A 72,089-nucleotide genomic window follows, 5' to 3' on the forward strand; every position below is an offset into this window, starting at 1 on the left:
TTTATCCTGATTAGGGTTAAGAAAGCCCTTGAGCAAGGCATCTAATCCCCATGAAACTCACTTCAGTGCAGCAAAATAGAGAGCGGAATGTAAGTTAAATTGCCCTGTGAGTGTAATAAATTGAACCTAAAACGATACAATATATAAAAAACAGAAGTAATAAAAAAATAAATAAAAAAGACACAAGTGGATATCAATAAATTGAAATATAGTTGTGTTCAATTATTTCAGTAATTTGATTTAAAAATTGAACTGACATATTTGCATAATGCAGATGTATTACTCGATATATCGAAGATATTTTTGTGAAAGGGTTTCACAATTTCTAATCATCAGTAAACATTTTATTTTCTTCACATTTTATATCCACTTTATTTTTCCCTTCAAGCAACTTCATTATACATGTGTTGAATTTTTATGAAAAAAACCCACACATTTTTCCATGTGATTGATTTATCCACATCAGTAGACAGAAAGGTGACAGTTAATGGAGTTATTTTTAAGATAGGAAGAAAAAAAAACAAACATATCCAAAATAGAATATTTCTCTTCCTTGCTGTCATGTCCTAGCATGTTATATTTATCTTTTGATAAAAAAAAAAAAAATGTTAGGCTATTAACGCGCTGCTACTGTCTCCTGTGATATCTGCTGAAGGTATCAAAGATACAAATTCCGCCATCGGGACTTGCGCTTGTTAAGACTGTAATTGGTACCATGTTGCATACGTGACGATATTTTACTCATAGCCAATGATTTGAAATGAATAAAATAACAATACAAGCTGTTATCAAATGTTAACTCTTTATTTGAATATGTAAAAAAAAAAAAAGGTGCAGGGATCACCGGTAACATTTGTCTTGCAGCTTGTCCTCATTGCATGTTTTTCATTTTCATTGGAAATAGTTTTTGCTTTTGAAATGCTCGGGCCACTTTTGAGACTTGTACAGAATCCAAATTGATGATTCAAGACTAAAGTGCTTTTACTTTCGCTCTCTCTTTTATAATGGGACACGAAACATCTTTACATAGAAACAGACTGTAGAGCTCTGCGCAGAGCGATTCGGTGTGTTCTGTATCCCAAAAGTTGCAAAGGTACAATTATCGTTTCATTATGTTGACTTTCAAATACAATTGAAACTTGGCATATCATACAAATAATAAATAGTAGTCATAGCCGTGGCTACGCATGCAAGCATTTATGTTTCTTCAAGCAGTAATCCACTTCATTACTGGTGATGAATTGGAGCAGGGTGCAAACGTTTCTTTTAGTGTCGCCCAACGTTTTTCCAACCAGTGTGTCTTTGCCGCCACTCCGTCAAATGTTGAACAGTACTACGCAACGCTCACTGGGAAAAACAGTTGAAATGTCCGACCCGTGTGTTAAAACAAGAACCGTGTCAATAAAACTATTCTTTGTCCATCTCCACGTACTGCGAGTGGTTGTCAGGGGATTTGCTGTGAGTTTTACTCAAATGGAGTTTGACGGCGTGATTACTGGCGAATGTCCGACAGCACAGCTTACATTTAAACTTAGAGTCACCGTCCTCGTCCGGGACCAGAGTCTCTGAGACCCGGACGCCGAGAACCTTCGGGACCTCCGCCTCGTCCACCTTGATCTGATGCTCCACCGGCATCTTGTTCATGTCTTTGATTTGGAAGCCCAGATGGGATTCCAGATGGGAAATGAAGGAGGTCGGCGACCTGAACTGGGAAGCGCAGTCATTGCAGTAGAAGACCGGGTGACCCGTGTCCATGTTCTTGAGGAATTTGGTGCCTCCCGTTTTCCGTAACTGGTACTTCACATTAGCTAACCAATGACTTATGGTGGTCATGGAGAGTCCCGTGAACTTCGAGATGTGCATCCGCTCCTGAGGGCCGAGGTCTGAGAGAAGATACTTCCCCTCCGAGGTGAGGAAGAGGCTGGAGGCGAACTGAGCTTGCAAGATGAGAAGATGGCGAGGATTCCAGTTGGACTGGCGGCCTTTGCGCTTGTGGACGGAGTAGACCTCGGCCGACACGTCCTCAAAGCGCCTGACGTCCGATTCCAGTTTCATGGCCGGGAGCCTGGATGCGGCGGGCGGCTTTGGCGTGGTGGCTTTGGGAAGCACTTTAACCATGTCGGCGATGTCGGACAGAGCGTACTTCTGTGGCATCGGGGTGACGGGCTGCAGCAGAGAAGATCTCGGTTTGCTGTGTTTCGATTTAGTCAGGTCTATGGGTTGGTCATCGGTTGGAAAAAGAAATGTTTTTGATTTCGGCTTATTCCTGGCGGGATTACTGAGCATCAATGAGGGCTTGTCGCTGCAATTGTTAGTGTTTGCAAAAATTGACTGGATGTGAGAAGATAGTTTGTCTGCTCGCGAGTTGTTGGGCTTGTTTGCTTTGCCCAAATGATTGTTCAGAACTGACTGCAGAGCACTAAGAGGGTTTACGGCAAGGATGTCCAGAGTGTCTTTGAGAGGCTCTGTGACGCCGGCAGAGGGGCTTGGAGTCTTGCCCCTGTCGAAAAAATCGGGGCTCAGCTTCCCTTTGATCGGCTCACTCCCGTCATTCCCGCAGTCGGCATCTGGCTTTGAAGAGAAAGAGGAATCATCCTGACAATCGCTGTCGTCCGTCTCCATCAGATCAAGCTTCACACTTGGACTTTCCTTCCCGTCACTAATCACAACCGTTTCTTGTTTGATGTCCAAGTTCTTATGCGTCCCCTGGGGACTTTCAACGCCAGTGGCACCAAGGTACTTCTCCTTCGGGGCAAGCACCCTCAGCTTTTGGTTGAAAGTTTGCTTCAGCTGAACAGGGGGTGAGGCAGCTGTGATGGGGTTGCTTTTGATGATGCCAGAGATCTGATAGGCGGCGTGAATGCTCGGATAGGCACTCCAGCTTGGCGTCCCTGTTTGGGCTTTATTGATAGCCGAGGCTACTGTGTTAGCTAAAGATTTAAGAATGTCTCCGCCTCCGCCAGAGTCTTGCTCCAGATCTTCCTCCCGAAGATAAGGGTACTTAAATCCCCCATTTCCTGCCTTTTGATCTTCACCCTCTTTTTCTTTGTCATCTTTTGCTTCCGTTTCTTCCATTTTGTTTGATGCGCCCTCCCCTTGGCCATCTGTCTCGCTGCTTGCAGGGGAAACATTCTTGGGAGACAACTTTTCTCCATCCGGTTCACCGGCGGTGGGCTCGGCTAACCCCTGGATTTTCTCCACAGACAGGGGGTCAAGCGATAGCTGTTTACCCTTCTTGGAAGCGGAGTTGGTCACCTTGATGAAATGTCCCGTCACCATCATGTGTGTGGTGAGTTGCTGTAAGGTGTCATGGGAGCTTCCGCACTCCATGCATTTCAAAATCTGAGACTTGCACGTCTCAAACTGCCACGTGTAACTCGCACCGTTCTGATAGCCAAAGCGATTGTTTGCGTTCGAAACTGCACCGGCGCGTTGGGTGTCGCCGTAGCCGGGTGCGCCCGTTGTAGAGTCGGGGGAGCACGGCCTAGCGCTTTCAAAGGCGCGCTTCTTTGCTGGTGGCAGTAGTTTGGGTGTGATTACTGGGATTGGCTCCTTTAAAGGCACTTTTTGGTAATGCTTAGTTTTGATCATATGGACGCTCAGATCCTGGAGAGAGTCAAACGAATGACCACAGAACATGCACTTCAGAACTTTCTGCGCATCCTCCTTCCCTTCCAGATCCTGCAAACTACGCTTCTTGGATTTAGAGGATGATGTGGAGGAATTACTCTGTTTGCTGACGTTGTTGTCCTGGTAGTGGCCACTCTTGTTCATGTGGACCGTCAACTCCACCAGGGTGTCGTAAGCAGCACTGCAGTCTTTACAGCGGAAGCGGCTAGCGCCTGTGAAGACGGAACCGCAGGGTTTGCTGTTTTGACGGTACAAGTGGACCGAACTGAAGAGGTTGGGTTTGGACAATGGTTTCGGGGAGACGGTCTGCTGCAGGGTCTTCGACAGAGCATCCTGGTGCCAGTCGAACTCACTCTTGGCGCTTCCGTTGGTGCTGTCACAGTTGGCTTTGCTGGTGTTTCTGCCCAATTTCAATTCCGTCCCAACACCTGTCCAGTAGGAATCGGAAAGAAAGTTTGCATAGGCCGCTCTCATTTTCTGCAAACTGTTGCCCGTTTCCTCTTTGCGTTTAGAGCTCTCCTCATCCAGCTGAGCGTCACGCGGTGAAGAGTTCTTGAAGTCCGACAGTCTGTCGCAGGTGTCGCTAAGGTGTGACTCCAGATCCGCCTCTTGGTTCGACAGGAGACTGGAGGGAGAGTTGTGGTTGCTGTAACTGTTGGTACTCTTGATGTCCAGCTCGCGATCTTCGGAAACTTTGGGGCTCGTTTTCTCTGAGGATTCCTCCTCCGTCAGGGTGTCATTCTCTGCATCTTCCTCGACGATGGAGTCGTGAAGAGCAGCATCTTCATCATCAGGCATGTATACTGAAAAGACAAATGAAAGACACAGAGGAATTAATGATACTCAGTGTCAAGACACGGTCAACACAATGCTTCATCAAAATAAAACTTATTAGCATCACGTCAACAAAGTTTCTTCTTTGGAACACACTAAGCATTTCTTTATTTTGTTTGTTCTTATTAAAACGATAATAGTCTAAGGAAATCTGTATTTAAGCTAATGTTAAAAAACAAAAGTCTCGCTGTGAGTAATATCACACATTGAACTAAAATGGCGCAGAACGCGTAAGGCAAGCTGATGCATTGAAGTGGAGTGCGCATAATGGTTATTGTAAATGCAGTCTGAGACTCATGACTTGTCTGCAATTACTGTCATAAAATGGTGAATACCATTCCAAATGCTCATCCCTAATTCAGAATATAAACTACACATTCGAGCCGACATTTGTGCCTCGTGAGACCGGCTGGCGCCGGATGCGACGTCTTCACCAACAGTCCGCCCGCCCGCCCGCCGCAGTCTGTGATTCACGACGGGCCATCGACTTAGTGCTGTGTCCAAGGCTTTTCTGGCCTCAACTTGATGTGTTTACAACAGTCATTGGCGACTGAGTGACAAAAGCAAATTGATTCTTTGGAGGCCTGTTAACTGTTATTGCAAATGACCTATTCCACAGTGATTAAGGAGGCCGTGAAGTGCGGTGAAAATGCGAACCTTGAGCTTCTCTGCGCCAACCCCGAAGCCAACACAAAAATTTGACGTACTAATGTCGCGACATGCGCGAGCGACAAATTAGAAGGCGATGGGGAAACATGACTTCAGCAGATGCTTTGCGAGCGATTCGACATCAGGAAACGGATTTTGCTGACGGCGAAACAGAATTATGTTGCAAATGCGAGCGATGATGAAGAGCAATGAAACTGTACATAAATAACAACTTTCGAGAGATTACCGGCAATCTGTCAGGTCTTTATATTCCCCCCGACAGCCTCGTAAACAGTAATTACATCTTTCATTATTCACCTGTTCCTTCTCCCAACTCATACTGCACAAACATTATTGCTTTCATTAACAGATAATTAAACAACACTATTACTAATTGGCACACTTCCCGTCACGCAATTAGAAGAAGTCTGACTCAGCACGGAGCATTTCACGTGGCTGCGGGAGAAAAAGGAAAATCTCTTTAAATGGCCGTCAACGACATCACGACTGCCGTTCTCCTCGCAAGACACTTTGCCATAAACGAAGTTTGTCAGCACAAATCTGAGATGTTTTCCACCTCGCAGCCATGCGGGGAAAATGTGCATTTTGGGAGAGAGACTTGGCAGATGTGCTCTCCCACTTAAAAAATGAATGGGACATAACAGCCGTGTCCGGGTGCACTTATGCCATTCACGTGGTTAATATTTCCTCTCTCCACAGAGCGGCGTGCGCCGGTCCCACGCCGGCCGGCCGGCCGGCTTTGGAAATGCCTTGCTTCTTTGCTTTCTGAAAATAAAACTTTTTCCTTTTTGAATCAATATTTCACAAGCGCCTGCAGAGAAAGCCCGGAGGTGAGTTGCTTGCCAGCTAATGGACACAAGATGGAGATGGGCTTTGGACTTTTAAAACAAATATAGAGAATGTGGCATCATGAACACACAAGAGCCCTCAACGTGCCATGACCTTGATCCGCCGTAGGAGCGACGTTTTGATTGGCCGACCGATATCCGTGATGGCCTCTAAAACACGCTGGATGCTGAGGGAACGTGGAGATATATTTTATTTAGAGTTTTATATGTAGAAGGAGAACACCGGCGGCTCTGACAAGCTCGAGTGGCAAGAACAAACGTCAAAGTGGAGCTATTAGTGGTTTTCAGGCTGGAGGGAAAGTGAACGCGAATGCTTGTTGTAAATTCTAAAATTCACGTTAACTTCACCCCTTTTTTTAAGAAAATAATTGTGCATTCCGCAAGGGAGTCTCACCGCTTACTGTAATATCAATTTCAATACGAAGGTCTGTCTTATCGCACGGGGCAGAATCGTGGGAGATTAACAGCTGCCCTTCCCGCTCTTCTACGCGGTTCTATCAGATGGCCCCGAGTAGCAAACTTCCAGAGGCACCAATTAACCTTCTGGCAGGCGTTGCCGGAAAGCCCCTCTCTTGCCTTTCACTCGGCGTTTTGTAACTCAAATGTTTCCTAACAGCCTTTTATACAAATTGAGATTCAAGGACAAGACCAAAGATGGATAATTACGGTAATAGCAATGTCATAAACGCAAGGCTCACATTTACTCAGTGGCAGAAATTACAGCCCGTATTTTAGAGGTGGCCCTTTTTTCCTCTTTTTTTATTTATTAATTTTCTTATAAACACATTTTATATTTGTAATCATTATTCCCATTACAATTTATGTCCTAAATGCAAATTATGATGTTGCCTAGTCGCGCAACTATTTTTCTATTGGGATGAGGATTGCATTTGTTCAAGTGCATGGACAGTGCACTCGATGTGCTTCAATTACGGCGGTGACCAAGATTTGAGTGATGAGTCACATTCTGCTTCCTGGCCATGTCACATGTCTCCATAAGTTTTGTTAGACAGAACCTCCAGAGTAAAATCATTAGTGCCCCATCATGTGATTTGAGGCTCACACAGCAGAGGAAGGACAGAGAGAAATGACAGGAGCTTGGTCAAAACAGAAAAAATGGCAGTCAAACAAAGCAGAATATACAACTTCCAGAAAACTACGAGTTGAAAGTTGGCGATTTGAAGCATCTTATTTCCATTACAAACCACCGCAGAAGAAGAAACCAGCCCACCCTCACTCAAAAGGTCTTCCAAAAATACTGCCATGGGGTCGGAAGAAGGCAACCTGACTACCTAGCTTGCAAAACAAGAAGCTGGCATGGCTTACAGGAGATTTAGCATGTCGTAAAGCACCGTTAAAGCCTCCAATCTGTGTCAACGCAAATTTATATCTTCAGACGGAGATATGCAAAGGTCAAAAAAGCCGAGGTGTCCGTCGTTAATCAACCGACTGAAGTGTTTAGAACCTTTATCCGTGAAAGCAGGCTCTTGGCATAGTGAGGCCGAGATTTACAGAGGCAGCCGCCTGTTTGTCAGCCAACACGCTCTTTTCCTCACGTCTACAGAAAGCGGCTAAGTGCTTCGGCCATACTAGATTACTTTTACGGCTACATCCACCCACTGGCAGCAAGTTGTCCAAGCCGATTGCGAAGAGCGTACAGCACCAAATATTTTGTGCGACGTTTGCAACTTCAGAGCGCACGATGCTGGCTTGCCTGCTCGAGAGACGATTCTCAGGATGTGTCAATCATTTGAGGAATTTTCTGTTTCAACACGCCAGCGTGTAAGAATGTTTCGCCCACAAAAAGGTCAACACCTCATTAAATTCTTCGTAAAAATACTTGCTACATCCATCGAGTTTAAGGCGAGATGTCATGTTTTCAACCATGTGTCCTACGTTTTGTGTGTTACCAGAGTAATGTTCAAAATGACGGAATTGAAAAGTATTTGAGAAATGAGCGTGTGACGCACGTGACCATTAGCTGCACCTGCAGGATTGGAGTGCTCCGCAACTAAAGACTTTACAATTTACCGTTAAAATTGACACCCAAACTACATTTTATATGTACAGCAGAGTGAGTTTAAACAAATGTCTTCTTAATCATTTCATGCTACATTTCTGCTTCTGCAGCTTAACAAAGTTAACGCCTGTGTGAGTTAAACATAAACAGCAACTTATCATCTTCATAACATTTCATCTTGAAATAAACAGTGTTGAATATAGCATTTTTGCATATTTGTGCAATCTCCGCATCCAACTCTGAGTTATGAAGTTAGCATTAACGCTAGTAGCTTTAACACAATGATAGAGTTGGCGACGATTGGAAAACGTTCCAAGTTTACGCAACGACACTAAAGTCCTATGCATCAATCAACTTGATTTTTAAAACAAACGGATTGAAAATATGTCACATTTGAAATAACAAAATGTAATTGGGATAGTGGGATTGAGGTAAATTGAGGTAAAAGCCTTCAGAAACAAAGCAGCAAAAACAAATGTGGCTTGGCGCGATTACTAAAAGAACGCACTAAGCATGGACAAAATTGAAACACGTTAAAAGAAGACTGCAAAAACATTTACAATGTTTAAAAGAAATTATAGTCGTTTTTTAACTTCACTAAGAGCCTTATCTCATGATTTATTCGACACAAAGGTATTCTGGCTGCAGATGATATGAAGCGGCCGCAGCAATGACACACATGCTGTTGTTCTTAAAACAATCCATGTGGCGAATCCACATGATTCTCAACCTTAAGGTTTCACATTTATTACATATAAGAAATTGATAAATATCTTACTAATTCGGGCATGATTTCCAAATATTCAACTACCTTCACTAAAATACAAGAATGCACACCTCCACCCACAAAGGCTCTCAGGCTGTCTCAGGCTTCACTTTTGCTGCCCGCCGATCGATATCTCTTTTTACTTCTCATTGATTGCTTAGCGGCGGGAGCGACCTAAGCAGGACTGTTATGACATTTCCAGATTTCCCGCTGTCCTTGCAACAATCAATTACATGTGCATGGCAATCAAAACCTCTTTGGAAAATGAACCTGCCCCGTGACATTTTCATCTTGGAGATTTATGCCACGTAAAACGCAAGAAAAATGGCATCAGTGAACGTTCTGTGGTTGCTGTGGTAACTATCACCCTCTCCCTCACATCAAAGTACCAATTAATGGTGTGTGTCAATTTCAAAACACTTTAAATAAGTGTGGAGGTGTCAGTCAAAAGAAAAAAAGTTGGTTTCTAAACAAAGTTGAGCTGCTCGTTTTTGTGCCGAGAACAAGCGAAATAAAAGTCGTGTCCTCGGTGAGCTATGATTAGAAGGCGGCGCACAGCCGCCACGAGGTGTAATATTTGACATCTTGAGATCTGACGATGTGTGTGAGTCACGATCAAACGCCGACGCTGTCAGACATCCCGATGACAGACTTGATGACACGCTTGACGTCTGAAGTTAATTCTGAACGCAGTCACAAAAATAAAGGGGAAAAAAATGGCCGAGTGTTAATTCCGAGCCCCGCAGCCATCTGTAAATATCTGTGAATGCTTTTCCTCGTCACCGTTTCCTGTCAGGAAACAGCCGCGGTGCACGCGAGGACGCAGACAGAACAATCAAGCCCGGGCTGCCTCCTTTTGACAAAACATGTCTGGAGGTTAATTGACATCATGGGATGAAATAGTATTTGATTTGCCTTTAAACAGGAGCGTGTCATTACCTCCCTTCTGACCCATTATTTCCTTGAAAGTCTTGAGTCAAGCAGCTCTGATGACGCCCTCGAGGGACTTCAACTACTCTGCCACGCTACGACTGATCATTTCAGGGATTTAGCTAGCGGATGTGGATGGCACACTGCACACTGCTTTGGGGATGGGAATTTGGACTTGATCTCTTGATGGATAAAATGGAATCTGTTCACCAAATTTCGAATCGCGTTATAACCAGTGGCTGACATGAAAACTAGTTAGTGAACCCCGAACATTGTACGACAGTCAGTTTCGACCGGGTGGCTGGCTCGGTGTGCGGTAGGCCTCATCGGTAAATATGAGAATCAGTTGTTTGTTTGCTTGCCTGATGATTCTGCTTATTTATTCCTCTTAGACAAAAAAAGAACACAGAAGGACTTGGCCACTTAAAGCATCTTGTTCTGGACTATGATCGGGCTTTGAATTTTTGTGAGAATGGCGGAAAAGCAAAGAGGTAAACAACAACAATTCAAGATTTAAGAAGCAACCGTCACAAGGGGAGTTTGCCGCTGGCAAGGCCGGGGTGACGCTCACCTTTCTCAGATGTGCCTCTGGGGAAGCTCCCAGATAGTAGTTTTGAAAAAGTGGGTTTCTATAATCGCTCAGAAGTAAATATTCCCAAATGTTAGTCATCAAACTGTCTTGGGAAATTAATCTAGAGACAAAAAAATTCCAGCAGGATTATGAAAGTTAGAATTTCACCCATGATTGTCCTCTATCTCAATGTTTAAAGCTGTTGGACTGATAGTCTTTTTATTTGGACTGCTAAAAATTGAATGAGAGAATTTTTCACGATTTTCTAACAAGAGAAACAAAAACCGCGTAAAGCTTTTTGGTCTCCTGAAGAAATTAATTTATGTGGTCGCAAAATGTATATGTAAAACTGCACTTGCTCAACCCAAATCCTCCTGAGCAGGAATGGATACATTGATTTATCATGCATATCTCAAGATAAGACAAAGTGTCTTGAAAAGGGAGGGTTGCTGATTTGGTTTTGGCTCCAAAAAGCACAAGTCAGGGAAAAGCCCATCTTGACTTCTGTACGGATGACGTAGATTCTACTTTGAGCACATTACGTCCTCCACTAAGCACAAGTTATTCATGCAGATAAATGCCTCGTTCTCGTACAGCCTCAACCTGAATATTTGATGCCCTAATATAATCACATGAAAACTTGCGGCTCAAAAGAGGACAACAGATTGTGTGCGCGGCAAACGACGCTCAACTGGACCCCGAGCCAGATTAATACGACGGGATGGCGGATGCGACACCATCTCCTGCCATCTGGCTCTTCATTTGGCCAAAAAGGATCACAATAATTAAGGCAATTAATCAAAGAAATGTTTTCATGAGCCGCATTCGCTAAGCAGAAAAAAAGAAAAACACTCAGCACACATCCAACTCTAATGAGCATATTCACCCAGTCACCACCTCGCTTGTGATGTCATCCAGTGAGGTTGACACCCCTTTTGATGATAGAATATTCGGCGCCCGTCGACCCGAGGCCTAATTGGAAGCGAGCTGTCCGAGAGCGACACAATCTGCTACCCGGAACCCGGAGTCATCACTTTGATGACGCATCACATGAGGCCGCTGCTGCACCGACAGACCCGGAGCCAGATCATGCACCAGTACACACACAGGCATTGACGTCCTGCATCGTTTTGTCTTCTTTTAGATGATAAAAATGGAGAATCTCGAGCATCATTAGCGCACTTCATCTTGATGCAGGCAGCCACAATTATACTGTAGATGCATTTGCATCAAATCTGTTTTAAAAACCGTTTTAAAATTCCTTCAATATCTTTACAATGTCATTATCATATGTACTGTATTGTTTTATTAAAACATTCCTTCAAAATCTGAACAATGTCATTATCATATGTACTGTATTGTTTTATACGTACATTTTATTGACTACAATCTGTGCTCTCAATTAACATTTGCTGCATTAATCTGTAGGAGCCGTGAACATAATGCCCATTTGTACTTCAATTAATTGAGGTTAGGCTGTAAAATGTAAGATGAATAATTAAATTATTAAATTGAATTACTTTGAATGAAACAACAGCTTTGAAATCATGGTGATCCTATATTGGCTTATGATAACGGTGACCCGCGGATCAACTACTTTAACGTTCTGTAATAACCAGGAGACGGTCGAGACGTCTCTCACGTAGCGTTAGTACAAGCTCGGATTGTGTACAGTGCTGCTACTAACACACACAAATCAGTCAATATTTACCTCAAATGCAAGACATCGGATTGAGGTTGTAAGCACTTGTGCACTTGGATATATCCTTACGGGCATCCTTTAATTGTTTATGATCTATGGCAATGTTTACGGCATACAGTATGTAGATACGCCTTGAATGTTGAACAATGCTCAGCAAGCAAAACAATCAAGGCTTGATGATAAGGATGATTATATCTTTTGAATGAGAAAAATGTCCAACGTCTACAAACAAAATTGAAGAAATAAGAATGAAAAATGACTCAAATGTGGGATGCAATTACATTTAACACCAATAGGAGGAGTCCCGCAGCCGATAACCCGACTGTGACCTGAGCAAAGATTACAGTATGATGCCGCTCCTTAATCTTGCTTGACCTTTCCACTAACCCCACTTGGCATTTTGTTTAGATTCTGACTGCTGGGTTCAAATGGCACAATTTTGACGTTTTAAGGCACAATTGAGATATAAAACATAACAAACACGCACTAAAAACGAATGAAATACATTTAATGTTAATTTTATTGGACCGATAACTACATACTGAGGAGGTATGTAACTGTGACGGTTTACGATTTGGTACTGATCCAAATTATAATCGCTAGGTCAGTGGAGGGATGTTACTAAAACGCCCCCATAGCATCTTCCTCTGCTAGCAGGTAAATAAGAAGCCATCGGGGGGAGAGTGTTGGAAAGTCTGTACAAGTGAGGATGTTCAAAAGCCCCAGCTCGAATTTGTCAGCTTACAGATGATTTTTTTTTTTCACCCCCGCCCCGGCCGATCCACACACGCAGACCCCCAGTTCCAGTCTGTCGGCTTAACCGGGCCGGCCGTGCTCATGACACGGCTCTCCCGCAGCAATGCGATGAGGTCCGATGCTTCCTTTCTGCAGAACAGCAGTTTACCCCTCGTTCACCCTTATCAGGGTGGGGGAGCCATCATCTCGCCGTACGCCACTCAAAGAGCGCAGCGCATATTGGAGCTGACCGCTCCAGCAAACAGGGCGGCGCTAATAAAAGAGCATCCTGCTCGCCTTCAGATTTCCCTGATGGACTGTCAGTCAGGAATGTTTGCGTGGCGGCCGCCAGGGAAGTGGGCAGACGTTTAAAGGACCTCGCAACACATGAGGCCTTTGTTCTGCTTAGGAGACACTGAGCGCCTCATTTCACTCACTGTGTGAACGCTGAGAGATGAGCTTTCACACTAACGCGATGGCACATCCTGAAATTTGCCTTCTTTTTTCCAGTCCTTCATCTGCTTGTCTGTATTGTGATGAATAGCAGCACCAGAACTAATGCCATTCCAACTCCAACAAACATTTTGGAATCACGGCCTTGGTATGGAGTTAGTAAATGGAGTGTGAATGTTTTGAAATCCAGGTTAAAATCTTTTTTTATTTTATTAAGGTTTATTAAGCTTTACATTTTTTTTTTATGGTTAGCAAGTCTGCTTCTCATTTGAGACTTTCTGAGTTCAAATTTTGTTGCAGGCCTTCCTGTCTGGCGTTTGCATGTTGAACTCGTGCAGGGTGTTCTACGGCTACTCCTGCTTCCTCCCACTTTCAAAAAACATCCATGTTAGGTTTATTCAAGATAAGGGCTGCAACTAATGATTTATTACAATAAGCGATTAATCTGTCGATTAATAATTTATCTTTCGATTAATCAATAAATCAGATGAACAATCCTTTTTTTTACATTGACATGAGTTTAAATTAATAGTTCAGAAATAATTACAATGCATTTCTTGGTTTGCTTTGGAATATTTTGAATAATTGGCAAAAATAATGATCATTGTTTTCCAAAGTGAAGCAAAAGGTTTTATTTTGAATAAACACAAAGATAATCAGTCTGCTATCATGGATCGAAGATTACACAAATTTGAGAATATTTACCCTTTAGAGGCTGGAACTCTGAACATTTGTGGAATTTTTAATTGAAAATAAACGATGAATTGATTATTAAACATAGTAATCGATTATTTGATAATCGATTAGTTGTCAATTTATCGATTAAGTGTCGCACCCCTATTGATGACTTTAAACGGTACATTGGTGTAAATATGACCAGCACCAAAGTAAAGAAAATAGATGGATCATTATTTTTCTCAATGGCACACAGATGGCCACTCCTCAACAGATCACTTGTTGCTTCCAACACTTACTGCATCACCTTCAGAAAAGCCATGATGATATCACAGAAGCGCGTCATTTCTCTATGTGTCCAATCAGATTGCGCTGACGTCATCACATTTGTGCTCACAACCATGTTGCAAGGTGTCAGGAAGCTGCTTTGACATGCTGTGATGGGACGGTTCTTTCTCTGCATAAGATAATGGACAGAATTTTAAAGATGCCGTGGCACTCCAGCACTTAGTCATGCTGCATTTACATACTGGAAGGAATCAGGAAATATCCCAGTTGAAGCTCACCAGGTCTGACCTCAAAGTGTTCCGGTCAAATATAATAATAATTTAAAAAAATGGCTGACTAGGATAAGAGTATTTGCCTGGAATTATACGTGCTACACCATAAGTGACTTGCCATTGTAAGCAATGCCATTCGCGATATTGTGCTAGATAGACGAAACGTAGAATTGAGGTAGTTTTACGTTAACCCGTTCATATTCCAAAATGACAAATGGATCGAGCAATGTCGAAACCTTAAGCCTTTAGAATCAATGTGCATTAATAATCAGACCTTGTGCGCCCTTGTGACATCACTTGTTATTTCATTAACTATATCGCACTCATTCCCGGTGGGACCTACGGTGACTCCCCCTGAGATGGCTCTCTCCCAGCAACATCACCTTCATATGAACCCAAAACAACGACCTGTCCTCCTCCCCCAAAAAAACAGCCTCCATCAAGGTCAGGCTCTGATGAATGTGATAGTGCAGCTGTGTGTATCCTATTAAAAACAATCTGCATGTCACTCCCCCCTGCCTGCTTTTTTTTTTTTTTTTTTTTTACGAGGCTGCTGGATGCGCTCCAGCCGCAGCTTTCCTCGTACAAGCACTTTTAAGTTTTCAGCAAAGGGAGGCACTTTTTTAACATTCCCACTTCATTAATAGTAGATTGCCACTTTTTCCCTTCATTAAATACAATGAGGAGGCTGCGGATGGAAGGTACGGCGGCTGCGAGAGTGCCTCGGCCCGTTGTTTCTGATGGGACCGATATGTGACAAGACAACGAGCGTATTGAAAACAGCCCCCCACCCAATAAAAGCCTCCCTAGCATAAAATGATCATTTTTAAGTGCAAAACTTGAATGGAGCTTTGTCACTCTGACAGCCCGTCGTGACAACAAGGCTGCCCAAACAGAGACAGTGTTGGCAGCCTCGCAGTTGAAAGTTTCCCTCTTCCAAAAACAGACCCTCTGCTGTTTGTGGATATTCTACAGCGCTGATATCTGCGTGTTGATTAGAATGAAAAAAGAATTGCGTTGAATCGGCGCTCCCCGGAGCAGCACATCAGCCATTGTGTCACCATGACAGTCACTCCATTGAGCCAATTATTTCTCTTTGACAAAAGCTGCTTAAAAGACTGCTGTCATTGTTGGAGTCATACGGAATAAAAAAAAAAAATGACATGACGGCTCTAACATACAACCCCACTAAGTATTACTTTTACCACTGGGAAATGATTCCTTTGTCTGGTTAAAGCTGAGGCCTTTGCAGCGCTAATGCAATCATGAGACCTTTGAAATGGAGATGTTAAAAACTATAATGTTTAGTCTCGCAGGCAGGGCAAGTCAATATAGTGTAGTTTAGTCTTTAACATTATGTAAATCCCCATATTCCCCGCCGCCTATATTTTACAATGGACAGCTAAAGGACCAATGAAAACATGCTTTATTGTGATTTTAACTGGTATGGCCATTGGCCAGCAGTCTATGAAGCATTTACGTCCACAACAGACCTAACGTTCTCGTCGTCTGAGAAAGAAAGCACACCGACAATACTATTAAAACAAGAGCTGACCCTTAATTCTTTGTTTTTATCAACCGAGAGCTGACAACCTTGACTCATGAACTTGTTTCCGTTGAGTTTGACAGATTAATGCAGGTCAAAATCTGTTGGCTTATTTAGCCATAAAACTACGAATTATGCTGATTTAAAATGTCAGTGCTTTGCAATCTGAGCTGGTTCAACCTTGATACATAAGGTCAATTCCTTTGTTTTGGATGTATACTGCAGACATTTGAGTTTTAGATGTCGTAACAGAATTCATTCTGTAGTCTACAAAACCAATTTACAGCTAAATGCATTCAACCTAATCAGGAAAAACTTGCAGCAAGACAATGGGCCAACACACACTGCCAACTCAACAAAGGACTTCATCAGGTGGGGAGAACTGGATATCGGTCAGGTCGATCACTGACAAGCATTTTCCCTCCTGATTGAAGGAAGAAACCCCCAGAAGCAAACAACAACTTGAAAGAGGCTGCAGTAAAGGCCGAGAACAAAAAAAAATCAAATGAAGAATACAACATTGAGGCTTGATGCAGTTGTTACAAGAATTTTGCCACCAAATATTCCATGTTAATCACTATAAATTAATTTAATAACCTCCGTTCCAATTTTTTTACTCACTAGAAAAGTGGCTTCGAAACAGAAGTCGCTCTGTCCTGAGTAGTTTACCACATCGAGATTACCATGAAATAAAAGGTGGATTCATGAACTTCTGTCTCTCATTCATCTTCAGTAGACAAGAAAAACAAATTGCCGTTCCAATACTTTTGCAGGGGACCTGAAAATTAATATTAAAAACAAATCTCAGATTTTATAACACAGGGTTTGTCATAGATCAGCTGAAGAAGGAAGAGAGAATTCATGTAGCATAAGCCCCATGATGCGGCCTTACAAATGCATCAAAGCTCTTCAAATATTGCCACTGGAAAAGTCAGAGCCACAACAATATTTTCCCTGCGTGACATTTGCGAGGTAAGAGAGGAGGAGTAGGTCGCTGACTTTTCTTCTTTATTCACGGCACGAGAGAGAGAAAGAGAGAGAAAGAAGAGAGTGGTTAATTTATTGAAAAGATGGTAGGCGGATGAAGCAGCGGCACGGAACTGATACCCTGCACGGCTGTAGGTTGTGCGCCGAAGGAGGGGGGCAAAGGGATGGGGGCGGTAACAGGGGGGGCCTGGGGGGAGCTGCGTGGACCGGTGCGACAGAGGAACGGTTAATGGAAATGAGTGACAGGCTTTCAGAATGATTTACAACGGGTGGCGCTGCGGCAGAGGCGGCGCTTGATGGATGATCCTGAAAGACGGAGACGAACCATAAATCATGTCTGGGAATCATTGACAGAGATAAAGGAGGGCGAGAAAAAGCAACGGCATTGACGTTCATTCTTCCAATAATGTACATTGACGAGTTACACTACGGAGCCTTAATTAAAAAGTGAACATGGGTTCCCCCCCCCAACCTCACCCACCGGCTGTCCTCCCCCATCCCTCTGTATTGCCTTATCAATGGTAATTAAGGATGCGGCATTCTTGACCCAAACACACTTCCGCCACGAGTTAAGTTTCTGTGCCAAAAGATAACTTCCATGTCTCTTTCTCCCCAAAACAATACCTGACATATTTCTTAGTACCGTATTTTCCGGACTAAAAACCTAAAATTTGATCAAAAGCCGACAGTGCGCCTTATAGTTCGGTGCGCCTTATATATGGACCAAATTCCTAAATTTAAACTGGCCCGAAGCATTGTGTCATGAAATCAATCATAAGTGGCCCGCTGAAGACTATGAATCAAAAAGACTATGGATCATTATTTTGTGATTATGAAGTAATTTGTTGCGTCTGAAGTTGAAATAAAAAAGATAAAATGGAGAATGATTTGGATTAAAAATCTGACATGATGCATTAATAGTGCGCCTTATAGTCCGGTGCGCCTTATATAAGGACACAGTTTTAAAATGGGCCATTCATTGAAGGTGCGCCTTATAGTCCGGTACGCCTTAAAGTCCGGAAAATACGGTACATTTTTAGGCACATCTTCATGGTTCTGTTGGGAAACATTGCATGTAGGCTAAATGCTAACATGTCCTGCGTAAGAAAAGGCTGCCATTCTTAATCTATCCATGCATTTTCCAGTGTTTATGCTGTCCGAGGTCATGGGTGAGCTGAAGCCTATCCCAACTGATATTGGGGGAGAAAGGCAGGATACACTTTGAACTGGTCATCAGTCAATCGCAGCGATATGCTAAACAATCAATCAGTCTCACGTTCACATCTTTGCTCTTCAACGATTATTGTTCGAAGCAACAGTGAGGAGTCGTCAAATAGCGGACTCCACTTTTAAAATACACTCAATCTGAAAATGCCATTCAACTGTTTGACTGAAGAAAAAAATCCTGCTCAATTCAATTCAATTGGATTTATTTGCCCCTCATCTCGGTGACGACGTTTACATTTTCAATCTTTTCTTTGTTGTCTTTAAGCACCCACGTCTTCGTGTATTGGCCGCAACCTTATTCCGGGAAGGGTCTACAAATTGTAGAACTGACCTAAGAGTTTGCATGTTTGATTTATTGTCTTAAAAATCAGACACATAGACAAAAGTGAGTGGTGCCACCATCTTGACGATGGCGTCGGTGTGTCTTGAGTGCAGATGGCACTTTGATAAACAGGAGCAACCCTGCAGGAGCCAACATGAGTGGCATTCCACATCAGCTGAGCTCGCTTTACGTGCGCACAATAGAGCAATGAGGTGAAAGTAATCCTAAACATCTGTCCGCTGGGTCCTACACGCACATGCTGTTTGTTCAAGTTCTAGGAAAGACATTAAAAAGTGGGGGTGGGCTTGATGGAAGGGGGCTGTTAGAGCAGATATCACTTTGTATTCTCGCCTCCAGAGGGATTACGCTCGTGTTGTCCCTCCTCGCCGTGTTGCCGCAAACAAAACATGCACATGTTAAAGCATGTCAGAAATAAAATTCATTAGCAGATTAAATCGACACAAATTGATTCTTGCTCATCAAGACTTTAGTCAATCACGTGACTCTAAAGGGAATAGCTGGGTAATATTTCCAATATTTGTTTCCCCTATTTTATTGCTGGTGTAAATAATAATTGATTGTTTGTCTTTGGCTCCCTCCTTACGTAGTCCAATCAAATACAGCAGGCCTATGCGCCATAAGACGGGATGGGGGGGGGGGGCATCTATGGGTGAACTCGCTCTCCCGCCATCCCACTGTGAGCAGACATGTTGGCAGGCCGAAATGAAAATGAAGAGACAATGGCCATCGAGCGTTTAGAAGCTGTGGCGATACAATCGGTCCTGAGCGAATGTGTGCGTGCTAAAAAATCATTTCCGTTTGAAGGCTTGAAGTTGTTCAGATCATGTTTGATCGCATCCCTGCATCAAAACACACTTTGATAGACAAGGCAAATAATTAGGTGTCATTCAAACGTCCGACTTCTTTCTCTTCGCCGTCCCGCTTTTATTATTTTTTTCCTCGTTACTTTCGTCTGCTCGCCAAACTCAAACCAAAGTCCTCGATCGACTCTCGAGCTCGACAAGTCAAAGGGCCGCTAAGTAATGAACTCCTCCGAGTCATTAGCCGATCGTAGCTCGCGCTGATCTTTAACGGTCTTAAAAGATGATCCATACGTTAATGAAGCTCGGTCTGCTGTTGGCTCGGAGCCCAAAATGGGACGGGATCAAATCCTTGAGGGATACTTTTCTCATTTTTGACTCGATTTAAGTACAACTGTCCAACGTGAGAAAATATGTGAGAAAATAGTTGTTACTGCATATTTTATCTAAACAAATATCAGTTTATAGAGCTAAGTCCCTTGGATTGTCCTCCAACTTAAAGATATACATAAATAAAAACAACTCGGCAAAAATGTTTTGGAACAAACAACTCGTTTGCTTTATTGTGCTAACATTGTTGCCATAACTTTCACTAATTCACATTTTAAGCTTTGTTTTGATCTTTAAATAAGATATTCCTTTTGTAGGGTTTCACATTTTTAATTTCGAGGGGGGGGGGGCGAAATATTCTACTCGCCAAACAAGTAACCATTGACAAATGGGGAAGAGAACAATGCACACCAAACGGTGAGCTTGCTGAAGCTGCTACCCAGGCGACCCAGCTCCGGGACAAGCTGTGGTATGGACAATTTTGACCAAGTATTCTAATTCAGAGCATGTTTGTGGCCATCGACCGTGCCTGTGCCCAAGCACCAGCAGGACGTCCTACAAGGGCCTCAAGCACGTAATGTCCGAAACCCTAACCCCTCCCTTCTCTTTGCCGCCGCTGAAGCTTCTGCCGGGACCACCCTGCCGGCCGGGCCGCGCCGCATGACAGGATGCTGCTACTCAGAACTCAGACCCGTCGCATTGTTTTTCTTGGAGCGTGTTGAAAGCAAATGGCAGTTAAAGGGCCGCAGTGCCCGCAGTAAAAAACAAAAGCCGTGCAGTCATTCATCAAAGTCCAAAAATACCCCCAACAGCCGACAACCCGCCCACTCCCCTCCGGGCCCGGTGCGCCTCCCACTCTGAGCTTTAACTAGGACTCCAAATAATTCCAGAAATGACAAATGATACTTATATCTCTGGCCTGTGCCGAATCAATAAGCATACAGAACAACGATCCATCTTGGGACGTATCGACAGATGTGGCTCAACATCTGTGAGGATGCGCTCGGCGGTTGCATTGTGGTGGGCGGGGCCAAGTGGACGTTAGTAAAAAAAACAATTGCGAGGGCTTCGGTTCATCCGCAATGTAGAGAGACCTTTCATAAAAAGCGGGATGCGGCTCAGTCCGACGAGAGCACCTCCACGTGGGTACATGGCAATTGCATGAACCCAAAGCGACCCCTTTGCTAAACCCCCACAACTGCCCCCGCGCACCGCCCCCCCAAGCACAAGAGCAGCTGACAGATCACACTTCAGAGCAGCTTTAGCTGCAGCTCCCCTTGAGGGGCTGTGATGGATGACTCCCGCCGCCACCTCCATCCTTTTTCTCATCCAATCTGACTCCTCGCAAGGTAGACCTCAAATCCGCTCTCAGGTTTGAATGTTCTATTTTGACTTTAAAGACCAAGTGCCTTAGAAATGGCAAATTAACAACAGATTCCGACTGAGTCAAAGGAAGCAATCTCGAAAATGAGAGCCCTGAAAAAAAGCAAGACAATGTGTAGGGACGAGAAGTCATTAGTACGAGGGGAGATGTTCAGACCCCTGCTGATCTGAAGGCATTGAAGAGCAGTTAGCTTAGCCATCTGGTAGACAATTATGGCGGAACAAACGCACCGCCTCAGCAAATAAAGCTCGCCTCATCAATCACCACAATGGCCGCAAGTCGGCCTCGTATTGGCTCTGATTTAATAACCCGATGAACTGCGGCGGTGTCAGCTGGTGAACATTCCTCCAGCAGTTTGTGCGTCCGAGAAGCTCCACATGTAAATAACTCAAAGAGGCTATTCGGATATGGTTTATGTGGGCTTTTGACAGACGGGATAGCAGACTACTAGCGATGGACGTTTGACTACTTTTCATTCATAAATTATGGAAAAATTAAGAATCAATTGATAAATCGATGTAGGTGTTAAAAAAATGCTCCTTGAGCCCCATTAAAGATGAATCCCCGCATCTGATGCCATGCCGGGCCTTTTTCGACAGCAAACTGAATCAACAGCGCCTGCTGGTAGTAAACCAGTACTGCATTCTATTTGGTCTCGTGACGCAATTAACAGTCAATTCCACACAAAGAAAGAATTGTTAACAGTCAATCAATGGATTATTCAGCCTGTCCCTTGCTACTGGAAATAAAAAGCACACTCCCTCTTAACAAGCTTTGACCCACAGTACGCACGGGTTAGGATGTGTCGATCCGCCGCGTACTAATTAAACGTATTGCGGGTAAACAATTCCAACAGAGATCAGCAAAACATCAATCCAAAATATGTAGAGTAGAACCTCCAAAGTAGAATGGATTTTCAATTAGTTGCTCATTGTATTATATTTCTGCACACGGCAATTCATGACTATTGTATGTTGACATTCATTTTCAATGTGAAGTTTGGAAAACTGGCACATTTAGCAGTCGAAATAATACGACTAGCATAATGTATGTTCTTAATGATAACTCAGCATAGAGAGAATTTGCATCAGTGAAAATTGAAGCTGGTGGAGGTTAAAAGTGACAAACGTTTAAAACATCCCCTCCTTCGGGTTTCAAGTCATTTCCTTAATTAACGTTTGCCTCATGCTTTTAATTGCGCTCACACTCCCCCGTGGGACCCGAGTGTGGCTTGTCTGGTAATTGCAGATGTTGATATGAGATGATGGTGCCGCCGTGTCAAGTTGAACTGCAGAATTTACAAAAGGAGGATGAGGAGGAAAAGGAGGGTGAGGGGAGGAAGAGGCTGAGTTTCACCTGAATGCAGGTCAGTCTTTGTGCGGTAAAAACTAAGCTGTGTTTTCTGGGTTGTGGCCCGCACGGAGAGAAAAGAAGTAGGCCACCGCCGCAGTCTCCAGTTCGGCTTTGTACACGCCTCACCTGCCAACTCGCGTTGTCCCTTACAAAGCTGGACGTGAGCTGCTCTGGCAACAAGCAAATGTTTTCGTTTACCTCGGGGGCATCTGTACTCGGTGGCAGGACTGGGAAGGGTCACACACTTTTGGTTTGGGAAACCGCAATATGTGCAAGACAGATTGAAGAGCAACTGCAAGGCGAGAAAACTGGACAGCGAGGCAGCTAGCTTTTGATTTTCAGTAATGTGCAACAATGAAGTGCACTTCTAGCTTAGTTTGACATTTACTTAATTTTTAAATGACCACATTAAATTTTAAAAACGGTATTGTTGGCTTAGATGAAAGAGCAGGACACATACAATCAGAAATAATTTGAAGAGCCGACCAAGAAAGAAGCCATTACATTTTAATGAGGATCAGGATAATGGTGCGAGTATAGATTTTTTTTTTTTTAACATGGATTGGTGGATCAAAGAGCTTGGAGTCTGAAGCTCAGAGCTAAACATCTTCACATTCAAATAGACAAGTCAAGGGTAAGAAAATAAAAGAATGAGGGAAATGTGAGCATGTCAACATGTGGAAGTAGTCGAGTCAGTCAAGCAGACAAACAAATGCTCACAATGAACCAAAGTTAGACAGTAGACACACTAATCTGGGGAATCGCACTCCATCGCCCTATTTTCATGATTTTACTAGTCTTTTAAAAAAAAAAAAATTCTGCTGCATACTTCCATTGTCTTGGTTTCTTTCAGTTTTTCTTTCTTTGGCAACCCACTGAGGTTACAAACTATTGGGCCTCAATTGACCAGGATACATTTTGAAATGTGAGTCGGCGACTGACAAGCAGTGACCATGTCATCCATGTTAAATTTCCAATGTGTGTGTTTTTTTTTGTCACCTTTGCAAATATATTCAGTTTTCTAGAAGTCAATTAGAGCAGCAGGGGCTAGGAGTGTGTTTTTCAGAGGACACGTTAAAGCTCCGCACATATTTATTTGCTGCCATCGCGGCTGAGGAGCCGATGACAGCCCGTCATGAGTTGACTTCTTTGATCAGCCGTCTTAAAAAAATAAATAAAAAAATAAAAATAAACGCTAAGGGAGGCGGGTGGCGGGGAGTAACCATCGCTGACAAGTGAAAAGAGAAACCCAAAAGGTACACAAAATGTTTATAAAGCACAATGCGAAAAAAAACCAAGAGGCAGAAAAGAGCTGATAAAAGACGGACAAGGATGTGACAAAAGTGGCGCTAATCAAATGATCAAACAAGGCCAAGCAGCTTCACAATCGAGAGCGACTTTGAAAGGACTCAGCGGGACGAATCAAAGTTTAGCCATTTATTTCAAACTGGAAAATCGTATCTTTGAGACTATTAGCGACGCAGCCGGTCGAAGTAGCAAAGTGAGGAGTTACTCATATCCTGCCTCCGTTTAATGATTCACCACCGAGGAGCGTCCACACGCTTCCAGGAGGATTCAAATCCCTTTTCCCACAGCCTCTTTCAGTCGGCATGATAAATGACACCCGTCATTCCACCGCTGCCAAACAGCACAGAGGGGAATTGTACTGATATATGATTCACAAGAACAGGAAATAAACTCGGCCTTTCAGTGCAGTATTCCTACTCGCCAAGTAGGACGGACCTGGACAGCATCAAGCTCTCAGAGGAAGGTGGGGGGGGAGGGTTCTGCCGGAGCCCAAAAAGGGAATGGACGGGGGTTCAAAATGCTTCTTACGACTGATGAAAGACACGAGTTGCTGCAATAAAACAAAAGCGAGCTCGGGAGGGGTAGCGCTGTTTAACGGAGGCTCGGCTAAAATGAGCAATTATCAAACGGAGGCAAAATAGGAAGAAACGAGAACGCGTAACCTCCCTTTGCCCCCAATTACACTGCAGCGAGCAGGGCTAATTAGCGCTTAGCTGATTTGAGGAAGAACTTGCACAGATCTGATGTGAGCTCAGGAATTACTTTCAAAAAACAGGCGGCTACTGTATGAGCGCTTGAATATCCAAATAGCCACAGCGACTGGGGAGGCTTCTGGGATGTGACCTTTAGGAGTGCTCGGCCTCCCCAATCAGAATGCTAAGTAGGGCATGAAAAACAGCCGTATTGAAATTGTTTCGCCAAATTGGTTTCAAAGTGCATTTTAAAATAGTATACTACATACATGCCACTCACCTGCATTTTCTCTTTAGCAAGCCTCAAATGAATGAAGTACAATTCTTTTCATGACCTATAAAAAACTGAGTAAAATAAGTGAGTTTTTTAATCATTTGAAATTGAGTTCAAATGTGTTTACATTTTGTAGATAAAATTGCTAAATATATTTCGGATTTTGACCTATAGCAGGTGGGAGCTCAAGACTATCCAAGACAACTACCAACCAGACTGAAAACAAAATCGACACTGAATCATTTCAATATTAGTGTAGCTAAAAAAGAAAAATACTGCATAGTCACTCAATCAGAATTAGACTTCATGATTGACAATGTAAATCCAAGGAGGCACCTCCTGCTGCAGGACCTCAGACAAGTCCCATTCTCAATCACCCCACCCCCTTCGGGCCAGCGATCAGCGGTGGGCTGCCTCTTGGGCTCCGAGCAGCGACATGTGCCCAGGGCCGGCCGGGATCAGCAGCACTCAATCACCCGGACAGCGACATCCTTTCGCCATCACTATCAGAGAGGCCCTTTTCGGAGAGGGGAGGAGGGTGTTGTGCTGCTGGGGTGGATATTTATGTGGAGAGTCACACCTACACACACTCGCACGCTTGATGATATACTGTGGACCGGAGCCGTGTAGTTCATCTCCTCCTCATTTCCAGCCTCTAAGCACATCCCTGTTGTTTGTGGCCCTCTCAGTTTCTCTGGTCTGACTCCGGAAATGTAAAAGTGACTGACTGGACCTCACTATCAGCGATTGCTTTGTTGGGAAATGTGCACCAAATGAACAAAAATATGTAGCCAGTATTTCTGGCGCTCGACACTTAAGTTGATGAGTGGCTATATTTTAAAGGAGCAGAGTAACACAATTGAGGTGGAATTCGATTACAGTGTTCAACAGTCGACAGTTTACTTTTTTGAACGACTTCTCAAACTTACACTTTTAAAGCAAGAACGTGTTGGATTTCAAATTAACAAGGCCTTGTTTTGCCTCTTGATCACAGTGAATGTGTGAGGTGTTACACATGACTTCTGCAGAAATATGACAGACTAAAGTCACGACTGTGTCATTCATGGAAATTAAATCAAAGTGGGTCAAAAATGAACAAAGAATCCCAGTGCTCCAGTTTGATCTGTGCACGATGCTGCTAAAATCTGAAGAAAAAAAAATGCACAGCAGTAGATGACCATGATGAATCCCACCAGGAATCCTCCAATTAAAAATTATCTTTGACTCGCTCATGTAATTCAGTGAGGTCACTCAGATACGAGACATAGCTCTCATCTCTCAGCCTCAAATTTAGCAATAGTAGAAACATTATTAAATTGTGTAACTTTGACCCAGCCCAGGAATGAAAGACTTCCTTGATGAGGTGGGGGCGTAACTACTTCCAGGTTAACAGCGCATAAGTGGCTTAGAATTTTGAAAACCCTTTGGGATTGTCTAACACAGCCAAGGTCAAAAGTCTTTGTTTTTGTTTCGGTTTGACCCACTTTTGGCCATTTCGGCCACTCAAAATGTCACTTTGTGAAGATTTTTCCTTTAATGAGCAGAATTGTGAGATTTTCATGCTAGGGTAGGCTGGACCTGGATTGTTTTTCAGTTTTGCCTTGGCCCGTCAGCAGTCTGAAGACTAATATCAACTGCAGCTGTTTACAATTAGCTGGACGCCGTCCCAGAGCAGTGCTCAAAGTTTTACTAACCGTCAGAAAAATTGGTATTTTCCACAATAAAACAGAGAGACACATGTACAAGAAAACACAAGAGTACTTTTAAAAAACTGATCAAACATTTGACATTCGCTCAAATATCCTTTGTTCCATTCATTTGGGTATTACTGTACAGCCACACATATGTCATTTGGATAGTGTAGTTGTAGTTTTATCTCACACTGGACAAATGCTCCTCCATACACCATATTTTCCGGACTATAAGGCGCACCGGACTATAAGGCGCACCTTCAATGAATGGCCCATTTTAAAACTTTGTCCTTATATAAGGCGCACCGGACTATAAAGCGCACCATTAATGCATCATGTCAAATTTTTAATCCAAATCAAATCATTCTCCATTTTATCTTTTATATTTCAACTTCAGATGCTACAAATTACTTTATAATCACAAAATAACAATCCATAGTCTCTTTGATTCGTGATTCATAGTCTTCAGCGGGCCACTTATGATTGATTTCATGACACAATGCTTCGGGCCAGTTTAAATTTAGGAATTTGGTCCATATATAGGGTGCACCGGAATATAAGGCGCACTGTCGGCTTTTGAGAAAGTTTTAGGTTTTGAGGTGGACATTATAGTCCGGAAGATACAGTAAATAAAAAACTAAAACTAATACAAAAACTAATAAAAAAATAAATTAATTAAAAAAATAAATGTTTTAACCCTTCTACCCACATACCGATGATTACTCAAATCTAAGCATGTTTCCTCTTTTTCAATCAAAGGTGTGAATGGATGTCTCAAGATTTTCTCGACCTATTATCCTGGTGTGGGGTGCGTCATGAGTTTTGAGTGATTTCTTTTTTTTATCTGGTCGATAAACCGGCAAATATCTTGAATGTTAAACCAGTGCAATATTTACGATCCCAAAGCCTTATGTGGTCAACACGGTGTTGGGCCGAACCACCAACTCTAATCGTGATGTGAAATACAACAATAGCCAATGAGGAAGCGACCAAAAAAAAATTAAAATAAAATAAGAGCGTACTACGCGATTTACTTTTGTGCGTGGTTGCTCACATTTTAGAAGCGGGATGAGATGCTAAAATCAGTATGTGTGTAAACAAACTAGTATACACCCAGTTTGCGGCTCCCAAGCATTGAAAGCTTCAGCTTCCACAGGCTTACTGCACAAAAGGATAATGCTGTTATCACATGTGGCCCAGATTCACAGGCCAACAATAGACACATACGGTTCCGAGGGACGTAAATCTGCACCAGACACCTCTAAAGCCAACCGTCGGCTGTGTTCAGTTTAGCTCACGACAGCACAGAACACTTTGGTGTTTTCCAGCGCCACCCTTTTGGTATAGCGCAGAAAGAGAAAAAAAACTCACTCCAAACAAATTACCCAAATAATGATAACGTCATGTAAATTAACATATTGTGTTGTCAAAAGCAGTTGTCTGCTTGTAAACCCTTCCCCAAGCACACGCCTCTAGTTGCATTCCAGCTCTTTATCCAACCAAAGGTGGAGATGATCCACTCCTACGACAAGGCCTTTTCTTTGTGTACTATTGTGTTTGATGTTGCTGTGACAACGGGGCCGGGCCTCCACGCCCTGTCTGTTGCGGTGTGCGTATAACAGGTCCGAGCAAATAGGCTACCTGAGCTTCGTCATCAAACGCCAGCGATAATTAGAGAGCAGAGATACCGGTCGTATGTTATTTTGATGATCATTTACTTCCCGTCCCGACTGAAAGAGTAAACAGCCACCCACCAGTTTAATCACAGTGTAGTTATCTTTCTCTGTGATATTACCCTGCCCTCGTGACTTGACGCTGAATGCCATATTTATTTTATGGTGGGGGTGGTAGTAGATGTCTGTGAGGAGACAGCCAGCGGAAGGAATCACGTGCACAAGACAATGGGCCAACTTGACTCCAATAATAGTGTTTATCAACGGAGCGGCCGCATGCTGCGCAGACGATCTCAAAAGTAAGCGTCTATTTTCCTCACGGCAGCTGACACAGCTCGTGTTTTAGCAGGTCCTCCTCGAGATTTTACCACCAATGGCAGGAAATAAGAGGGGCGGGGGCGAGAGCCGAGGCGGTTTTTCATCATTTCAGCCAAATCGGAGAAGGAAATGAATATGGATGGCCTCAGGCTCTTAAGAGGGGAAGACATTTGATGGGCTCATGAGGTCCCTCAAGCAAATGGGTGGACAGAAGCGCAATTTCTCAGATGGGTCAATCCCAACATAACAAACACAATCCCAATCCGATGGGGATTATTTTAGGACAATACTAATTATGACACTTGGCAGAATACAATTCCAAAGAACTAATTGAACCCGTCGATTAATACAAAAAATATATCAAATGAAAAGTCGGTTGAACGTATTCATAAAATATTTTTAGTCCCTTATTGCTTAAAACAATTCATGATATATTTGTAGTCCCTTATTGCTTAAAACAATCAAGATATGTGTTCAAAGTAGAATATGTTAATATTTTTGTGTTTTCTCATAGTGTCCCTTTGTATATAACTAGTGTAAAAATAGAAATTGACAAAAGAATGTCAGATTTTGAAAAGGTGGAGACACTAGTATGTATCTACTGTGCTGATCTAAATTATGCTTGGCTGGCCTTGTTCTCTACTGAGTGCCGTCTTAATATAAGATGAATGACCTTGAAAAGAAAATAGGTAAAAAGCAAACTAGGACAAAAATGACTACAATCTGCCCACGCTGCTTGTAGAAAGGGGCTGCCAACTAGGAAAGGCCTCCGCTGTTGCTCAATCTCTCAACGTGCTGAATAGTGGCGATGACATCAGTGGCCGCCCACGGGAAGTGTGCGCGTGACGTGTCCGCACAGTTCCCACCGGCGGCCTTTGCTCTTCGCCAGATGAGCAAGCCGCTTCCTGTACAAAGACCTCCCTGTGTTATATAAATCATGTGAAGATAAAGTTGTAAATCCTCCAAGCTTTAATGTCCTCCAGGGGTGTGGCTATAATCAGCTGTAAGTGCCTTCGAATTTCAAAGAGACAAACTTAATGTTTTATTCTGCTCACAGGTTAGCCTACAGCCAAACATCAAGGGAAAATTTGATGCACTATTTTATCAAATTAGCACAGCTTCGTGGAATCTATCCATTCCGAAGACAGTACAATAATATTTTTTAAGTTTCTCCTGCATTCATTTTCTCCTCTAAATGGCACCATTCGTCATGGACTCATTAGCGAGACAGTCAATTCCAAACGCCTCCAATATCAAACTCAAATCACACTCGGAGCACATTCGTCATCCGGCTGACACCAGACAACTTTATTGTATGCGCAAATATAATACCCAGATGAATAAAAGTTTTGGAAAGTTATCATAACTGCAATTATAGATATATTGCACAGTGCTGTACAATGGCGGATAAGAGGTTTTAAATGTGCATTTTATACACTGTGCTGTAATCTGAGAACTTCTTCAAGGTGGAATTGCATCCATCTATTTTTATAGCCAATTACGGGGCACATATAGACAGAAAATAAGTAAATTAAAAACACACACTCTCATTCACACCTAGGGATCTATTTCAGTGCCCGACACAAGTTAAACTATGCGCATGGGTGAAGTTTAGTTTCATAGTTAGAAAGGGGTGTTGGCGCCATTGTGAGAGTGAACACAGCCGACTTACTTCCTGGTCAGTGAAACCAGCTCCACTCATTGCCTTTAACTTCTGAAGATGAAATAAAATTGCAGGAGTTCATGAGTTCTCCATAAAAATAGAGCCTCTATAGAAAATTTCTTCCAGGATTCCTGTTCACCTTACAGATTTAAATCTAAATTTCAGACAAATATAAACGGAATTTGTTCCAGGATTAAATACATCACCATTTTAAAAACTTTATTAACTGTACATTATTGAAATTAACTGCCATAAAAGTGTGAAAAATAATGACTTATCAAGTATATATTGTTTTTTTCAACAACACTAAGGGCCTTCCAATGATATTGAATCAAAGGTTCGACTTTCAAGGCTTTGTTATGTTTCAGGACGTCCCGCGGGTGCGACGGCCCGACACACTCGTCAGCCACTGTTGTTGCTTCTCTTAATCAAGTTGTGAGCACAACACAATTATTCCACATCCATCACGGACACTGAAGCTGTCACCGCTGTTTAATGAGTATCAATTAAGTCGTTTCAACTGACTCGCTCAGCACGTTGGGAAGACACAGGCGGGCGGGTGACCTCCAAATACAAAAGACCTTCAGGCAGAGCGGGCTTAACGTAACAATATGTCGTCATTTTAGCCCCAAATAACGGCTTCATTTGGATGTTATGCGCACTTACTACTTTGCCAGCTCACCTCTTTGTGTGAGACGATATTGTTACTATTTGGTGTTTGTAAAAACTAAAATGATAAATGTGTTTCAAGTCACGAAAGCACAGGAAAACCAGGCCTTTGTCTCGGGCAATACGTATGTTGGCTATAATTGGCCCACATTAATGACAAAACAATAACACAGCTTTGGTTAAAGCAATTAAAGGGACAGTGTATGAATTTCTTCGCCATCTAGTGGCGAAATAATAGAATGCAATGACCTAAGTTCGAAGCGTGTGCATTTTGAAGCACGTACACTATGGTGCCTCAAAGAGACCACAATTCATCGTAGCAGAATGTTGGAGGTGAGACATGTCAACAACCTGTACGGTGAGGTGCAACATATGTGATCTAATTTGTGATTACTGCACTTAAAATAATATATTTTATAAAATGTACGTTGATGTGATAGAACATGTTTTTTTGCACATTACTGACATTGATACACACTCTAAAGACTTTCAGTTTTTACAATGTTCAAAGTACTAAACCTTGCTGATTGGATTAAAATTCACCCAAAATGCGAGGAAACATTGGGTATGTGCCTACGCCATTTAAGCCAGGGTCAATTTGATCCGAATTTTCAGGATTTGTCATTAAGAAAGCGAGTGCGAGGGCCCGTTCATGGCTGCTTGCAGCTTCACGTATTATAATTATATTACACTGCTCACATAATAGATCAGGTAGTTTTATGAGCATAAACTAAGAAACATAACAATCATTTGGGATATTGCTGCAAGCTGAATAATCTTGCTTCATGATTGACTCACTGTTCTTTTATCCAAGTGCATTTAAAAGAATCCAATAATGGCTAGTAACCAAATCTCATCAGAGATGCATAAAACCTCTGTTTGACCCGCACCGCGAGATGGAAGATGGCGGTCTAGCAAGGTCAACGATGGCGGTGGAGCATCGACTTGATTCATCAAATTAGGTCGTGTGTAATTGCACCGCATGACGACTCATAAAACACGGGGCGCATAAAGCTGTCGGGGTGCCATCAGCCCGGTGCTAAACGAAGTTACCAAAGGTGCAAAGTTCAGCACTTTATACAGCACCACGGGAACGTGTCCAGCAACCCGTCTTCTGCTCACATGCTCATCGTTACCGAGGTGACGTGAGCTGAGCATCCCAAAGCTCGAGTACAGTATTGTGCGAGGTTTTAGGCTAATTGGGAGAGGGTGATTAATCACATGCGGTGGTCGTTAAATATCTTTGAATAGAATATTGGTGAGATGCTTTTTCAATTGCACCCTGATTGGCTGTCATATTCCTTGATTGCTGATTGTCATGATGGACTCAAAAATACATCGAAATTTTCACAGCTAAAAAATTTGAGCATTGCAAGTCAATTTGATTTTCCTTATTTGTAATCAACATAATTAATAATAAAGAAATCATATCATTCAAAAAGCAAATGGATAGATTTTTACATTATGTGGCTATCATACTAAAACAATCTGCACAAACACTCAAAACTACATGATATATTTACGAATTTTATTTTACTTTTGTTTAAATTCTTTTTAATTATCTGTTCTTAATTATTTTTTTCGCTAGCTTGTCATGTCGCTAGAATAATTCATTGTTTATTTTGCTATCTTCAAATTAGGGTATCCTCAAAAATCAACTTTGAAATCCATTCAAGTAACTAAATTTGGTTCCTAATTACATCATGAGATTAGTACTTATTGATGTAATGTAAAAAAAAACTAGAATGTAATATAAGTATGTACTTTAGACAGTTTGTTGCTGGATTAATTAGCAATCAATTGAGGAATTTCATGTCCAATTTTATAAAAGTTGTGTACGTGTACGGTAAGAAAAATACTCATATTACTTTTAGCTCAAATAGGTCTTTAATATTGCTTTAACAATCACTAGTACATTTAAACAAAAAACAAAAAGTAGGCAGAAGTGAATGCCACCGAATCCTAATGCTCAGAGCTGAACAGTCTTACAGCCAAATGCATAAGACAGTAAAGTGTCAGCATAAGTCTTTCCAATATTGTGATATTATTCATCGCATTTTTTTTTTCCCAGAACCGTACCGCCCAGAGTTTGGTTTATTACTTTTTTTTTTTTTTTTTTTTTATGTACTGCAGCCCGTTTAGGCGCCTAACTAGGTTGGGAATTAATTAACAGTGCCCAATAAAACAAGGCATTTACCTCATCACCTCGAAACAAACGTCCCCACAATGACCCACCCTGAGGATGTGTATCATGTGACGATGATTTTCCTTTGCAATTACCACAGATCACTCCATTAGAATTAGCCACAATGTTTCCATCGTTTTCGCAGTCACAAGGAGGCGAGGGGTAATTTACATAATTCATCTTAATTGCGGCTCATCAGAAGTTTGATAAGCAGCAAATCAGATAACTTAAGTTAAATGTTTTCTTTGTTTCTTTTTTTAAATCGTGACAAAAATCTTTGAGTATCATGCGCTCATTTCAATCTAGGTATAGTGCCTGTTCATTTTTTTTTTAAATTATTTAAATCAATGTTATTTCACAGCTGCTGCTGAACAAAAGTAGAACATCATTTGGTCTCATTCAGTGTTTGGTACTAAGGTGAACCTAATCTGTTTGTGATTTGTTTTTAAGGCCTCCATATGGCAGACGTGCCCCCCCCCTCCACTCCCCCACCTACCGACATTACACATGTAGGTCAACAAGTACAAGATGAACGCCTAAATCTCCGTGTATGGAAAAGATGGAAATGACGTGGGGCCACGGGCATAAATTACCAAGACGAGAGCTCTGGCGGGAATGTTCATCGTAAAAGTAACACACGGCGCATGAGGAAGTGAGCATTTCAGCGCAAAGAACATAAAACAGACAACCCCAACAGCACCGTGTAATCGATTGCAGGGCGACCGTTGCTACCGTATCCTTCACATGGGCACAAAGCATCGGTTTAGCAGGCTTACACTTAACTCACATCCCAATATTCTAGTTATTGTCAAGACTTAATGAGGAATGGGTGAAAAATCAGAAATTGACTATTTTCTGCATCACGTCGACATGAATGAAATTGTGTCGTTTGCCTGGAAACTGGCGCACGTCTCAAGAGGACGGCGAGGTGAATGAGCGGGAGAAGAAAGTTGGACATTTTGACGTCAATGTGTTGTTTTAAAAGCTTCAGCATATCCATTTTGGAGGAACCACATTGTTAGTGCATAATGGCATTGTTAGTGGATAGTGCAAGAAACTATATTATGTAACTTAAATGAAAACTAAATACCATCGACATAATGCATTTATCGCTGTTCACTGTAAATGCATATGGTGGTACCTGCACAATAATTGGAAGTCCACAAAAAAAAAAATTCTGGTAATTTACAGAGAAATGGACTCAGCAGAAGTGTCATTATGGAACAAGACAAAGATTTCAGACAATCACTGGACTTCAAGACAAAACAGTATCTATTTTACCTCCCAAAGAAGATGTCAATGGGAGAAACCCTCAGAAACAAACAAGAACCAAAAGTTTGGTGAAGTCTGTCCACTAGAAATCAGCTCATGCGCAGGAGTCTGGCTTCACCATCACGCAGAAAATCTAACTCCATCCTCCATCGGCACAGCTAAGCGCTAGCGGCAGCTGCCACCATCTCACCTGACTTGAGATTTCTCCTCATTTTACAGTAAAAAGTCGCTGATGAAGAGGAAGTTATTATGGGAAATCTCAACGGGGGGAGTGCCCAAAACTGCAAACGCTGCAGCAAAGTGTGCCACGCTCGGGAGACTGCATTTGATCAAAATATTTGTTGACGTCAACCTTGTCGCAGAGAAACACTGAGAGATTTAATGCCCGCTAATGATTGCATCACATTGCAACTTCCTGGACCTCCAGCCCAAGTTTGGTGCCCCAGAACATATTTACGTTTCCACATATTACCGTCAAAATAAAGTTACACAACTTTTCTCCTTTTTTTTTCCTCTCCCCACTAGTTCGGAAGTGAGCGCTTCATACACAACAATCAACACACGAGCTTTAGGTATCCGTCGCACTGTGCTTGATACGCTGACGGAAAGGCGCCAAAATGTGGTGCAGTGTGGATCAGTTAAGAGTGGAAATAGGTCATGTTGTATTCATGGCTGTTTGTTTATTAGCTGGATTACACATGAAATGCTTTCTACCAAACTTTGAGAATTGGAAACTGGGCCAAATTTGAATGTAATAAATAATGTGGCGCAAAAACTTATTTGCTAACTAGTAAATCTAACCCTATCTCAATAATGTGGTGTTCTAAATAAGGATTGTTTGACCTTAGTGAAGGTCTGTGCTCTACTGAATGACTTTTGTCATCTTTTTACACAATCGAGATGTCAAAAGAATAAATAATAATTCTCAACCACATAAAGCACGTCTTAACAAATACAGCACTAAGACAGCGTGATAGTTGAAAAGAAGGTGTCAAATTCCCCGGTAACAAAAGAACAAGCTTTGTTAGTCCTTCCTTCAAACTGGACTATCTTTCCCCACCTCAAGTAGATCAACAACATCTGCCTTGATGCTCGGATGTTTTCTGAGCGAGCCACTTAGGAAGAATCTGTGCGAGGCCATTCCCACAAGCTGCTGTCAGTCACGAGCTGGCGCTGCAACACTTAATGCCTTTGTCTGCTCCCCAATTCATCTTGTTAACAGCAAATTGGGTTACAGGCACAGCGCTATTGTAAAAATTAAAAACAACAACAGCGAGAGGGATCCTCCCACGGGTCGCGCAGTAACATATGGCTCCTTTCACTCAAACATGAACCTTGCGCTATTACGGCGCCTTTAAACTGAATAAAAGCACAACATGTGGCTGATAAGGTCTCACAGTGATGAAGGTTCATTGCACTCCAAGAGCTCTTCTCCAAAGCGCTATTAAATCCATTTTCATTATACAGGGAAGACCTGCAGTTTACAAACATTCTTTTTATCCTGTTAAAACTTTTACCCCACATGAAGAAAAACTACTGGATGGATGGATGGATGGATGGATGGATGGATGGATGGATGGATGGATGGATGGATGGATGGATGGATGGATGGATGGATGGATGGATGGATGGATGGATGGATGGATGGATGGATGGATGGATGGATAGACTGACGTGCGGATGAATGGATGGATGGATTTAGGACAGATGGATGGATAGGTGGATAGATAGTTGGCTTAATGCTAACACGCATGTAAATCACCACAGTTAATGAAATTAACATTGCGCTTGTGGTACTTATAAACTTTTGAAAATGTAAGTGGTAAAAAAAAATGCTGACAGAGCATATCATAATACTTGCGTTTGCGAAAAAAAGACCATTAATATTTCAGCTATGTTGCTGTAGTCTTTTTCTGTGTTTTAGCATCAAATCAGTATGTACAATATTACTAACTGTTGGTCATTCACTCGCTGACTCACTTCAGAATGTGTAGCACAATGCCAATTGATGTATTTTCATTGTTTATGTTCCAATTACCTATGTTTTTGCAATGCGCAATACTGTGGCGTGGTGTTTATTTTTTTCCTTCAGAAATCCTGCTACATAAATTGTTGGTGGGGGCTTTGCTGGACTGACAGACAGACAGGTTATTGTTGATGTTGCGACTTTTGGTTTGTTTCATCAAAAGTCATCACCAAAATCCTGCATAACATAAATAACCTTTTTTTTCTAAATTTTGAATTCTTATATAAATAACCTAACAAATAATCCGTACAATCTGACTTTGTTTGGCCTCGCCTTTGTTTTGCTTTCGACTGTGTGTCATATTCTCGTGTTTTGATATTTGATCCTCCTCTTGAATTGGATCTCATTAGATTGTGCAACTATACCTAATATTGTGTGCGGTGGGTCTACTTATGATCTGACATTTCCATATACACCTATTAATAAATGCTACAAATCCCAGAGGAGCATCCTGACTGCTTTCTGATTGAAAAAAAAAAGGGACATAACATCTTTAAGGGCTCTACACCAACAATAAACACATTTAAAAAATGTATTCCTTTGCATCTCGTGTGCGCTTATTTCCATCCTCCTTTCCCCTTGTTCCCGCTGCACACATCATTAAACATATTATTATAACATGACTGTCAGCCGCCGTCTCCGCTCGCTCCATTCTTGCTCTGCCAGGTAATCAATTTGTCGTCACTCTCTGTAACCTCAGTAAAGTCATCAAGTGAAATGAGTTACAGCTGCAAAGAGCCTTCAAGAATAGTGGAGGAGGACGAGGAGGAGGGGCACGGAAAAACGAGAAAAATGACAACGAGGGCCGGGAATATTCCACCGCTTCGCGGCACCGACGCAGGTCTTGAAGATGAAATATTAATGCACAATTTGTTTATCTGCGGGCCCACATCTCACAAGCGCAGAGCTGTTAATTTTCAAGAAGAGGGGGTTGGGGAGAGGAGGAAGGAGGAGGGGGGCTCGCAGACAAGGGATCAGTCAGTCATGAACTCTTCACAGCCATTAGCGGGCCGACATTTTGATGAAGTATTCCTAATGTAGTGGATAGGAAAGAATGAAAACACTCTGCCTGCCAACTTTTGATTGACCATTAAGCCACTGATGAATGTGCCTGTCAGCCAGAAGACAATTACCTCAACAATGAAGAAACTCTTCTGGAGGGCTTATTTGTACGCTCGCACAGGCCCGACACATTTCGGGAGCGTGTAAAGGGATCACTTAGGCACCGTCTAAAAAGTTCCCCCAACCCACTTCTAAATAATGAAAGCAAGGGCTTTTTAGGGAAGGACCACTTTGGAGGTTGAAATGTGGGGGGAAAAAAAATATTCTGTGCGTTTAGAGGGTGACCATATTTGTGTGTGTCTGTGTGTGTGTGTGTGTGTGTGTGTGTGTGTGTGTGTGTGTGTGTGTGTGTGTGTGTGTGTGTGTGTGTGACTGTGTGTGGGCATGTGTGTGAAATCTTAGTATCTCCCTCACGTAGCAAAAGCAACGCTATCATTGGCGGCGAAACAATCGCCATCTGCTCCCAGCATCCGCAGCCATAATAAAGACTGATAACTTCTCACAGCTTCACACGCCAGAGAAAAAAAAGGGCATCCTCTGAAAACACTCCATAGGGGTTAGGTGACAAGGGGGCAAAGGTCACAGATGATTGCACCCTTTGGCGAATTTAGCATCTCCAAAGACTGGAAGTATTTAAGACATATATATATATATATATGTATACAATAGAGCCCCTCCCCAAAAATGTGTCTGGCCGTAAGATGAGTTCACAGAGAGTTCACACGCAGGATATAGCGGCTCCACACAACATTATGCAGCCAAGGAAAGCATGACTTATTTCTTTAACAACGAGAGGATGAGGATCATTGAAAGGAGACAAGTTACACGAATTGTTGATGACAGATAGATAGATAGATAGATAGATAGATAGATAGATAGATAGATAGATAGATAGATAGATAGATAGATAGATAGATAGATAGATAGATAGATAGAGAGAGAGAGAGAGAGAGAGAGAGAGAGAGAGAGAGAGAGAGAGAGAGAGAGAGAGAGAGAGAGAGAGAGAGAGAGAGAGAGATAGATAGCGCAACTTGAAGTTGGCTGGTGCACCTTGCCTCTCTCCCAAGATCAGCTGGGATAGACTCCAGCTCATTCGCGGACCACGATCTTAAGTGCAGCGCAGAATATGGATGTTGCGCAGGTGTACCCAATAAAATGCCCTGTTCCTATCATACATAAAAAAAACTTGTTACAGTGCATCAAAAATCAGTTTAACTAAATACAGCGCATGTGTCGTATGGATAAGAGGGTCCTGTATGAAAACAAGCCCAAAAAGTTTGTTGAGCGGGAGGGAGGACTGGTGGGAGGAGGCGCCTAGGTGAGGCGGTGACCATGGCAACAAAGGCAAAACAAGCCTAACAACGTTCCTAATAAAAAGAAGACAACCGGAGTGAATGAGACGTATTCTTACCCGCAGCCCTTCGAGGCGCCTGCTGCTTCCTGCGTGGCATGGTGCCGCGGGGTGGCCGTTCGCGCGCGCGTGCCCAGGTGCAACCACAATGCGGGGCCACTCTCGTGCGCGCGCATAGAGAGCGCACACGCGCCTGGAGTGCGTGGTTTCGCTTTTTTGTTTTTTGTTTTCTTTACGTCGTTCGTGGCTTGCAAGCTGGCTGCCGGAGAGAATCCAGTTTGCTTTGTGTTGCAAAGCAGATCAAAAATAAAACGCAAATCAATCAATCTATATTTTCTAAAAAAAAAAAAATCAGAGCTTCTTCCGTCTTCTACGCGGGACGGAGCGCCCCCCTCCTCGTGTCCATCTGATCGCTGGTCCCCGCGTATGCGCGCGCGTCCACTTCCACCTCCGTCGACTCTTAACGCGTGGTGGAGCTCAAGAAAAAAAAATGTAGAAAAACAACAAAAAAAAGGGCTTTTGGCACCGCTAGCGTGGACTGCTGAGTGCCGGGGATACGGGCAGAGCAGAGAGGCGATGTCAGCGCGCAGAGATCCACGCGAGAAACTGAACATTGAAAACTCCTCCCTCCCTCCCTGTTTCCCTCCTTCCACCGGGCCGGACCTGACGACGACGACGATGATGGCAGCGAGACATTTGTGAGAACAGATAAGCAGCAGTTTATTAAAGGAACAGAGGCTGCGTGGCGCTTGCTGGCATGCACGTCTTTACAGGGAGATATATATATATATATTTGCACAAAGGTTATTTGTGTTTACCTCACCACCAAAGAAGGGATGCTAAACTTTGTCTTTTTTTTAAATTTTTTAGCATTTTATATATATTTTATATATAATGCAAATATCTCAATATTGCCTAATGTAGACAGTTGCAGCCCCTCCGCGACTTCTCATCCTTGAAAATGTGCTATATTATTAGAACAAGGTGCTGTGCCTGCAGGATTTGGGGAAGTATGCATGTGACGACGCTTGAGCAATGGTGATTGATTAGTATGATATTATTTAGTAACATCAATCGATGGCCATTGCTGAAGGCGTGTAATTGAAGCCAGCTAACATTACTTCTGTCATCTTAAATGTTACATCTACTTTCCCGACTGTCATAGTTTCCCGCTCACTCTGTCCTGCAGTTTCAAAAGCCTGCATGGTCAGTGGCACCTCATCTGCCTGCCCGCTGTTACTTCAGCCGCTCGCTGAAGGTACCAGACTGTTGCTCTCACAGCAATGGAGGCTACATAAAGGATAATTACGATTTTTTTAATTTTATTTTGCAGCATCTCAACGAAGACTCCTCAAGTTGCTGCTCCTTCTTTTGGAATGAATGTAAGAAGCCATCTTGTTCTCTAATAGAGTCACTTTTAGATCAGTTTTGACTTGAAACTATTCTTATTTGGAAGACAAATCAAATGGAGTCGTGTTTCAGTATCCTCAGTTCAAATTGGCGTGCTTTTACTCAAAGTTTGAATTTCATGTGTGGGAACATTTGGAAAGTGTCTCTCTCTGTCTCCCCTCAAAATCTGCTCATGACTTCATCCAGTCTGAAGCCGAGGTGATGGATGACTTCATTCAAGCGAGACAACAGTCCTCAGAGATCTAGGCTCGGCCCACATTACAAATGGCTTCCTGATAATATTCCATCAGCCTATTTTGTGTCTGTCACTCACTCACGCCGCAGCCGATACCGGAGACCTCCGCTGAACTCCGCCTGAACCCCCGCGATCAATCACGCCTCAGATCATGCCTGAGTCGTACCTGCCTGACAGCTGCGAGCACCTTGTGTTTACGCAACAACCGCCGTCCCCCACCCCAACACAGACAATACACACACACACCTTATCACTCCCAACATTTAGTGCTGGTGCCCACATCTCGACATGTTCCATGAAATTCAGAGTGTTTGCAGCAGTGCAGATGGTGACAGTAGATTGATGTCCTGCTTGGATGCATGATCACAACAAATAACTATTAGGATTCACCAAATGGAAGTTAGCGTGAAAGGAGATTTCTAGTTCCGCTTCCATCCTGGCTTCGAGGCAACCTGGTTGATCTTGCCAGGAGATATGTATATATATGTATATATATATATATACATATATAGAGACATAGAGATATTTAGATATAGATATATGTATGTATGTATGTGTATATATGAAGGGGATAAAAGTAGGGGGAAAACATCAATTTCTGAGTGATGTTGGGGGGGGGTTCCAATGATCTCCGTCATCTGTTACATTCAGCCCCGAGGACAGAACACGTCGTGTAGCACAAAGCTGCTTTTACTGCTTTCAACAGCAGCGACTGTCACGTCAACTCAATCCACTTTGCTTGCACTCAAATGTGATGTGGCTTTTTTTTTGTACGAATATGGTCATCTCTGACCCCCTTTGCTTGCTGAATGCATTCCAGAAAAGAAGCCACAAGCAAAAAAGTGTCATGGGTGTTTTTTTACATGATCATCCATTGTAGCCTATGTACACGGACGGGTCTTATCTCATTTCATTTTGATGTGCTTGTCAATCATGCAGCATGTTTTTGTACATCTTCAGAGTTTGACATAGATCTTTGTTTTCAGCATTTTGTTTTCTCTCCCTGAGCGTAACCGGTGAAAATCAAGCAAGCGTTTTGGATGATGTTTCACTTTGAAAGGGATTAAACTCTCAATTTCAATTAGAGACTGCCTGTCATACATGAATTTCTAACATTGGATTAAACAGTCTGTGATTTTCCCAGATGTCGTCCTTGAAAGAATACTAGAGGATTAAGATTCATTCATTTAATACTTTCGTCTCGTTCCAAGGTGAAAATAGGAGTGAGGATGAGGTTCCCCCAACATTTTTAATACCCATGTAAAACTCATCAGGTAGTCGAGGCATTAAACATATCAAAAGATTCTTGAAAACAGGACTGCAAAGAGGTTTTATGTAGTGCAAAATTGTCCTACTTAAAAAACATTCAAATGATTTCACAAGGAACATACTTTTGTCTAAATACCTCAAGGATCAATAATTTTAGCACACTTCCCACACCACTGCAAAAACAAATTTGAAATGAATTTCCAGTGAAACAAATCCAGTCATAGCAAAAAAAAGGTCAGGGAGATTGAAGCTAGGACAGGATGTCCCGCTGACCTACACGTAACCTTTCTCATAACATCTGCATTTAAGCGAGTGAAGCCGTCAGCCATTGTGAAGCGTGTATTGTTGATCTATTGTTGGCCATGAAGCCAATAATAATAATAGAAGAAAAAAAAAAAACATGCGAGCGATCGCACTAACGTTGCTGCTTGACCTATTTCCTCTCGTGTAATGTATCGTTAAAGCAGCCTTGTGAAAACGCTTAATTATTCATGCTTGATTTCAGAATGAAGAGCTTTGAGAACATGGCTCCACGGGAGGATTGACACACGCAACACACGCACATATGCACACACGCGCACACACACAAGATAACACACGAACAAGCACACTTACACACACAGTTTTGTGCATAGCGCATTAAAGCACGAGTGAAGATAAATGCCCTGTCAGCGCCTTTAATGATTTATTTCAAACGTTCCACTGGATCCAATAAGGTTGCAAATCCATGGCAGCTAATTGTTTGTACAGAAACGAAATTGGAGGGCCTTTTGTTTTGTTTTATTGAGCACTGAAGTGAGCAGAGAACATGCTCACCGCAGAGGGGTATCTACTGTCTTAAACAAAGAGAAACAAACATTCTCAATCAATGCGTTTCTCATGACGACAATGGGCAACTTCCTGTGTGTGGAGAAACGCTCTTTACTTCCTGTTTAAAGGTTGTGCAGTTTACTCAGTAACTCAGGAGATAAAAAGAAACGTGCATCTCTTGAACACATAGGTTAGGGCGGTCCTTCTCCCTCAGGGAACATGCTTTTTTTTTCTTAGCTGGACGATACTAAAGTGTAATTGCACATCCACTACAGTAGGTGGCAGCAGCGCTTTCATGAACAGATTATGTACAGGGAGTGGAATATGAACGTTTTTTTAGATAGTTATTGAGCAGAAGGCCAAAAGCACATATCTGCTTCACATTGGAGAGGTTCTTCTCATACTCCGGACAAATTTGACCCTCATTCAGATCCTCAGCTTGCGCTGGCCCGTTTTTGCCGACCTAGGGTCGAGGGAACAGTGCGTGTGGGATTCGAGCGATCCAAGGATGCTGTTATGGCAGCAGCCTGTCAGTTGTCGCTCCGCATTGTATTTAGTGCGCCCGGACAGTGCGTCCACGTTGGGTTTGTCAGCGTCTATTCCGACCCGACCTGTCTGTTTGAGCACATGGCAGCGCATGCTGATGGACGTTTCCAGCGCTCCTTCCCGGTGTCCATCACTCGGCTCGGGACGTTTGCCTGACGCGTCTTCCTTTGAGCTCCTGAAATCTGTTGACAGCTGCAGAGGGTGGTCTGCACTTGTGTCAGCCTCCATTACGCCAGACGGGACGGGATCCTGACGGGAGGGATGCGGGTTGCCTGCTGTGCATAAATGCTCAATTGCGGTCGATCGATCGCTTCCTAATAGGTTTTGAAAATTGACAACAATGCGAGAAGAAGGATGAGTAAAAGCACCACTGAGGGTTTTTCTTTTTGGGTAGTATTTTGAAAATACAGCCCCAGAGGGCTTAGTGAAGGTGGGGCTCCGGGGCATGGCTTATTTATTTATTTATTTATTTATTTATTTATTTATTTATTTATTTATTTGCCGTCAGGCCGGTTTAGAGTCACTCACAAGAATTTTCACGTTTGTTGCTTTGCAGCCACTTCATCTCATGTTTATTCTCTTAATTTGCTGCTAGCCTCTGAAGAGAAAGACGCACTATTTAATTAGCGCTCCCTCTGTTCTGTTTTATGTAGCGAAAGGGTGTTTGTGTTTTTTTTCTTTCCAGTGGCAATGGAGGCCCCCCCCCTACCCTCAAGCTGCCCCCTCCGCTCCTCCTGAAGAGGACAAGTTCAGCTTTTAATAAACACGTAATAAGAAAGAAAACAGCTGGTAGCGTCTTCGCAGATGGCGTCGTTCTTGGCATCTCTGAGGAAGGGACCTCACTCATGCAGATGGCTCATTATTCCAACATTTGGTGATGCATATTGCACACAATTTTATTCCAATGCTTAACAACCAGGATAAGCCGTACAGGTGTTACTAAGGCGTCTTCAAAGAGTTCAGACCTCTTCAATTTTCTTCACATTTGGGATGCGCCAGCCTTATGCTGCCATCGGTATGGTTTTTCCTCCGGAACTTTCACCGTATCCACACAGGATATTTGGAAAAGTGAGCATTCAAGCCACCATGCCAAATCTATTTGGACGGCGGACCCTCTAAAGAACTTCTAAAGAACTCTAAAGATGATCTCGGGTCAGTGAACATCATAGGATTCGTGCTTTTACTTTATTTTGTTGATTTTTTTTTCTTTTAGTAAAATGTAATGCAAAAAGTGCAGCCTTCAAGGAAGTTAGGAGCTTGTATTCCATTCTTAGTTTTTGTTGTTGTTGTTTCATTTTTGTCAGAACATGCCGCAATATGTTGAATATAATCTATCACTGACCTATGCTAAGGCTAGAGGAGGAAAAATGCAGCTAGGCCCAAAATATGAAAGAATCCAATGACAGAGGATTCCCTGTAATGTATCATATGTTGGATACCAAACTACTTTCATATTTATTGGCAGTGTTGTTCTTTTTACACTTGAATGACTGTTGATATGTGAGACAAGACGATTATTTTTTTATTTCTATTACTTCCATTTTTTTTAATTCACTAGCATCTCAAAACGGATAATGTCCATTCGCTACTGTTTCAATACATTTATTATAATTGAATTTTATTTTTGTTAGTGATGCACTGAACTGTTTTACTCTTGATTTAAGTGTTAAGTATGCAACTTGAGCAAAACCAAGTGTGAAAAACATATCAAGAGCCCCCAGCACCCGTCAACTTTGAGACTTATGATATGCACATGTGAGAGTTTTATTTATATTTATCAAGAAAAATAGCACTGTGGGATCAGGGGGGGGAAAAAACCCCCACTGTGAATGAAACAAGGGAAAAAGGGTTCATTCCCACGAGAGAAATGTGCTCTTTGTTGAGTCTTTTTTAGGTTGACTGTTTTAAATTACAGATGCGCTCTAATTGGCTACGGTCAAATAAAACCCACCTAATGAGGCATCGCAGTCATTTGCTTCTTTCCTTTCAAGTCGTTTCCCTTTGGATCTCAGAGCAAAGACTTTGCTCCTGCGCTAGCTACTTTTTTTCTGAGACTTCTGGAGTTTTCTTTGTCTAGTATTTATTTTGCCACAAATAAACCTGCAAATATTGTTGATGTTTTGTTTTGAAAAGTTTGGGCAAAGGTATAGCAATTGCCATATAACAGCAATTATTGTGCACACGCAATATCAACTAAAAATAAAATTACAAAGACTCTGTCTGTATGTCTGCCTGTCTCTCTCTCTCTCTCTCTCTCTTTCTCTCTTTCTCTCTTTCTCTTTCTCTCTCTCTCTCTCTCTCTCTCTCTCTCTCTCTCTCTCTCTCTCTCTCTCTCTCTCTCTCTCTCTCGCTCTGTCTGTCTGTCTGTCTGTCCGCCTTCTATTTTTCAACCAGCTTCAGAATAACAACAAAGAAGGCAACTTCACAATGTAATTGAGCTAAATCTATTCAGAACATTACCGAAAGATCTCCTGCCAGTCAACAAACACAAATCGCTATTTCAGTTCTTTCCGAAACACACCGCCCCATTTCCTTTCTTTTGTTTTACATTGTTGGTTATTCATTCTCTAACTGCCCTTGCCCCATAGTTTTATTGTCCCCCAATCTGTATTTCAATGTTTCATCGAAAAAAACCAAATAATTGTATTTCCTCAAACCGATGCCTCCACTCAATTAATCCCCAGCGGTATGAAGTGATTGAAGTCTCCTCAAGAGGGTTTAACATAGTTTCGAGGTGTAATCATTGGGCAATGTTGGATGCGTCCATTTTTATGTTCCAGGGAGCTACACGCATTCATATCCGTTCCACCTTGGTGGGATTTACATTGCATGGTTCAAGTGACACAATTCAGATGTTTTGCTCTGAAGTAGCACTTCACACAAATTAATTGCAGACAGCGGCGTAACGCCTAGGTTACCCTCATTCAATTGAAATTAATAAGTAGGGCGGAGGGCTGTTGCAATAATTGTCTCATGAACGTAATTCACGTGCATTCTGTTGACACGTGCCATTTACTTACAATAAAATGATCTTAGTGTAGATGTGTGTTTGTGGGAGTGCCCGTGCGTATCCGTACAAAGTAGTTACTCTAAAGATTATGTGATATATTAACTTGAATAAGAGATTTGAAAAAAAATAAGATATGGATACATCCAATATACCTCATACTACAAGTAGAGTCCATTACCTTATATAACTTGACCAAGTCACTCTCTGCATTGCTTTTTTGATTTCAAGCTGTGTTTGCATACTCCCTTTAATGGGATGTTTAAGTGTGGCGCTAATCTCAAGTGTGCGTTAATGTGTGTGTGCGTTGAGTGGTAGTGCGTGCATGTCCCAAATCATCCGAGGAATTTTCTTTCAGTCATCCTCCCCCTTGACACTCGCTGTATGGCCGAGCTGTCCTGTCCAATTTAGAACAGCACCCAATGTGACCTTTATCCAGGCGATGACTGTAATGGATTTGAGCACGTGTCAGTCTCCCCGCTCGTGTCATATGTTTTGTCGTGCATGTTTTACACTCACCGGGGAGCCACGTCATGTCTTCTCTGCTGCCGCCTATTTGACTTTCAATTTCACTTAGACAGGTGATAAGATTCAAAACACAGTGTTTCATTCCTCCCGAGACACTTTGCAGAGGCGTAATTAATAAACAATGTCATATAGTCTTACTTCAACAATGTTGTCTAGCCATGTTGACCTTAATCCTTTATATTGATGAAATTCCTTCAACGTCACTCTTTGAAACTCAAAACGTGGTGGAATTTGTCAATTTCTAGCAAATATCAGAAATATTTATAAGGATAAGCATAATAATAAAAACAAAACTTTTGACTGGAGGTTAACAACACTTATTCATTTGTAAACTTACATGACATGCACCTGCAGCAATATACATTTTTCAAATAGGAAAATTTAGATCGATTGCTCCATGATATATAATAAAATGAACTCACAAAGTCAAATTCTCAAGTAAAGTGAGCGGCCTAGAAGCATCAAGATGCAAATAATTCTCAAAGGAAACACCATATAAAGTTATAAAGAAACTATCAATATGATGTGATTGTGCACGAATGGTAAATTGTGTTAATGTGTGTTATCGGAGAAGAACAGCAAACAAAAGAAGTCAATGGCAGTGATTTAAATGACTTCAAAGCATAGGTGGGCCTCACAAAATAACTGTCACATGTTTTTGGCTCTAATCCACCCCCCATGCTGCTCTTATTGCTCATCAGCTAACTTGTCAGGTCCGCTATGTCCCTTTGATGGCATCACTGACAATTAGCAAGACGCCGCCACACAAAACCATCTGGACAGGGACGTCGCTCGTTGCTGAGCGAGACAGTTTTGCGGCGCGACAAAAATAAATCTCAAGGTCACTCGCTGTCACTTTTCCGACGGCGCAGGTTCCTTCAGAGGTGGATTTATTGGGATTGGAATTTATTTTGAGAAGGTTTACTCGCTAATGACAGAGTCTCTTAAAGGCTGTTAAACTGAGATGATGAATTAAATCAGCAGAGTGTGCGACTTTATGTCACATTTCACACTCAACTATTATTCACTTATGCCTTGTGTAGCATTTAGCTGATACACAATTACATAAATCCATTCACCAACATTGGTAGTTAAAGTTGCTTTTTTTTTATCCGCTTTTTTCCCTCAATTTAAAACCCGTTTACATTCTTGATATTGAGAAGTGGCTACAGTGGCTAGCCTAGCTGGAAATATTTAGAGCAGCGGGGTCAAAGGGGAAGTCAACCCAAAAATTGTCTTCCAGTAAGATGTTGTATGTGGCCCCATTTGTCTAAACACTGCATTCTGATTTGAGAAATATGAGTTAAGCATCAGAATTCACCCGTTTTACCCATCCCAAGGGCGGCCATTTTGTCTCTTGGTCTTGATTTGTGACCATCAGGTACCCTTCAGGTGGATCAAACATGTTTTATGCAGAGAATTTTAGTTCATGCCAATGTGATTCATTTGCTTTCCTTGAGATTGGATTACGCAAAACTAGAGCACAATGCTATTATTTGATGCTAAGCTCATCAGCAATTCCTACATAGACAGTGTGTTCCCATGATGATTGTGCGTCCATACATCATGTTTTTTTTTTCATAGGCCCGACAGAATAAGCACCGCACGGTCCACAGTTATTCCTCAATGCCGGCTGACTGTGATGGTGTTATTCCGATGGGACACTGACTAATAAGCATTTTTTTTTTTTTTGCTTCACAGTGCTGGCTCTAGTTGATGCTGTTGCTCTGAATGGATGCACAGAGGACACCTTGGAATGGTAAAGAAAGAACAGTGGGTGACAGTATTATTAAAAGTACCTGCTGGCATGGAAAACAGTGATTTCAAGATCAAAACTGTCTCACGGAAAGTAGCATAAAAAGTCAATTAAGATAGTAAGTCGAAAAGTTACTCTTCATATTTTCAACACATACACACGTATACCAACATTTGATCTGGATCTGTGGTTCTCAAACTTTTTACACCAAGAACTACCTCAAAATCTATTTCCTGTTTTGCAAATGTCCAGAAGGATACGTGAAATGGACATTGGGAGGCAGGAGAGCTTGAATTTTTATTTCCAAAATAGTAAATTGAGTTACACGTTGGGTGGCAAAGTCATGGTAGCATTGTGTCCCGAACATCCCTCTCACATCACCTTCACAGACCTGCTGGCCAACCTTCTCATGTCGTGTCCTCGCTCCTTTCAGCAAAGGGAGTCGGTCCGCGGAGGGTTCCATTGTGAGATGGCGCGGAACGTACCTGTGGTCCCCGGTGGTCAAAGCGGCGCTAGAAGTTCAACACACGTGAGAAACATCTGTCACTCTGACAAATAATAAGAGCAGAGGGCCTCCGGGGGGGAACGAGAAGTGCAAGCTCCATATTTTATTTCTTTCTGTAGAGGGTGAGCGTGTTCTTTACGTGTAATGCAATGCACGCTCACACTGACAATTGACATTTTAAGGGCATTACCCTTGACAAGGCGACCTGAACAAATGAAAGGAAAAGGCAAAGTGATTTATCAAGGCGCGTGGCAAAATATATTTCAATTTACATTTATCCTCTCACTGTACATTTTGAGGTGAATTTCCAAGACTGGATTTACACCGCAGGTCTTAATGTTTTCACCACTTTGTTTTGCTTTATTTCTATGACTATTTAGTGAATCAACATTTGAATGGCACATTGTCAGTTTTGCTTTCAAGGCCATACAAACATATACACACATAGAAGTTCTCATGCTGGCTTCACAAAAACAAAAAAATCCTTTGAGTCTTTAAGAAAGGTTTCTGATAGGCGGAAGCTCCAAACACAATCTCTTTCCGTGACTTCCAAATTTCGAAACATTTTAGTATAAATGTAATTTGTTAAAAGGTCAAAACCGTTGCCATGATATGATAAAACACACTCAAACACAAATGTACGCATACAGACAAGCTTTACACTACATGAGATATTTCAACGTGCCATTTTGTCATTCTTAACCGCCAAATAAGTTAATGATATAAAATAAGATGAACACAATACAATAAAATGCAAATAACTAATATAATGGGTCTCCTGCAGGGTCCTATTTACGCTAGCACTGCCCCTGTATGTATCTAACGTACCGTGCTTACTTTATATTTAATGACATATGGACTTCTAAAGTCCATCACATTAGATGAGCTTCCACTTTGCGTTTTTTTTTTTCCAGCAGTTGTCTTTGTTTGTGCCGTCAATCAGCTGAATAGAAAATCCATTCTGTCTTCTTACACTGCAGTCATATTGGCAGATATCTCATTCACATCTCATTTTTACATTTCAGTCTTCCGTTTTAATCACTGTACTTTATTTTTCTATCGGTGTGGTTTGTTTTTGTAAGGTTTAAGAATAAAGAATCACACTAGTTGGTTTGGGTAGCAATTCTTTTTTTTTATCTGAAAAAGCCAGTAGCTGATTCGGACCAGAGGACTGAACTATAGACACAAAAGCTCCCCTATTTGAATTCTTCCACTTAGACCAACATACGACTATATGAACTGGACCATAAAAGAGGAACAAAATCTGAATTGGGTCATTAAGATATTATTATTCAGCCTTAAGACACAGAAAGGAGCAGTCTTCTGAAGTGCTGCATGACCTGGTTGCAGCTTGGACAACCAAAAAACCATGGCGCATCTGCGCTCGTCTTCTTCTCATTCTGCCAGGTCCGTGGGGCTTAATTGAGAATTTGAACAAACAAATTAATCATCGCAGCCCATAAAAATGGCAGGATTCATGCAGTAGCATTCTTCATTCTCTCTAATTTGTTGTGTTGGCGCAATACACCCCCCCCCCCCCCCCCTCCTTTTCGCTGTAGCCCCCACAGCATTTTTTTTGTGCTGAATCTGCTACTTTAGTCCCCTTATGAAAATTACAAATACTTGTCAAGGTTAACGAGTTAATATTCTCATTCAATATTTATTTTATGGGCGAAAGAATGCGTCTCCCTTCAGTGCGTCCCACCGTTCCGAGCTTGTTAATCAAACTGACAAGGACAGTGTCCTTTTGATAATCCCCAGAATTTTTATTTTTATTCATCAGCTGCCTTTGATTAATTGTGATGAAGTGTTGCTCATCCATTTCCTCCGCATTTCCGTAGTTTTCACGGATGCCTAACAATCTCCCAGATGACTAGAAGCCGTTTGAGCCCAAAGGCAGATAAATAGCCGGGCAAAAACACAACGCTTGTTTGGTCCCTTAGCTTACCGTGTCGCTTTTTCATTCAGTAACTCTTTAGTTTGCACTTTGCATGCATTCTGTAAATGTCATGATTGACTTTGATTGACCAAAAAAATTTTTCATGTTCGTACCCTCCACAAAGTCAATCCATGAGTAAAAATGATGTATAAAAAAAATGATGTATAAAGATTATGTATAAAGAAAATTAAAAAAAAGCCTTAGCTATGGGGGGGGGGGGGGGGGGCAGTGGCCAGCGTGTAATTAATAGCGGAGGTGTTTTTATCCATCAGGATGAATAATTTAAAGGGAATGTTAATAGGTGTCCCAGACTTGGTCGAAGGACGGAGACAAAGCGTTGTCGGAAAAAATGTTTCATTACTTCTCTGAGGCATTCTCTTCATTTGTTCTCTGCTCTTTCATCCTTTTCGTTTCTTCCATGTGGAGAATAAAGTTGAAATCAGCATAGAATGTTGTCAAGTCACTCCATAAATAAAGACAGAAGAAACTAAATTCAGCTCTGACCTTAAGAGTGCATTTTCCTTCATGACGTTTTAACACTGAACCACAATTGTGCCTCGGCTCAGAGCGCGCCTTCCATAGGCCGGGGAGTCGCCTCTATTTAACATCTGACTGTTTAATCAAACAATAATGGTTGGAAATTGTAAGGTTCCCTACATTTAAGATGGCCGGCTTGGTTATTTGAAAACCAAGTGATGCTTGCTTGAGGAAGGACCCTCGTCATGTGACAAGGGGAATAAGCTGCCGTTTCATATTAATATCCATTTAACACACGGGGTTAGTCAGCTCATTGTCTTATTTATTGCATCAATCGTGGCTTTAGACCCTACAGAAAGCGTTTGTGGGGGACAGTCGCTTGCTTTTGTGACATTTTCAAAGGCGTTTTGCACGCTGGGTGCTTGAAAGGCGTTTCGCCGTGGGCGCTTGACGTGACCGCAGACTTTGAAGTCTTGGCTGCTGCCAGGTTCTGTTTGGATTATTTTAATCAATGCCAGCATCATTTATTTTGGCATAAAAATGTTTTGGGTGTCGTTTATTTATTATAATTATTATGATATTGGAAATGCAAAAGTTGGAAAGCAAGAAACTTTTAAGTACAAAGCTTCAGCTGATAACATCAAACCAGTGTGCGTGTGTGTTGGTGCGCGCTTGTGTCCCAAATGACTGAGGAATGACATCAGAAAGAAGTCATCTCCGTCAGATGGAATCAAGTCGTATTCTCGTGCACGTCGTTCCCGATCATTCGCCCTCAGCAGTCAGCAGTCGTCTCACCGCATCAATTAGCAATGGTGATGAAGCCCCTTTAAGGCCGCCATCTAATATTTGGAGAAGAACAGCGGCTCAGCAGGCTCCCCAAAAGTGAATCCAAGTGTTGCAGTATTCATTGTCAAACACTTCTTTTTATTTTACACAAAAGAATTCACAAAAACATCAACCGTTTTCCGTACAGTCCCGTCAGATGAAGATCTATCAGTGAGAACAAAAGGCGCTCCTTCAATGACAAGTGCCAAGCGCATCAACTAGTCCTTCTCTTCAAGTAGTAATTCCGAGAGAGGCTATTCAGAGTTTGCCCTGTGGCGAGAGAGCTCGTTCTCTCGAAATAGCCCCGGCTCATCTTTCACGCACGTTCAGGTCTCCTTATCACGGGCACGGAGGTTAATTTGAATTTCTGTCTCTTCAATATGCCTGGCAATCATTGTGTCCACTTAATATTGCATTTGGAGGGCCCGCTTGCTGTTGTCGCCCTCCCCCCCGGGCTCCCCTCAGGCTCTGCGCCATGCCTGAACATTTCATCTCCATCTTGTATCTTGCAGGGCAATTTTTGTGATTCCATACTTAATTCACAATTAGATCCTGTTGAAGTGAATACTGTAATGACATTTTCACACAATTGTCTTGCGTTTCTTTTTCTGTTTGTGGTGTCATCACTATTGTATATTTGTAGCACACGGTGATACATAGCGACCCCATTTTGAAATGATAAACCCGTCAATCCCAGTCTTTGGAACAACCAATTTTGAGAAGCTACACGCAGGAGCGACGAAGGACGACGTGCGTTGCGGCTCCGTGATTTATAGTAAGTTGCCTGTATGCCTTCTACCGCTTGTTATTCTTCTGCTTGTTTTTATCGAGATTAATTGCATTGTCATCGCTCAACAGATTTAAATGTAATTGAGGAACTAAATGCGTTTTATCAGGAACAGCCTTGCTATTAGTTATTAGAATGTTTTGGCGGAGCCATATCTGCATGACTGATACTGATATTAGTGATCCGAGTGGTGAGCATTTCTGCCTCGCAGTTCTGAAGCACGGGGTTTGAATCCCACCGCCGGACTCACAGAGTCCTAAAGCGTTATATATTTTAGTGTGCCTAATAACTTCAGTCACTTTTGCAAACTGCATCTTGGTCATTTCGAAGTTCATCGTCACATCCTATCAAACAATAAAAATATGACAATGTAACAAATTAACAATTTGGTTTTATTTTTATATAGATGCAATTCTATTTCTTAAAGTCACATTGTTCATAACAACAAACTATTTTTTTGTCGCTGATTTTTAGTGAGGCAATTTTAATAGACATTTCAGTTAAATCAAAATAAAACAAACCAAAGAAATGAGAATATTCTTTTGTTCGCCGCCCTCTGAATAATTATTAATTATTAATAATATTAATAACACTCCTTGACAACTTTTTTTTTTGCTTCTACTAAAAAGCAAGAGGAAGGTTTCTGCTTGATGGCTTTGAGATAAAAGACAAGGCAGTCACTTCCTCCCGTGACATATTTGTTCTTGAACAACAAATCAGTGGCTGAGAACACTTGGCACCTGCACGAGCAACGATGGCGAGATGAAGCGTCGATTGTCTTCATTAGGCTCATTAATATTCATAGAAAGAAGAAAATGTGACACCGATGAGGACTCGCTCACCTTTTCTCATATGAGTTTCTTTTTTTTTTTTTTACTTCTTAACACAATTAAAGTCCAGCAATGACTTCATTAATGCGCTCTTTCTGTCAGGTGCTTTTAAAGAAGTGTCAGTTGGGCCCCGGTCCGCCTGTCAGCCAGGAAGAAAGACAAGTCAGAATCACATGAAGTGGAATCCTCAGACACGGAGAAAGCTTTCAGATTACCTTTACTTCTGTGCTGTCTCTCATGCTGGATGGGTGTCAAATCTAAGAGCGGATCAGAATTCAGTCTTAGTTTTTTCTATCTTGGGCTCATTTGTTAATAATGGCTGGTTTTAGTCGCTGTTTCAACAAATATGGCTACTGTGAGGAGCTACGAGTAATCGAAAGGTTTAAACTCAGAAGAGGGAATTCACATTTTTACGGAGTGGAGGGGGGGGTCAATGTTCTAAAACCCACCATTTTCATTGGGATTCAAAATCCACACCTTTTTCATTATAATTTAAAACAAGCGCTATATTATCACCATACAGTGCTTACTGCTCTTTATAGTGTGTGATGTACTCACGGCTAGTTCTGATTTATTTTTTGCCTTCGTCAGTGTTGCGGACCCGAGAGAGAAGGAAGGCCTGGAAACAAGATTGAAATAGTCTGCGTTCAAGGCTGTTTCAGGAAACAACATCAGCCCCGGCAAGGTAATCATGCCATTGTTGGAGACGGAGCCACTAATTAGAATAACACTCCAACAGACAGCTCATTAAAAACTCCTCGAGTTGCTTTAAAGGTCTGGCGCTAATATGACGAAGCAAAGTCTTTATTTGTCACCTTAACAGTGAGCACACCTGATACTTAAGCGGCTTCCTTTCACTCAGCAGGGATCGTTTTCGACTCGTGTAATACCAATTTTCACACCACACCAATTTTTCTTTTTGAAATCATCTTGTGTAATCTGCTTTTCACTGAATATTTGGAATGGAGTTATGTACACGAGACACTGATTTTTAACTTTTTTTTTTCCCCAAAGAACGGTTGATGATTTTTACTTTGGCACTCTGCTATTATTAACTGTGTAGACAGAAATTATACCTACGGTTTGGTTAATCTTAGCTGTTGAAGAATGGAGGATGATAAAATTTCGATCTTCACCAACATCAAAATGCAAGTGGGGGCTTCCTTGGTATTTGCGCCACCCCTTTAAGACTTATATCAGTGGCAGAGGTGACAAGGAAAAAATAATCATGATAAATCTCTCTCCAAATGTAGTCTAATTGTTTATGACAAATTAAAATACATGAAAAAAATGAATTCTATTTTTGCCCCCAGTTGCATTGTCAGCTAGTGTAACAAATGAAGAAAAAGAGAATGTATTTATTAATTAATTTATTTATTTATTTATTGTGAGGATATAATAAAGATGGTGATGTTATGGTTTTAAGTATTCTTGCAAAAAAAATACAAAAATAAATCTGAACATGTTTCAAATAAAACTGTGACTTGTGCTTTGTGGAAGCCAATGCAGCTGCCGCAACATCCTCACATAAAAACCATACCATGTTTTATTACGCTCAGCTTGTTATGGACAATCCAATGCTCGCCTACCGGGAAAATGGCTTTCCCCCAAAATAACCGGATGTCCTCCTGCTTTCCAAGCGCGCTTCATTAGCGCCGTCTCGCTCTAGTCGGATTCTTTGTGCCATTTTGACTGTATTCAAATCTCCTTAATGCCATCTCGTGTTTAAAGACTGGCCATAAATCCCATATCAGCTCTTAATGACCACTGCAGGCCGGCTGCTAATATGTCATTGTTCTCAGGCGATCACCCAGCGGGGAATAGACCATGCCAGTCTTTGTAATTGCACACCCGGAAAGATTTATATAGCCATTATGCACACCCATAAGAAATAATTCAAAGATATCATTGGAAAAAAACCTGCCTGCACATTGCTGATGCCCAAATCTCAACTGAGCACCTCGTCTTCTCTGCTGCCACAGTTAACGTGGCTTTACTGTCGACTAGTAAAGACGTCCCCTACCTTCATATTCCATACGTCTATTTATTAGCACTAGTGCCTCTCCCTCTTCAAAGGCACTTTGGGGGGAGTATGCAAAGAAACTGCAAGATGCCATAAAACCTGCTGGAGCACTACAGTGTCTAAGTGGCGGGAAGATTGTGTGCGCATCAATCAGCTGATGCAGCATTCGTTGTTGAACAAACCCCCCCCCCCCCCCTCATGTGTGGGGGGCTCCCGTACACCGTGATGGAAGATTGCTGTTAGCTCATCCCTCCCAACAAGCGTGGGGCTTTGTTTAGCACCTCCTCCCGAGAGTGGAGGCAGGGGTCGGACGATGACGAGGGCGTCGTCACCTTGGCGTCCTCAGGGGCACCCCGAAGCGGCCAAACTGTGGAAGGAGGAGTAGCAATGAAATGGATGCTTGGATCGAATGATTTGATTGATTTCTTTGCAAGGAATTGACAATTGTGCATCAGACGTGTTTTGGGAGTGCACAATCATTGCTATTTGTGCGTTGGAGTCGCGGGACCCAGCGAGTATGAGCTGGCAAGAGGCGGTGGAGGAAGAGAAGGAGGTCAGATCAACAATGGCCGCAATTCCCTCAAATAAATGCTTGATAGACATCAAAGCACGCAAAGAACTGTTGAAGTTTCTTGTTAATATTGACGAATGAAAAAAGATCCAATCCAAAAGGAAAAGGGCACTTCTTTTTTTATCCATCCAGGACTAAAGTGCTGCAGTTCCAGTGCCAAGACCCGAATAATTTCACTGTGCTTTTGTTCCACGCAGGCATAAAAGTATTTCCAAAAACAAATCATTTTGAATGAACAAAACTCCTTGCATACTTGGCTGTCACATCCTTTCAAAGAAATTTCGCATGACGCCATTCTATCCGAGTAGCCAATTCATTAGCAACCGACAAGATCTTGCCTAACGCAGTTTGGCTCCACTACATGATCCCAGCGGACGCTCGCAAAGCTCCTCCCGGACCATCTTATCGAACCCAGAATGACATCACGCTTGGTGTCTTTAAAAAGATTTGACAGGTACTCAAATATGGCAGCCGCTGAAGATGATGAAGAGACGCTTGTAAACGAGTTGTGGGAGTTTGATGGGACGCGGTGGGCATCCAGAGTGAGCGATGCTTCCTCCAGGGGCGGGTCTTTGGGTGGAGAATTGGTGGCCTTCACTCTACAGTGCAAATGGAATTCATTTTTATTGTTGCTGTCTTGAAGCGTTGGCACTCCACCGCAAAAAACATGTTTTGTTCTCTTTAACCTACTCCGTCGGGGATGCAAACCAACAGTGACACTGTCATTTGTGAGCAATGCGCTATGACTCCCCCGTGGTCCAAATGTCAGATTATACTGCGCAGTACTAGTTATCCTCCCCGAGTGCTCCTCTCTCCGCTGCCCGGGCCTGTCGCGGGAAATTCATAGCTTTTACGGCCTTTTTACGGAGCGCACACAACTGTCAACGGGCTCGGGACGAGAATATAATTGTATGTTCATATCAGGTCTTCAGTGCTCCACCTGCCCCTGGTGCCTCACTTGGTGTGATTGACACTTTCCTCCAGTCCTGTCAAACAAGTCAACATGCATAGTGCGATGAGGCTAGTGCTAATACTTTGCTAACTGGATTACTTTCATTATTGCTGCCGGTGGAGTGCTCATTAAGAAACACAGATCAAACAAATGTATGAAGCCAATACTGTGAGACAGGAGTAATTTCATATCTTGCTGCCACCTCATATCTTTTAATTCAGTTCAGAGGAATTTGAGCAAAAAACAAAAGTGTTACTTTTAAGCTTTTGTCGAGTATGGTTTCAAGTCATCAATCGGAGTGTTGGATGTGACACACTGCAAAAGACAGACAGGGAGCCATTGTTCCTGTTACTTTTAAAAGATAAAGAAAACCAAAAACAAAATAGGCCTACACGGTAGCGTCGTCTTCGCTGACATATGAAAGATCTCGGCAAGTGATCGGTGGAATCAAGAGCTGTTTGTTTCTTTTTATCTGAATTTTATTCGGTTACCATTGGATATGAGTGCATTCAAAAAGCAGGCGCGATACGGAACAAGATCGCTTGCGGCTCCTCCGAGGGCCTGCTCGGGCCTTCGGCGGAACTCGCGGACCATCATGGATCCCAGGAGGAGGGTGGGCTCACATGTCCTGCTCAAGTGCCGGGCTTCTGGTTCCTCCATCTTCTGTTTGGTGGAGGACACACAGGTACAGGTAATACACATTGAACGTAGCAGCGCACTTGAATTGTGCACATCGGTGGAGTTTTCTTTCTTTTGTTATTTTAGCACACCTTGAAGAGGGCATTTGCGCCGTTGCAGCCGACTCAACACTCATACTAATGCCACTTGGTTGGGGAGTTGTAATTAAAAATAGTTTTGAGATGATAATGATGACAATTACTTCAATAAATTGTTCTCCACAATGATACAGAGAGATTGTCCCATATTGTTTGTCATGGTTATGAATGAAATATGATGACGCGCAGCACACCCATTTGCGGAGCTCAGAATCTGTCTGCCTACGCCTTGATCAAATTCACCCACCTTGCGCCACAACTTAGACCTGCTTGTAGGTAGACTGAAATTAAGTCATCGGTGCGAAATTAAGTCATCGGTGCGTCATGCGATCTAACAAATTCATAAACACAGGAAATTAGTCTTGCCCTGGCACAAAATTAATGATGCCCACAAATGATAAAAAAAAAGGGCCCTTAACGTCGCTCTTTGAAACTTTTGATAGAGAATGTTCATTTCATGTTTTAGAAATAATATCCGTCAGCATCAAAAGTGACCCAAGAGTTTTATTCTGTTGGCTCGATAACATTAATGATTTGTTTGTTTGTTTTATGATGAAGGCCAATCTTGTATTATTACTGACAAGGAATCATTCAAAGCCACATCAAGTGCTTGTCTTTCTTTTTCAGATATGCTCACTATAAATAATCAAGACCATAGCTGATTCCTGCGAGTCATTATCTGTGTTGTGTGACAGCCACGGGCAAGTGGCAAACTGACAGGGCTCCATGAGGGACGTGTACATTTTATGAGTGACAAATGAGATTAGTAAAGTGACTTTCTACAAGAGACTTTGACCTCCTCAGAGCTGTACATGCAGGAAGGCAAGGACAAAGCAACACACGATTGTGACCAAAATATTTGTTTGATTACGCAACTTGTTTTGTGGTTTGATATTCTATGAAAGATTTTCTAATCTGCCAATTTGGCAATTGGCTAGCACAACCTCCAAACAATGGATTCGAAGCCGGGCTCCTGCCGTCTTGTCTCGGTATTTGGATGTTCTGCCCTTGTTTGTGTGGCCTCCTCCCGGATGAAAAAAAAAAACATGCACGTTGGACTCATTCCTCAATATGATTTCCCACCGATGCTGTACGACACAAGCTATGGCAGCCATGTTTGTAAGGTACAGAATATGACACGGGTCTGTCCGGCTTCAAGTGCTCTAATTGACATCCACGTTTGACAGAGACATCGCACGCGGGTGTGGAGGAACACGACGGCGCCATCACACCCTGGTGTTTACCCCGAGTGTCACATTGGCCCGATATCATACAGAGAGCGTAGACAAGAGGCGGATTGGTCGACGTCCATAAGTCTGTCTCTGTGGACATGTTGCGGAAAGCGATAAGAGGGCGGCGGGCTGACTCGGGCGGCGGCGTGGCGAATCTCCCCGGCCATCTTGCAGGGCTCGCGGCTGTTCAAACAGGTTGGGGCCGCTTGTCCTGTCAAGTGGCTGACATTGTGATTTAATCAACATCCACGCCTGCCACATGAATTAGATCACTATCAAAAATGCATAGGCAAGTGCCATGTCCCTCACTTGTCAGGACCAAACTCATCTCTTCATTTATTCATGACATTTTCCATAAGAGCGCGTCCTTGGTGCTTGTTTAAAGTTGGATGAGCCCCCAATGAACATTGCTAATTTTCACTCTCAACTTGTGTCTTTAAAAGAACAAACACACACACACACACACATAGTGGTATCACTCTTACAAAAGAAAAACAACATTCCATTTGCCTTTCCGATCACCCTGTGGAACCTGTTATCCACCTTATCCAAGTCTTCATCAATCTAGGATGCAGGCGCTCGGAATAGACAATCTTTATTCCAGTGTGATGGATCACTTTGTAAAAAACAGGAGTGCCCAATTTTTCTTGAATTTCAAGTCACAGTTGTTTTAAGCCAGTTTTAAACCATCTTCTGTTGATAATTGTGTAACAAATAAACATAAACATTTTTAAAGTGCTTTTCAAAAAGAAATATAAAGACCAAATTAAAACTAATAACACTTTTTGGGAGTATGTTGAGACCAAACCAGTTAATTGGTTAACTGTTTAACAGCAAACAGTCGCTGGCAAATTGTTTCATCGCATTTTGAGTATCTTACAGTGCTTACATAGATTTCGAAGGCGCAACTCAACTATGCGCACCAAAAACCGCAGGCATTCCAACAGTTGTCTCGTTTCGTGTGATATAAAATAACTGTCCAAAAATTCCACTTCATATTATAAACAGTTTGGCATTGGGGAATATCTGATACTTGACTTTTGCACAGTACTATATTGTTTTGCATGACTTACCTGAAGGTAGAGATTGAAATTGAGACGTCAACTCGCAGCTCAATGCTGTGAGATTGTCATCATGGACAATCATGGACACTCATTTGATTTCTTTCACCCTTCATATGCAACAAATTCTTTGTTTCCCAAAAAACAAAGAATTACTAAGAAGTATACTGGGGCACCACAATGGGCAATGTCATCAGAAGTGAAGCGAAACAAAGGAAGTAATTGCAGACTAAGACAGACAAGCACAGCTGAACAGGACACAAATGGAGCTGATTGGTGGGGACGCTTTCATAATCATGATAATGAACCTATCCCAGCTGACTTTTGAGTGAAAGGCGAAATGAAAGGTTATGGACAATTTAAACCTATTGTGATTTACTTTTAAGTAGCCAACATTCTGAGATCGTTTGGTGTCAACACGGCAAAGCCACATATATTTCCCAACATGCAACGTCACAACTCTGACAACTTCTTGACCACGAGAACTCACACCATTTGCAAAAGTCGTTCTCATAAATAATGAAAACGAATAAGGATTATTGGTTCGGATGATGACTGAATGAATGAACTACAGCATTTATTGAATTAAGTACTGCTGAAATCCTGACATTAGAGCAGTTGGACGTTTCTCAAGGAAAATGGCCTCAAACGATTACTCGATGATTAAAATAATTAATTGGATAATTGAATTTTTTGCGGATTAATCGATTAATTTTGACAGCTGTTATTTATTTACTACAATTCCCCTTAACACCCTCGGGAAAGGTTATAAACTCACAGTGTGGATTTTTGTCCATTTGTTTTTTTCTATTCTGAGGGTTCACTTTATTTGCTTACATGATTTATAGCTGACACACTCCTTAGATTTCTATGAATGACAATGCCTTTATCAGATTGAATAAGGTTTGCTTGCATTGAATAATAACAGTCCAAGGCCACACCTACAATCACTAAGATGTCAATATTTGGTCTGATATATCAGGGGACCTCAAAAATGAATTTCTATTGAATTGACTTGACCAGTGGAGAGTATTTCAGCAGCATGGTAAACAGAGTAGATGCCGTTCGTTGTTCTCTCATCCAGGTCAGGTTTGGGTCACGCCTCACTGTGATCTAAAATGTGCAGGGAAGAAATATTCTTCAAGCCGTGCCTCGCTCGCGCGCAACGGGAAGGCTCACTCGGGATCTGCAGAGAAAATACAACATTGTTCCGGAAGATGCTCACATTTGTCTTGGAATGAGCTTCTCGACCTGACCCTCGCTGTAAAGAAGAGAAAAAAAACAACAAAGGAATGAAATGAAAGTGCGGCTGCTGCTCACTCATCTAAGAAACATTAAATGTGCCGTTTGTTTACCCGCATGCGCACTTATGAATCCCAGGGGTGCCCCCAACCTGCGTATAACTCACCCTGAGGGCCCCGCAGCATTTTTCACCATGAAATGAAATTTTATAGCATGCGAGATTAGCCGACACTAATGCAAGGTCAAAAATAATAGAATCAATAGGCGAGCTCGGCCGTGTTAACATTTACAGAAAATAATGGGCTGAAAAGCGTCGGCGAAAACAGAATGAAATGAGTCTCGGCTGAATTCTTATTGATGGCTTTTCATTATTTCTAATAATTTGACTTTCTTTTGTTGGGCTGCATGCCGGGGGGTGCGGCGAGGGGGGACGGGGCGTGCTGAGGTCCATCTCGCCATCTGTGAGGCTCTTTGTATAACGGGCTTTATGGTCAATAAACAGCTTCTTTTTTTTTTTTGATAAAGTCTCCAAGTAAGAGAGGGGAATTCTCTGAAGTTTGACTGACAACTCTGAAACAAATGCTGATTAGAAATCAACAAATAGTAATGGGTGCTCCAAGAAATTTGAATGGCTTTTGATTGTCATTTCTTCTTTCTGAACAACATTAGAATTAATGTCGTTGTTGTTCTTCAGGGCTTGGAAGTAACAAAGAACAAATATTTCATTAGGGATGTTTGAAGGTATTTGCTACAATCTGACAAATACTGAGAATTATTTGTGTTTTCCTGATTTCTTTGAGTGTGGTTGAACCGGTGCCTTGTGATGCACTTTAGCTCTTGCATAAATCAGTCGCTCACCATGAATTAGATCTTGTGCATGTTGATTCTCATGAACGGTGTTTTCGCAGAATTGCAACAAGCAAGGTTTTACAAGCAAACTCAAGTTGGCATCCATTACACATGTACCAGCTAGAAATAACGACAGCCACAAAGGATTCAGAGAAGCAAACTATTTCACATTCATGACATTGTTGAAGATTTATGGCGCTTGCGTCTTGTGCCTGCTTAAATTCCATCAGCTTCTAAGCGCTCAATTTTGGTTTTGTTTTTTGTCTGCCATCATTTGAAAACACTCAATTCAGTCAAGTCTATTTATTTTCAGTTATCGTTAGCTAATTTTGTACAAAGTATGAATACTTCTGCCATCTTTGTCTTCTGTTGCTGTTTTTTGTTCTTCTGCCGCTGTTCTGTTGTTGTTGCCATTTTTCGGTTGTTTTTGCTGTTCTGGTGGTGCTACTGTTTTTTTGTTTTTTTTTAATGAATATTGTTTTGATACTTTCTATGAAATGGCTCATTTGCATTGGATAATATAGCATATTTCCTTGTCTTACTACCATGCTATTTGCTACAGTTTCATTTTATGGGTTCTCATTGTTAACATTGACATTATTAATGGGTGATTGCTCTTACAGACTCTTTCCTGTTTTCTTTGTTTTCAATGTTGTCTTGTGAAAATAAAGGCGGTGGTTGAGTTTGATTGTCACATCAACCGCTTTTTTTTTTTACTGCTGTCATTACGCCTTGACATCGCGCTGTTAATTCTGTTAATTAAAAAGCTGATTGCCTTTTGCCAGCCTGTGATCTCCATTTGGTACATCCATATGGCGTGGATGGCGGGTACATGACAATGATGTCGAGTCGCCATGTGGTTACGTATAATCGAGCGACAAAGTGCTTGAAACCTCTCGTTGTGCTCAACTTCATAAAAATTGCCGCTTTGCTAACTTGGTTTGAATGAGACCCAAATTAGAAACATACTCCACTGTACATATTGTATACATTTTTGCATTTTCTTTGGTTTCAACAAGGACAGACCAGCATAAAACATTTCTAGATTTTGATGTTTATCTAAGAACACACATTCCAAACCGAGACTTTCTCTTTTCGAACGAATGTTGTCCGTATCGTGCTCCTGATGTTGAAATCGTACTGCGTCTTTCAATTCTTCCAAAAAACACTTCTCATCCAAGCGGAATGTCAGTGTTTAGAGAAGAGACAGCGTGAGGGTGCACTAGCGGACACGTCAAACCTGTTTGGGAGTGGACGTCTATCAGTTCGGAACTCTGCGGCTCGCGAGACTCATCCATTTCTCATTTTCATTTTCAATGACAGGCCCAAGTTCTGTCTCTTCTCGGAACTATTTACAGTGCTGGGATGTGTTTATGTCACGCAGATGTAAATGTTTACACTGTGCTTTTTTTTTTTTTTTTTTTACAGCCTGAAAAAGAAGACTGCACTTTAAAGCTGAGTGGGATAGTTTGGATTATCTTATTGGCATCATTCTCCCACAGCCTCTCTCATTATCAAATTATCCAATTTCGCTTAATTGTTCTACTTCTATGACAGTGAAATACAGTGACAGGCAGAACAATTCACAGCGTCCCCATTAGCTGGCACAAAGTATGCAAATAACACCACAAGATTCTGCAAATGAAGCTCCTCAACTCACATCCAGTGAGTTAGTCCGCCAACCTCCAACAAAATTGCGCTAAATACTTTATGACATGCACAAAACAGCTACTAGATGACTTTTTTTCAGCAAATAATGATGCACAGGTTGCTCCCCCCCCCCCCAAAAAAAAACCCAATTCTGCAGTCACTTATATAAAAGCGACTCTGGAGCTTCATCCATATGAGTGGAGAGGCCATTTATTGAAACGAAACATATTTGAATGATATATGGGGATAAGTTCAGATATATATGTACATATTTGGGTGAAAAGTCGTCTGAGTGGTGCCCGATCTTAATTTGTCGAAGCTGTTGTCCTGAGCAGCTTCCAGGAGGCCGCCTATTCATCATTTAGCAGGCCGTTACTTTTAATGAGTCTGTTATCATTCATTTTAAGGCATCCCACCTTTCCTTGACACACAGAGTATTTCTTTTTATAGACGACTCGGGATTTATGTCTCCCTGTCCCCCCTCCGGCTTCCACACTGCCATCTTCAGGCTGCGAGATGTCAGCTGATTGACAGTTTGGGATATAGCAAGGGCGCTGCTCTTCACTATTTGGCACATGGGCCCCATTGGACTCGTGTAGCTCAAACAAAAACCTGCTCACAGCATTCATCTTCCTGTGCAGTGGGCCTGAACCCAAGTTTAGTGCTTGTCCCATCGAAAGGCCGGCAGGTCGCAAGCGACACGATTAATGTTTGCCACTAGGGGGAAACAGAATGGAATCGTGAACACAGCACCTACAGCAAACCCTTTCAAGGAGACTTTAAAACTGTTTGCAGCCATGTCAATAACACCTTTAAAGGAGATCTCAAGCCCAAAATGTTTTTGGTAATAATATGTTTCGTGCACCCTAACTAGTCGAAACACAGAGCTCTGATTATTGTTTCGTTTGCGGAAAATGAATTCAATCGGCAAATTTCACCCGTTTTTATTCATCTCAAAATGGCCGCCCTCTGAGATGGATAAAAAGGTATGAATTTTGTTGCTGAACTCATATTCCACAAATATTGATGAGAACGCCGTTTAACTTGGTGAAAAAATCTCAATGGTTTGTGGTTCAATTTTATTGACTGCCCTACAGTTGCCGGTCTATATAGACAGGTGAGAAAAGGGCACACGTTGACTTCCAATCACACAAATAACCAGACAGCTTTCACACAGCTAGAGATTTTCTGCTCCACCGCTCTTCTAGATGACGCTACCGGGACATGCGCTCGGTGCCAAACACGAATTCTGTCCCTCTCCGGAACGTGACGCCGCGGGCTGACTGAGAACGGCCTGCAAAAGCGTTGGCGTTTGCAGGTCAACATACAAAAACACGGCGAGATTTTGAGGCGAGATGAAGTCACCGAGCGTTTGGAGCTCTGCACCCTTCACTGAACGCAGCCGGGCCCAATACATCACCGCTTTTATGAGGACAAGCCGACTCCAAGAGCAGATGCATCATAGTTGCACTGTGAGCATTTTGTTACAAATAATGCTGTCATCCATTTTCATCTTTTGTTTAAACATATTAGTCTTTTGGACAAGATAGGTCGTATTTCAGCACCTTGATAAATCGTCTCCGCCCCTCGCTCCACTTCACACAACGTGTGTTTAATTAATTACACAACCTTTAATTGGACAGATTATTCCTAATGGTGCTGCAGTGCTCAATGTACAAACTCGGAGCGGGCTCTCGAGTAATTATTTTAATGCCACTTTCTCAGTGTGCTGCAATCTGTACATTTCCTATCATTTTTCATCAGGAAAGGAAGTGATACTTTAAAGTAGACAAATTACATTTCCATTTGGATTTTTTTCTTTACCCCGCAGATGATTCCTCTTCCACTGCATCATGTCTAAGTGCTGAGGCTGCACAGCGCGAGGGGGCGTATGATCACCCCGTGATATTTTAATATCTGGCGGCGTTACCTCCTGTTTAATTACCTCCGTAATGCGCATTGATGTACGTGATGGATTTTTACGGAAGCCCGCTCCTTAACTATCTGATGCGGTGACATGAATGATCATGGCCGCTGATGGAGGGAGCAGAATGCAATTAGCAAATGCATCTGGGGTCAAATAAAGAAGACAAAACCGCTCACATGGTGGGAAGGTTTAGGGGTAAAAACAAAAAATAAAAATAGGGTTCGGGTTAACACAAAAAATTGGGTTAACGCAACATTTTCATTCCATCTCCACGACGACTAAGGTTTGTTGCTTGCTAGCTAGCTTGCTAGCGCAGTAGCTAGTTAGTTAGCTAATTAGCTACTTAGGTAGGTAAGTAGGTCGGTAGGTCGGTAGGTAGGTAGGTAGGTAGGTAGGTAGGTAGGTAGGTAGGTAGGTAGGTAGGTAGGTAGGTAGGTAGGTAGGTAGGTAGGTAGGTAGGTAGGTAGGTAGGTAGGTTGATGGAATGGTTGAACTACAAGCTGCTTTTTGGGTTGTGCCATAATTCAAAAGCATGTTTGCATGTGAGTCCAGTGCTCATTTTCATGACTGATCATGATGTCAGCGAGCATCCTGCCTGCCTGGCACCACAACCTGCAGGAGGTACTCTATCTGACATCCAGGCCCATTTTTCATGGACAATGTTGTGTGGAAGCAGTGCAGGCTTGTCCAGGAATAGAAAGCGTTAAAAACGACTGTGTAAAGCCGAGTAAAAACATTCTAGTATGTCTATTTTTTTCTTGGCAGGTAGAAAAACAAGGACAGAATATCCAAATGTACATTCTACATCCTAAGACCCCAGTTATGTACAATAACTACAGAAGTACGGAAATTGGATTGATAGACAACATGAAACGATACTGAAAGACTGTGATGTGTTTAACTGCAACACAAAACAAAGAAAGTCAAAATCTATGAATTCATTGCTGATTTGAATGGTTGAAAACAACAATGTTCTCAAAATCCAGAGCTGACCGTTGCTTGCTTGAAATAGACAACTACCCCTGATATTACTTCAAGGTTTTGCCTGCTGTGTCATAAATCTTTGAAAACTCAATAGGATTACTTCCTTGACAGGAAGAAAGGAGTCTTCAAAGTTAAAGGATTGGTTTAGCGGCACCAAGAAGAATGTCATGACGATACATGCTACTTCCAGTAGTCAAAAGAAAAAAATGGAATCAATGGCATTCTGGTTCACATTGTTTTCTGAGGAGGCTGACCTCTGCGGATCAAAAATCAACTCAATAATGAGAGATGTGCGTATTACATGTGATGGCAAACGGCACTGCAGCATTTTATCTGGACAAGTCATTTTTCTAAGAGCTCACATGGCTGACATTCACTCCTCACCAAAACCATCAATTCTACAGTCCTTGCCATTGTCCAATCATTTTCTTTTTTTTTTCTTTTTTTTTTTTTTGGTATTGTTGTTCTCCCCTCTGTCTTTCTTCTTTATTGCTCTGTACAGCAAAGCACCATTACTGATCCCTTCCAAAGCACAAACTAAAAATCTATCCCGTTGTCATTTGCCACACCGTCCCATCTATCATCGGGCCAAAGAAGGGAGTGTATGTGTTGGGGGGAGGGGGTGGGGGGTCGCTGGGGTGTATGGAGAGGTATGGGGGTGGTGAGGAGCCGTCTGGCAATGTATCCATACAAGAGAGGAGGTGCTGGAACAGGAGGCAGAGTCAAGGACTTTTACGCACAACAAAAAAACTTGTCACAATTATTTATGGCTCTTGCTGAGACACATAATAGGACACATCAAACTGCTGTGTGCTTGTGCACGCACGCATGCGTGTGTGCGTGCGTGCGTGCGTGCGTGAGAGCCGGCCTGCTTGTCGAAGTGGGTCACAGGCATCTCTTGCCTTACACATACAATTTCCAAGACAATGGCGGAGCATTGGGGGAAAGTGACAGTGACAAATACTGGAGCCCCCACACAAAGCCATGCCGGGCTGTTACATGAGTGATTGTGCCAATAATCATGCGGCGGCACGTCACGTGGATGCATGTGTGTGTGTGTGTGTGTGTGTGTGTGTGTGTGTGTGTGTGTGTGTGTGTGTGTGTGTGTGTGTGTGTGTGTGTGTGTGTGTGTGTGTGTGTGTGTGTGTAGCAGGAGTGCAGGTGGCAGCGGGAGGTGGGACGACACCGATGGGTGGAGAGATAGCTGGGAAGAGCTTAACAGGTCCCAGCAAATCATTTCTTATTTCCTGATCATCCATCTCCCACTTCCACCCCTCCGATGAGTTGCTGCTAAATGACTGTCACTGCGGACAGCGCTGTGATATGTTCTGCTGGAGTGCCTGTAATTGGGGAGGGGTCACCGGCACAACCCACCACCTACCCCCTTCCCCCATCTTCTCCTAGCTTGACCTTTCTTAAACTCTTCCGCCTGTGGGATTGGGCCAAGCCGCCGACTAAATAAGATTCCCCTTCCCACTAAGTATACTGCCATTTGGCTCCAGTTCACGAAAGGAACTCCCGAGCGCGTTGACATGCCCAGGTTGCCAGTCTGAGCTCATCCGGGTGTGGAAGTGGACCTCATTGTGAACTCTACATTTTACTTGGGTTAAAATTGGTCAACTAAGAGCTATTTTCCCATGTGCTGAAGTCAGAAAAGGCACAAATATTTCTTTTATATTTAATATTTAGCTGGGTACGTTAAAAAATGACTTAAGTGACAACTATGCTACTCAATGTGATGAAACCACAAAACGTCAAATGGCCCTAAGGCTGGCCAATTCCAAATGTGACAAAAACCAAACCATCCATTTTCTTCACTAGTTATCAATGCACCTTAAACTCCAGACCAGTCGTCAATCAATCACGGGGAAGGGACTTAAGTCCACAATATTAATGAAACAACATTTGTACACCAAAATGCTAGCAGAGCTTAGTCATTATGTGATATGACTCGCCTCCCGGGCATATGGTGGAATCTTCTTCTGCACATTAGTCAGTCTGCAGCATGTCTTCCCAGCTCCAGAGGGAAGTGAAATTGTATTGGCAAAGAAATTGACGATGACAATGGTTCATCCAGTCTTGGGCCTTTCCAAATTGGGATGACTTTTAACTTGATACTGCTTTAGGAGGAACTAAATCATCAGATATTTGTCTTTTTTTTATATATTTGATGATTTGACTGACATGATGACTCAGTTTAACAAGATAAAAAAATACATCTTCGATTTCATATTTGCTGCTCATCTTTGTTAATATATGAGGTGCCCTGGAACAAATTAGTACAAATATTTTTTACCGTTGGTGAATTTGCATAGATCTTATGCATGCTTTTTTTTTTTCCCACAGTTTAGATTCTAAACTTTAGAACATTTTCAAACCAGGTCTGTAACATTTAACTGCAGTGCAATTATCACAGCATCTTTGGATGATGCAGAAGGGTGCGACTCTCAAAATTAGAAAAAAAAAAGAAAAAAGTTGAGAGTGGGGGCGGTTAGATGGCATTTCTGATGAATTGTATGACACGAAAGGAACGATTGTTAAGCCTTGCGCGGACACTGCGGCATGATCATTTTCTGTCACTGCAGCCTTTGAGCATGTGACAAGCCTCATGCTGACTTGGCGGTCTGTTTAAAAAAAAAAAAGCCAAGCGCCGTGCGCCCCTTTATCTCGCCACATGTTTCACGGCAATTGGACAATCAGCCGGTGCGGCGCAAAATCCATAGTATTGATCGGCCTGTATCTTCTCTATAATCCTACGGAAGGGAAATCCCTGATGACAAATTATATCTACACTACTTTGTGATGGCTGCTAGGATATAAGTGATCTCCAAGGGCAGAGGCAGAAGATGCTTGAGGCTCTATTAAGGGAGCGGCCGTTGGTCTACACCTTCTTACACACACACACACACACACACACACACACACACACACACACACACACACACACACACACACACACGCCAACACAAACACACACAAAGACATATCATGCCGCTCACACGGGAAAAAGCACCACAGCCAATCCCAAAGCACGTAAAGACAAACAAACATTCACATCTATGCGCAGTTTGGAGTCTCCAAAGAACCTAATGTGTATGCTTTGGGAATGTCTGAAGTGGAAGTACTGCAGAAAAGCACGAGGAGATGCTGCGGACTCCACACAGAAAGGGTCGAGGCAAGATTTGAACCCCAAAGTTCGATGGCGAAGCGGATGTGCCGCTCACCTATTCTGCTGTTTTTGCGAACACAAGTGGTTTGAAATACTTGGCGCTCGATGTATACAATCTAACATGGATGGATGGATGGATGGATGGATGGATGGATGGATGGATGGGTGGGTGGGTGGATGGATGGATGGATGGATGGATGGATGGATGGATGGATGGATGGATGGATGGATGGATGGATGGATGGATGGATGGATGGATGGATGGATGGATGGATGGATGGATGGATGGATGGATGGATGGATGGATGGATGGATGGATGGATGGATGGATGGATGGACTTATTTCAATGTATCGGTCACTCGCTTGTGGCTACTATCAGGAAATAAATGACATGCATGGCTGACCAGACTTTTATTATTAGGATGCATTATACTTCTATCTAGTTATATTTTGTAATATGAATGTTATACTTGTCTTTTGTTATATTTTCTCTTTTACCCATTAATATTTTGGGTTTTGGAGTATAAATAAAAATGTCAGCCTATTTTGCAACATCATAGCGTGATGCTTTACAGTTAACAATTGAATGTGTATTGAATTTATTTTGCACAAAACTCAAATGTAGGTTGGCAGTTTTTCTTTTTTTAATAGAGAATTTTAGCCATCAAATTTACTAGCAGTATCGGTTACTTGGTATTAGTATCGGTGTACTGGTATCGGTTTGAAAATAAGTGGTATTGAACAAGCCCAATACGTACCAAACCTCACTATTACCACAGCCTTTCCTTGTCCTCTAATCCTGCTTCCAGCATCAAAATTCATGCCAAGCGTCTGTAAAAGCCTCACGTGCTGATCATTTTTTGGAAGGTGTAACGGCAGAGGAAGGCTTTTATTGCTGGAATCCGGTGTGAGAAGTGGTGGTGGGGGGGGTGTGGATAATGTTGGACATAATCCAGTCTGTGACAGGGAAGGCGGGGCAGCCAGCATCGTTTACACAGAGGCATATGCTCCCCCCACACTCTCCTATCACACAGACATGAAGTACAGCCTAGCAACCTTTTAGCAGCCAGTCAGCGGAGGATAATCTTCCCTCCTCGCAGCACAATACAAGAGATTACACTGAGAACATGTCAGTCCGCACTGGATAAGCTCCACACATTATCGTGTCTCCATCCATTCATGTTTTCACATGAGCAGGCCTCTTGGGGGGGGGGGGTTGGAGTTGGTGCATCCATCTCACATTCCTTGAGTGATATCTGCGGCCACTCGCACACGTTTGGGAACCGCTGGACACCCTGGTCTCCACTGCAGATGTTTGATCCCGCATTTTGCTGCATTTGTCGCCTAGAGTTCCTCCCTAAAGCATTGATTTGCATTAATTGTTATGCCCAAAGACAAACAGAACGCTGCTTTGCTCACTCTAAACCGGATTAGTCCCTTTTTTCCATGAGGCGCCATTGCAGTTTAAGCGATGAGACAAAGATCCATTGTTGTTTAGTTAAGCGGCCCGCGGAAACAGAGTCTAATCTTAGTATATCGACAAAGTGTGCCAAACTCATCTTTTTGCTGACTAGTCATCTTTGACATTACCTATGAATCAATCACTCTATATACCAGTCAGTTTATCTACAGAAAGATACAAAGGAGTACTCACATCAACACAATCTGTTTTACACAAAATGTATTACACTTACTTGACTAACAAAACAATGAGGAATGTTCCAATAAGGAGGTGAGTGAAATAAAAGTGTTGAATGGTTTTTGAGATTGAATCAATAAGATACAATTGTCAGAATGGAAGAATGACAAAAGATGCTTTGGCACACACCGTCTCCTAATTCTGCTACAAAGTTGCCAAATCAAGTATTATTAAAAGCTAACCTGACGTGCTGCGCATGAGATGATGTTCTAAAAAAAATGAAGCTAAAGATTTCCTGTTGATTTGAGCTCTATTCAACAGTGATTTTTAAATTGAATATTTTCTGAGGACAGGGAGTTTTTTCAATACTGCGAAATATTTTTTTTTCCAATGGAATTACAATGGGCGTCCATTATACACAGATTTCCCACTACTCACGGACCCTTAGTGGGGGTCCATTTTAAATTACGTCTCTTTCTTTTCTTATTTTGAGTTGTGAAGGTGAGGAAAAGAAACCACAGCTTGGAAACAAATACCTCAGG

General features: G+C 42.3%; 1 protein-coding gene and 1 long non-coding RNA gene across 3 annotated transcripts; one reads left to right on the forward strand and one right to left on the reverse strand.

Annotated features, from left to right (window-relative positions):
* Positions 1–801: 801 nt before the first annotated feature.
* Positions 802–39,157, reverse strand: tshz2 (teashirt zinc finger homeobox 2). Of its 2 annotated transcripts, none has more exons than XM_085908042.1 (2): positions 38,608–39,157; positions 802–4,433 (listed from the first exon to the last, which is right to left on the reverse strand). In XM_085908042.1, the coding sequence occupies exons 1-2, from the start codon at positions 38,645–38,647 to the stop codon at positions 1,408–1,410; spliced, it is 3,066 nt and encodes a 1,021-aa protein (XP_085764168.1). In that variant the 5' UTR covers positions 38,648–39,157; the 3' UTR covers positions 802–1,407. The 2 variants fall into 2 exon arrangements, with proteins under 2 accessions (XP_085764168.1, XP_085764159.1); XM_085908033.1 differs by having other exon boundaries at positions 38,247–39,157.
* Positions 38,860–40,714, forward strand: LOC147061787 (uncharacterized). Its single transcript, XR_015065709.1, has 4 exons — positions 38,860–39,245; positions 39,737–39,805; positions 39,881–39,929; positions 40,144–40,714. It is a non-coding gene; the product is annotated as an uncharacterized LOC147061787 (long non-coding RNA).
* Positions 40,715–72,089: the final 31,375 nt, after the last annotated feature.

This window comes from Syngnathus leptorhynchus, chromosome 1, assembly GCF_054491065.1.
Source record: "Syngnathus leptorhynchus isolate UIUO chromosome 1, UIUO_Slep, whole genome shotgun sequence".
Taxonomy (NCBI): Eukaryota; Metazoa; Chordata; class Actinopteri; order Syngnathiformes; family Syngnathidae; genus Syngnathus; species Syngnathus leptorhynchus.

Excerpts from the sequence above, each read along its gene's own strand:
- tshz2 (XM_085908033.1), bottom strand. The coding sequence starts at position 38,289 with ATGAGCTGGAGTCTATCCCAGCTGATCTTGGGAGAGAGGCAAG. Across the intron at positions 4,434-38,246 it reads GATCTTGGGAGAGAGGCAAG|TATACATGCCTGATGATGAA; the intron begins GTGCACCAGCCA and ends TTGTCTTTTCAG.